Source organism: Lactuca saligna, chromosome 1 (genome assembly GCF_052625555.1).
Source record: "Lactuca saligna cultivar CGN05327 chromosome 1, ASM5262555v1, whole genome shotgun sequence".
In the NCBI taxonomy this organism is placed as follows: Eukaryota; Viridiplantae; Streptophyta; class Magnoliopsida; order Asterales; family Asteraceae; genus Lactuca; species Lactuca saligna.
This window is the reverse complement of record NC_136417.1, coordinates 4,094,752-4,166,840: the sequence shown is the minus strand read 5'-3', so window position 1 is coordinate 4,166,840 and position 72,089 is coordinate 4,094,752. Positions and strand designations below refer to the sequence as shown.

The 72,089-nt window shown below is 34.8% G+C and overlaps 5 protein-coding genes and 1 long non-coding RNA gene across 15 annotated transcripts; 3 read left to right on the top strand and 3 right to left on the bottom strand.

Moving 5' to 3' along the window:
- Positions 1-14,721: 14,721 nt before the first annotated feature.
- LOC145032280 (uncharacterized) lies at positions 14,722-17,425 on the bottom strand. Of its 5 annotated transcripts, none has more exons than XR_013677095.1 (6): positions 17,043-17,424; positions 16,488-16,827; positions 16,177-16,391; positions 15,988-16,032; positions 14,997-15,105; positions 14,722-14,856 (listed from the first exon to the last, which is right to left on the bottom strand). It is a non-coding gene; the product is annotated as an uncharacterized LOC145032280 (long non-coding RNA). The 5 variants fall into 5 exon arrangements; XR_013677125.1 differs by lacking the exon at positions 14,722-14,856 and having other exon boundaries at positions 14,878-15,105; positions 16,177-16,263; positions 16,331-16,391; positions 17,043-17,425; XR_013677103.1 differs by lacking the exon at positions 14,722-14,856 and having other exon boundaries at positions 14,878-15,105; positions 17,043-17,069; positions 17,149-17,425.
- An 11,025-nt stretch (positions 17,426-28,450) lies between these two features.
- On the top strand, positions 28,451-33,736 carry LOC145032091 (sulfate transporter 1.2-like). 3 transcript variants are annotated; one of them, XM_078980889.1, is made up of 14 exons: positions 28,451-28,889; positions 30,332-30,681; positions 30,766-30,814; positions 30,889-31,096; positions 31,190-31,364; positions 31,443-31,508; positions 31,582-31,695; positions 31,783-31,899; positions 31,978-32,104; positions 32,208-32,494; positions 32,570-32,760; positions 32,829-32,914; positions 33,045-33,121; positions 33,251-33,736. In XM_078980889.1, the coding sequence occupies exons 2-14, from the start codon at positions 30,361-30,363 to the stop codon at positions 33,392-33,394; spliced, it is 1,962 nt and encodes a 653-aa protein (XP_078837015.1). In that variant the 5' UTR covers positions 28,451-28,889; positions 30,332-30,360; the 3' UTR covers positions 33,395-33,736. The 3 variants fall into 3 exon arrangements, with proteins under 3 accessions (XP_078837015.1, XP_078836935.1, XP_078837094.1); XM_078980809.1 differs by lacking the exon at positions 28,451-28,889 and adding an exon at positions 29,163-29,359; XM_078980968.1 differs by lacking the exon at positions 28,451-28,889 and adding an exon at positions 30,115-30,227.
- Positions 33,737-36,398: 2,662 nt separating this feature from the next.
- LOC145031999 (pollen-specific protein C13-like) lies at positions 36,399-38,117 on the top strand. The gene is made up of 2 exons (XM_078980699.1): positions 36,399-36,672; positions 37,636-38,117. Exons 1-2 carry the CDS (start codon positions 36,516-36,518, stop codon positions 37,956-37,958), a joined length of 480 nt encoding a protein of 159 aa, XP_078836825.1. The 5' UTR covers positions 36,399-36,515; the 3' UTR covers positions 37,959-38,117.
- A 2,780-nt stretch (positions 38,118-40,897) lies between these two features.
- LOC145031903 (2,3-bisphosphoglycerate-dependent phosphoglycerate mutase 1-like) lies at positions 40,898-43,814 on the top strand. Its single transcript, XM_078980592.1, has 8 exons — positions 40,898-41,198; positions 41,932-42,200; positions 42,265-42,488; positions 42,619-42,737; positions 42,820-42,976; positions 43,071-43,172; positions 43,257-43,376; positions 43,456-43,814. The coding sequence occupies exons 2-8, from the start codon at positions 41,933-41,935 to the stop codon at positions 43,498-43,500; spliced, it is 1,035 nt and encodes a 344-aa protein (XP_078836718.1). The 5' UTR covers positions 40,898-41,198; position 41,932; the 3' UTR covers positions 43,501-43,814.
- Positions 43,815-44,100: 286 nt separating this feature from the next.
- On the bottom strand, positions 44,101-47,669 carry LOC145031815 (uncharacterized). Its single transcript, XM_078980480.1, has 6 exons — positions 47,323-47,669; positions 46,333-46,418; positions 45,762-45,968; positions 45,170-45,268; positions 44,804-45,046; positions 44,101-44,636 (listed from the first exon to the last, which is right to left on the bottom strand). The coding sequence occupies exons 2-6, from the start codon at positions 46,396-46,398 to the stop codon at positions 44,235-44,237; spliced, it is 1,017 nt and encodes a 338-aa protein (XP_078836606.1). The 5' UTR covers positions 46,399-46,418; positions 47,323-47,669; the 3' UTR covers positions 44,101-44,234.
- Positions 47,670-52,969: 5,300 nt separating this feature from the next.
- Positions 52,970-60,743, bottom strand: LOC145031544 (putative helicase MAGATAMA 3). 4 transcript variants are annotated; one of them, XM_078980232.1, is made up of 9 exons: positions 60,614-60,743; positions 60,370-60,472; positions 58,383-59,690; positions 56,555-56,743; positions 56,370-56,465; positions 56,112-56,268; positions 55,898-56,030; positions 54,048-55,817; positions 52,970-53,963 (listed from the first exon to the last, which is right to left on the bottom strand). In XM_078980232.1, the coding sequence occupies exons 3-9, from the start codon at positions 59,551-59,553 to the stop codon at positions 53,529-53,531; spliced, it is 3,951 nt and encodes a 1,316-aa protein (XP_078836358.1). In that variant the 5' UTR covers positions 59,554-59,690; positions 60,370-60,472; positions 60,614-60,743; the 3' UTR covers positions 52,970-53,528. The 4 variants fall into 4 exon arrangements, with proteins under 4 accessions (XP_078836358.1, XP_078836430.1, XP_078836501.1 ...); XM_078980304.1 differs by having other exon boundaries at positions 60,370-60,462; XM_078980375.1 differs by having other exon boundaries at positions 60,370-60,429.
- Between the last annotated feature and the right edge of the window lie 11,346 nt (positions 60,744-72,089).

The window sequence follows — 72,089 nt, the reverse complement described above, 5'->3', positions numbered from 1 at the left end:
GTCGGATGAAGAATTTATGAATTTTTAATGGATTTTTCTGTTCCGGTCTGTTAAAAATAACAATATTAAAAATAAAGTTATAATTAGCCGACGGATTCTAAACGAAAAGTTGTAAATTATAATCTCACCCACGCGTGGATATAAAGAACGTAAAAAATGAAACTAGTATGCAAAAAATATGAATTTTTGAAGTTTGTGACACACATTTCGAAGCTTAGCCGAAGGGAACGCCATGCGTCCGAGGGAACGCCCCACGTTCGCAGCCACCTGGTCCGGAGTCAGCCACCTAGCACCTCGCATGGATGAAACCTAGGAAGCTTAGAAGAAGGGAACACGCGTCTCGCACCTATGCACTGCGTCCAAAGGAACCCCCTGCGTTCCAGAACACGCTACGTTCCTCGCAGGTATGCCATGCGCTCTTAAGTCAGCAGCCCCCTATAAATAGAAAGCGAAGCCTTCAAATTTTTGGTTACTAAATTCACTCTTTTATACCCACTTTTATCTCTTAATCATGGTATCAGAGTAGTAGTTTAAGTGAACTAAATACTACATATTGGTATTTAGACTTAAACCGTTGGAAGTTCAATATATGAATGGATTCATTATGAGTATATGGATACAAACCATAAGAAAGAATTAAGTGGGGTATTGGGTAATGATAAACCTTAATATTTTAAAGTACTAAGTTACTTCAAAATTTTCAGAGCAGTAGTTTAAGCGAACTAGGAATTGTAAGGATTTCTAGACTTAAACTTGAATCGATAAGTAATGATGGTTCGATGTGTGTCTAGTATACTTTAGGTTGAATACCTAAATAAATATTAAATAAACACAAGCACTAGAATATTTTAGGAGATATGCCTTATATTCTAATATGTGCTAAATGATAAACAATATAGCATGCGTTAGGTAGCTTACCTATATTGTTATTACTTGAGGAAGTTTAAGGTCTGTTGCCAACCTTGGTTTGGAAGAGAAAATTTTATGTGTTTGAAGTGCATTTGGACGAGACGAATGTTTTGGTGCAATTTATGAAGTTGTTCCACCGCTGACCAGATTGAAGCACTGGTTGCTTACGGAGTTAGAAGAACTGAAGATGGTGATAAATACTTCGACGATATCGAAATTGGTGTTATGCATGATTAAGAAGAATTCAATGGAGATTAAAGGAAAGGATAAAAAAGTTTTTAGAATCAATAGGCCAAGACTTTGTCTAACATTATGATGTAGTATGCAGTTTAAGTAGTATGATAAGAGCTGATATGTAACCCTATACAAGATGCTCAGACTTAGTATTTAATAATATTGAGTGACAATTTACTTCTATCACATCCTTATAAAAGTTTGGTAGTATGTTAAGTTGACTTTAACATACATGATTAGGATGGTGAAATGAGTCATTTACTTGTGAAAGGCTGAATGACTTACTAGTCAGAGTACATAGTTGAAGAAGATATACACTCATAGTATTGTATGAGAGGAAATGTTGTTGTTAGGAATGACAGAGAACCAAGTCGAAGCTAGTAGAACATGATGAGATGCAGATAAAATGCATACTTCTTAGGATAGATTTCTATGATGTAGATTTAAATGATACACCCATGAGAAAAAAACTTTCTCATATAAAGGAATGACGATGTCATGAACGGATAATGAAATGAATAAATGTACATGGTGACTTGCATGAGTTAGAAGACGATGCAGATAATTGGAGACCATTTGTCTCCACACTGCTAGAGTAAAGTCTAGTATACTGTGTCTTGCATAGTAGACACTACCCGAGAAAGAATTTATATGAAGAATTTGGAAGTGAAATTCCTATCGACCTAAGAAAAGTATTAGGATATGCTAGATCGAGCATATATGTGAAAAGGATTCTAGTAGGCGAGTATAAGAAATCCAAGATATGTTTGATAGAAATGCGAAATCCCTAGTTGAGTCTAGGAGAAATTGTTGTATGTGCTTGCTTGAACACATTCATGTGTGATAAGTCGCTTTGTGAAAACTTTTGAATAGTGACTTGGAAAAAAAGTGCGAGATAATACTTGGGACGAGTATAAGTAGGCGTGAATAGTAATAGATGCCTATAATAATGGAAGCACATGACTCACACTTGGATCAGGGAAAGTCACAAAGTTACCAAGAAGCTAGTAATTGATTCCATTTTTGTTCAAGTGTATCATTACCTTCATTTTAGTGATGAATAAGAAGATGATTTTCGTTCGAACCTTAGTGGTCATAAAGAATCAATTCCGGTTAATATGAATCTGTGAAGTGAGTTGTTTGGTTCAGAGAACCATGTATTGTGTAGTGACGAAACTTCAGTCAGAAGATTCAAGAAGGAGATGGTAGAGGTAGTCGATAGAAGTATAACAATCTTCATTAAAGGATTAGGCAACCATTAGCTCGAAATGCTACTTGTTATGAAAAGGTTATATTACATTAGAACATGAAGGAATGTTTCTTCTATGATAGTGTTTGACTAAAAGAGACAAGAGTATGGTTCGTTGTGTGTCTTTTGCGTTATGAAATCAAAGGTCATTTGAATATGACCATTCGAGTTGTTGTTGTAGCAAAAGTGAAGACCTTATCTTGGGATTGACTCTATAAACCAAATTTAAAAAGGATCAAGAGTCTACAATGAGAATTGAGTTTTTAACTCGGGGATTAGGACCAAAAGCTCAATAGAGAATGAAGAGCGAGTGTAGGTTTGAACACCGTCATCAATTAAGAAGTTTGAAGAGTTTGAGAATCGTTTAGCAAACAAAAAAGTTAAAGGTCCTACAAATCAGATTACCATAGAGGAGGCACGCGAGGACCCGAATGTTGTGATTGGTTCATTTCTCGTCAACTCTAGACCTGCTCACATCTTATTTGATTCTGATGCCTCAGATTCTTTTATGTCTCATGAATTTGAGCATTCTTTTCAAATTGCTTGTTATACATTCGCCCGATCATTTCATGTAGATATCGCGGGAAATGTATCATTACTTGTTGATCAAGTCTATAGAGGTTGTGTCATAGAAAATGAAGGTTATAGTTTTCTTGATATCCTGATTTATATCTCCTTGCCCAAATTTGATATTATTCTCGGCATGGATTGATTATTAAAGAACTACGTAGAAATCTTGTGTTACGAAAAGATGGTACACATCCCTATCGAAATGAAGGATCGTATTTATGTCTACAGTAAACAAAGACTTAAAATCTGAAAAATAATATCTTTCCTAAAAACTTGTAAACTTACATCGAATGAGTATTCTACTTATCTAGCCTATACAGTTGATATCTCAAAAGAAAGGAAGAAAATTGTAAATGATGTTCATGTTGTTAATGAATATTCTGTTGTTTTCCTCGATGATTTGCCTAGACTACCCCGGATAGGCAAGTAGAATTCAGAACTGACTTTATGTCTAGTGCTGCTCCAATTTTCAAAGACTGATATACAGAATAATAGCATTTGAATAATTTTCGACCGACTGACTAAGAGTGCACATTTTCTTGCCATACGTGAAACAGATCCAATAGATAAATACGCATAAGTATACTTGGATGAAACTGTTGCGAGACATGGTGTTCCACTAAAGATTATTTCCGATTGTGATAGTAGCTTCACTTCTCATTTTTTTTGTACAAGTATGCAATATGAATTGGGAGCTCGTGTTGCTCTCAACACAACTTATCATCCCCAGACAGATGGTCAGAAGAACAGAACAATCCAAACAGTCGAAAATATACTTAAGGTATATGAAGCACTATATGGGCGTAAATGTCGTACTCCATTATGTTGGCATGATGTAGGACAAAAATTCCTTAGTGGCCCTGAAATGATTCAAGACACCACTGATAAGATTCAAATTGTCCGAGAAAGAATGAAAACGACTCAAGATCGACAAAAGTCCTATGCACTATGCAGAAAAGAGAAGACGACCCATAGAACTCCAGGTGGATGATTTTGTCATATTGAAGGTATCCTCATGGAAAGGCAGTATGCAATTTAGGGGAAAAACTGAGTCCTAGAATTGATAGACCTTTCAATATCATCTAGAGAATTGATAAGCAAGCATACCGCTTGCAATTGCCTAAAGATTTGGCAGGTATTCAAAATGGGTTTCATGTAAGTTATTTGTGTAAATGTTTGAGCATAAATGATGAAACGGTTTCGTTATCCGATGTGAAACTAGATAATAAGTTAAGATATGTAGAAGATCCAGAAGATATCATAAATTAAAGAGTGAAAAATCTACGTAATAAAGAAGTAGAGTTGGTGTTTGTCAAAGTGGAAACACCATCGATGCCTAAATTATACTTGGGAAAATAAGAATGAGATAAGAGCGAAATATCCCTATTTGTTTTAATCACTGTGATTTCGGGGACGAAATCCTCAAAAGGAGGATATATTTCGGTATTTGTAACATACACGTTATTAACCTAGTTTAATTATCGTGTTTTGTAAGCTTGTTAGCTTAAAAATGAATAATATTATTAAAAATTATATGATATTCGGTGTTGCGTTCTAACAAGATAGTTTTATGTGATTGAAGTAAAACTATGTTTAGAATCATTTGGAAAAATATTGGAATTCTTATGAAATTCCGATCAAAAGTCAACTATTGAAATTAACGAAAATATAAAGTTGAAAATAATTAAAAATGATTTTAAAGAAAGTTTTAGATTATCTCATTAGAAAAATTTAGGTGAAAGCCTCATCGAAATCCGAGTTATAACGAAGAAGTTATGACCCGTTAAAGTTTCGCGATAGAACCGGCACGACATCGTCGCCATATGACGTAAAAAGTGAGTTATCAACAAACTACTTTTTATCTTTGGTGATCAATGTGAAATTCGTAGTATTCGTTAAACCGAGAATTTTCATAAAAAGAACGTCCAAATATGACTTCGTATGAGGAAGTGATGATTTTTCTAAGATTCAGCATAGCAGTATACAACCTGAAACTCGAAATAAAGATCTAGTGATTTTTAGTCGGTACAACCTAAACGAAAATCGAAGGTCTCTTCAATAATAGTACAATGGTAAAAAGACAGACGAAAACGGACGTCGGATGAAGAAGTTATGAATTTTTAACGGATTTTCCTATCCCGGTCTGTTAAAAATAATAATATTAAAAATAACGTCAAAATTAATCGACGGAGTCTAAATGAAAGTTGTAGATTATAATCTCACCTATGCGTGTATATAAAGAATGTCAAAAATGGAACTTGTATGCAAAAGATATGATTTTTTGAATATTATGGCACACATTTTGAAGCTTATCCGAAGGGAACGCCATGCGTCCGAGGGAACGCCCCGCGTTCGCAGCCACCTATTCCGGAGTCAACCGCATAGCACCTCGAAATGATGACACGTAGGAAGCTCGGAAGAAGTGAACACGCGTCTCGCACCTGCGCGATGCGTCCAAAGGAACGCCCTGCGCTCCGAAGTCAGCAGCCCCTTATAAATACAAAGCGAAGCCTTCTAATTTTTGGTTACTAAATTCACTCTTTTACACCCACTTTCATCTCTCACATGAACTAACCTAAAAAAAGGGGAAAAAAAGGATGAACATCTTAGGCAGAAATCCACGAAAACGCCCTTTAAATAAAAACATATAATCCATTTTTAGAGATAAGAAGCGCTTTAAGGGACAAGCATTTGTTACACTTCTAGCAAGGGATACATGTTGAACGAGATACAAAACGAGCATGCATACTTCACTAATATGGGTCATGTGAGTGGAGAATCGAACAGGTGATGAGTAATGGGCGTCATTATAGTTGCCAACAAAAGATGAAATCTAAACCAGGAATACATCAAAATAGAAACGAGCTACAAAAAAAAGAATCCAAAATAATCTAAACATCTAACAAATGTAAAACAATGGATGCAACTCCTTGGTCCTGCCAGCTTTTTTTGAAACCCCATGATACAATTACAATTACACAAACAAAAACATAAACTACTGTCATAAAAACCTATAAACATAAAATAATAAAAATACTAAAGACTTCTAACTACATTCGCATTTTATGATTGCGATAATATCTGACTTTTCTAAGGAATTTTAGAGACTTTTAAAAACCAAAATCAAAAAAAATGAAACTTCAACTTTTCCACTGATAAAAAATTTGACTCTTCTAACATAAAAGTGATGGGTTTTACATGTATTAACGAGGATAAATCCTTAACACTTAAGGGTACATGCAACCTAAAGATCTATGTCATAACACTATTAAAATAATATTCGATTGAACAAAAAAACCTATAAACCCTAGATTTTTTTAATATAGCAAAACAAAAGTAGGGTTTAGTTACCTTATAGTTATTATAGTAAAATACTAATCCAACCCTTTTTGAAGAACTCTTAGAAGCAAGCACCACAAGTGTCGTGCCTCTAATGGTTCACACCCAAACCCTAGCAATCAAGGAGCTTTAAGAGAGAGAGAGAGAGAGAGAGAGAGAGAGAGGAGAGGAGAGGTGGAAATTTCGGACTAACTATCCCTTAGAAGTCATGAGGTGTTATAAACCTATTTAGTATAGAATAAGTTTTCAAGATACGATTTGTAATAACTAGAGGACGACTCTAAACTTGATTGGAAACAAAGTATGACTCTACTCTCAATTGAACTGTAACACCCAAGTTTTCAAGTAATTTCAAATCCATCCCTTGAGTTTTAATTATGTCACTTTTGGTCCTTGGATTGGAATGAAGTGGCCATGGGAAGCCCTAGTGGAAAATTGGTAATTTATGGAGCAGGAGTTATACGTTGGGCGTACATGTGAGTACGTTAAGCGTACTAAGGTGCGCCTAATACGCTGGGCATACGCATATGTACGCAGGGTGTATGTGTGTCTGAGTGAAAACCCTAATTCATAGGGTTTGTGGAGTATTTAAGCATCTTATGGACCATTTATCCTAATTTTTTCCAGCCTCCAAGTCCTAGGGTCATTTTGGCAAAACCCTAACCTACATAAGTGTGTGTTGTGAGCTAAGAGGTGATCCTTATGTGTTTAAAGAGGAAGAAATTGAATCAAGAAGCTTGGGAACGTGAATCAAGGCTTGGATCTGGAGTTTAGGCTTCCTTTTCTATCATCCAAAGGTATAAAGTCCATACCTTTATGATTGTTTTTCTAGATCTCTTATTCGGTTCTTTTATGCTTCCTTTTTAGTCCCAAATGCTCCATTTTTAACATGGCATGTTCTGGATGATTTGAGTTGTCCTTTCAGACCCTTGGAGGGGTCCTTAATCATAAAAATGAGGTTCTAATGGCTAGAAGTGTCCCATGCATTTGGTAGAAAGCTCTTAATGGATTAAGACTTTGTATTAAGACCTTTTGGACGTCTAAAGTCATAAATTTGGAGACTTTATGACTCTATTGTGCATTTGGACCATGGATCTGTAAATTGGGCTTAAGTGCTTAAGCTATTAAGCGCATATTAGACTTTTGGATCTGCGAGGATACACCCCGCGTACTTGGTCAACTTCCCCGTAACTTGGTCAATGCGAGGTCTCATGTATGCTGAGCGTACCTCTGGCGTACGCCCTGCGTACGCGACTGTTTTGCGCTCCTTTTCTTTGGGCTTCGAGTATTGGACCATCTGTTGGGCTTTGATACTTGGACCCTAATGGACTATCTGTACAAGTGTGTTTTGGGCTAATTATATGATTGGACCTTGGATAAGGCCTATAAGGAGTTGGTCCCAATTTGGAAAATTGGGCCAAGTGTGGGTCTTTAAGAAATTTGAGCCTTTTTAGATCAAGATTCAGGTTTGGTTGCATGGGTTTGTGTTGGGCCTTGGCTTTGGGTCATGCTTGAGGAAGGATAAAATGGTATTTTACCCTGAATTGACTCATAGTATGAGTCAGTGGCTATATATTGATGGGTTGGCATTTTGATACCTATTAGCACGTGTGTGTGATAGTGAATCTGCAGTCGACGGTTCGGGGATTTGGAAATCAACAGTCAGGGATCGTCTGTGTATTCGACAATGCAAGGTGAGTCTTCCTTACTGTTCTTATGGGTCGAAGGCACCAATGTCTGCCCTTTTGGATTGTTATCCTGGTTTATCGAATTCTTGTATGTTGTAGTTATGATGTCGTGATCTGTTAGATCGGTATCTTGGTAGATAGGATGTTGCTATGCTGTTATGATCTGTTAGATCGATATCATGGTCGATAGGATGAAGTTATGCTTAGTGATCTATAAGATCTGCCTGTTTGCCTGTTGATTAGTTATATGTTTAATTGTTATGTATAAGTTGACATGTATGTGTGTATGGTTAGGTTGAGGCGGTCATGCTTTGTGCTGAAGGCCAAGAGACCCAGGGAGGTCTAGATAGACTGAAGGCCTGCGAGGCGGTCCAGTCAGGCCGAAGGCCCGACGAGCGGTCCGGATAGACTGTAGGCCTTGCGAGGTGGTACAGTTATGTTGAAGGCTCGGGAGCGGTTCAGATAAGTTGTAGGCCCTGAGAGGTGGTCCAATCATTCCGAAGGCTTGGGAGCGGTCCAAGCTGTAGGCTCGATGAGGCGGTCCAGACATGCTGAAGGCTCTGTATACATGATGTATTTGTATATATTATCTGTTGGGTGTTGGTAATTTAGGGGAACTCACTAAGCTTCGTGCTTACATTTTGTGGTTTATAGTTTCAAGTACTTCAATGGATCGTGGCAAGGTGAAGGCATGACCGTACACATCCTTGCGTTATTTATGATTTCTACGAAACTCTGATAATGTGAACGTTTTAAAAACTATGTTGAGAATGGTTCTGATTTTAAAATAATGTTTTGGAATTAATCGGTTTTGTAAACACTTCTACAGAAAAGGGTTGTTTTGAAAAGTTTAAATTTTATGGATGTTACATGAACAATTTCAACAATATTCGATTCCTTTTCTTAGTCATACATAAGATGTGGGCAAGAAAGGTAAGCCAAACTTATGTTGTGGACCAGAAAGGCAAGCCAGACTTATGTTGTGGGCTCAGGAGCAATCCGTATGTGAGTTATGGGGCCAGAAAGGCAAGCCAGACTCATGTTGTTGGCTTAGGGGTAATCCAGCCCGATGGATGTGGACCCAACATGCATGTTGTTATATGTTGTGTGGTGGTATTTTGGAGGAACTCACTAAACTTTTGGCTTATAGTTTAAGTGTTATGTTTCAGGTACTTCTGATGATTTGGGAAAAACAAATGTGTGATCGTACACATCCTTCGGTGACATGTTTGGGAGATGTTATGATACACTGATTTTGGAATATTTGTACTTGATATGGTGTAGCGACCCAAAATTTAAGACCAAAAATTTCTTTTAATAAATCATTACTTAAAGTAAATCATCATTCCAAATCATAATATGAGTATAAGTTTTCAAAACACATGTTTATTATCAGAGTAAACATTCCCAGGCTGTCTAATCTATGGTGTGTGCCATGCGATCACCCCGAGCTCTTCCCTCTGCTACCGGAAGTACCTGAAACCAAAACTAAAAATCATAAGCATGAAGCTTAGTGAGTTCCCCACCCTACCACATACCATGCATAACCACATACTGCACATACTAGGCCATGCCCGCTACCTTGGGCCTCGCCCACTACAACGGCCTCGCCGCTCCAGGCCCCGCCTGGCTTCGAGCCCTACTCGGATACAAATCTGTTTTACTTAAGCCCCGCCTGTTACAGGGCATCTCCCGCCAACAATTAATATCACATAAACATATCACAACACATAACTAAACACATACAACTGGTTCTGTCCTAAGGCCTTGCCTATCGTGGGCCTCGCCCGTGTACTGCTACTGATGAGTCATGGAACCCCATCCACGACCCTAGTGGTAGTGAGATACGGGCCCAACCCACCCTTACCCCTTCCCTAACTTGGGCCTCGCCCCTGTTATGCGACTATTGAGATGTGGAACCCAATCCACACTCTGCTATTGGTGAGATACGGGACCTCGCCCACACTCACCTCCCTACCAGGCACATACATGTATCACACAGACAATAAGTATAAACTATCATATAAACAATCCTTGGGCACCCGCCCACCATTACTGGACCTCGTCCTGAAAATCATACTAGCATAATGTGCCTAGGGCTAACCCCCGGGTCTTCTACTTGTAACTACATGGGCCGACATTGTGGCCTTAGACCCATTCACAAAAAGGGAAACTCACCTGCACTGGCTGAGCTTGCTGATGATCTCACTAGTTGTTGCCCGATAACTCACTGAACTCCTGCTCCCCTTGCTCCCCGAACTACCAATATCAATGCAACACTGAGTTTAACTGACCCCCGAAAGACAACCAAGTCAACTCTGGTCAAAGTCAACCTTCCAGGTCACCCTACTCGCCGAGTCACCCTACTAACTCGCCGAGTTCAAAATGATCAGATTCCTTCCATTCGCGACTCGACTCGTTGAGTCAGTCCATGACTCGCCGAGTCTGCCGATTTCTGAGTCCTGACCTGTCCAACTCACCGAGTCTCCACCCGACTCACTGATTCGAGTCTCAACTCGAAGGGTTTGGGGTTTCGCGACCTGACTTGCCGAGTCCAAGAACAGACTCGCCGAGTACAAGGCAATCTTCATATGACCCGACGAGTTGTTCATCCCACTCGTCGAGTTTCTCCACAACTTCATGCTACTCGCCAAGTCCCTTCAGTTCTCCTTACATGCAGAGGACTTTTGAGTCATGCATGGACTCCAAACTGTAGATCTACCCTTCCCAAGTCTATTCCTCACGTAAAGTTGCAAACTTTACGTGTAGAGAAGGAGATCTAGGCAAAATATGCCAAAAACTAGGGCTTAAGGCCAAGGGGCTTCAAAATCGACTCAAGGGCTGATACTTTTTGTTTCTCCAGGCCATAACACACTTGGATTTGCAGTAGCAACTCCAGATCCGGCTTCTAACCCATAAGGGTGGCTAATCATGGCTTAAAAAGCCCAAAACTCACAACCAAAAATATATCTAAGGGAAGGAAATGACTTAATACCTTCAATACCTCAGAAAGACTCCACAAACACCAAATCTGAAGCCAATCCTTGAAGCTTCATTGATTCCCCTCCCTCTTCTTCCTTCAAAACACCCAAAAATGGCTTGGAAGCTTGGATGCACAACAATGGAGGCTTAGGCTTCGTTTTCTGAATGAGGGATGCTATAAGGAACCCTAATGGAGAGAATAAGAAGCTTAAACAGCGCCCAAAGTCCCGGATTTAGGGTTTTCCTCACACAGACCGGACTCGCCGAGTCCACTTGGCCGACTCGCCGAGTTGGCCACTTACACCTTGACCCGGATCCCGCTCGGACTCGTCGAGTCCCTCCTTGGACTCGTCGAGTCTACCCTTAAAATTAGGGATTTTCTTTCCTTTCTTGGCCTTTGGGTGTTACATATGGTTTCTTATGATTTGGGTTTGATTGAAAACAATGATTTTTCCTTAATTAAAAATGAAATATTTTATCGTGATTTTGAGATGTTACACTTAGGCACTACGATTCATATGCTAAGCGACATCGTTCTTTATTATCGTAATAGTGAATGGATGCCATATCATGGCTGATGTGGAAAATGTTGTGTATATGGCAATAAAAGTGGCTAAAAAAAGTCTCGGTGACTAAAAATACAGGTTGCAAACAACTTTATGCCCTCTTAAAGCAACAAAAAAGCTTTAGATACAGGTTGCAAACAACTTTATGCCCTCTTAAAGCAACAAAAAAGCTTTAGGGACTAAATAGACCAACCATTGAAAGTTTGTAGGGCATTTGTGTATGGATAATGGATAAAAGTTTATTATTCTTCATTCATAAATATCAAAAATTTGATGTCTAATACCCTATAAGTTATTCTAACTGTGTATTAACAATAACTAATTTGATTGGTTTGTAGTGGAAATATGTATACAAGGAAAAAATATCACCAAACAGGCGTGGAAAATATATAAAAATGAAAAAATAAAATTGTTGACTGGATTATTTTTATATAAAAGGAAATAAAATGAAAGTTAACGTCAAGATGGAAGAAATTCATTGATTGATAGATTGATCAATTATTCCTACACTTGGTTTGTTGAGCGGAATAGACACTTTTGTATTAGCTGAGGTTCGTCGTTGTTAAATCCAATTTTATCTGTTCCTATGTAATTATTTGTTAGCTATTTGTTAACTTTTTCTAATAAAATAATCCAGTTGTTGAAAAATAGGAAGAAGAAGATAGAAGGACCAAAAGTGAATATTTGCTTAAAGTTAAAGGAAATAAGTGATATTTTTTTGAAAAGGAAGTCTACAATGTAGAAAAGTTAGTAGATCATGGGCTCAAGATGACAGTCTAATAAAATAGGAGATTGTGAGTAATTAAGTTGAAAAGAGAGGACTAGAGTGAAACTTCTAGGTACAATATAAACAAAATCATTACATTTTTTCTATAAAAAGGAAAAGGCAACTAGGGTTTGTTCGGCGAGTAGGTGCTAACTATGCAAAGCATCCCGAACTCCACTATCATCTTTTTCCTCCATCTTCAACATTCCATTGTCAAAGAGAGAGAAATAGTGTGATCAGTTGTCCCAACTCCATCCAACTTAGCCTCTTCCTTGCCACGACACTCTTGTCGAGGCCTATTTGTAGTCCACTCCTCAAGCCTCGTGGCGTATGGCATACAACTGTTTTGGTCGATGTTCAAAATTTTGTACTTTTTGATATTCTCTTGCTAATGCTAGTCACATTTGTCGATTATCCGTGTCAATTGATTTCATAGATTATGTAAAAATGGTATACAATTATATTTGATGAGCAGATTTTTTTTTAACCTATATGTTGTGCGAGTATGTTAGACGTGCTCAAAACTAAATTACATTGAAATATAAAACTTTCATAAAAGTGTAAACAAAAATTCAACACAAGGAATTTGTTGGGGCTTGCATCACAGGAATTGGAAGAGAAACAATTGGTAGAAGTGGAAGTCCACCTAACAAATCTTTGGACTAAGGGTATGATGAGATGTTTCTCTTCCAAGAGATCGAGATTCAAGTCACTATTCAGACATAGATGTAACTAAGCGATACGTATGAATACATTAGAGTATCTCTTGTCGTTCTATATATAATTTAAAATATTCAAATAATCAAATATAATCTTGAACCGCCGGCTAGATTAGTTGTACCCAAGTAAATTAAATGTTTCTTTCTTTTTATCACGAGTTAGTAGTAGATGTGCACATATATGGATTAAACCCGCTTTCAGTATTTTAAAATGGTTTTATCTAAGCCGGTTTCGGTTATACTCTCTCCGGTTTTGTCTTTTTGAAATGAAATTATGTTAAAAGTCCGTTTTTTTTTTGTTAAAAAACGGTTTGGTTCGGGTTTTATAAGAAAATGGTAAAAAAAACCGGTTTCATCTATAATCAATTCGGTATTTTTGCAAATGACATTTTGTTAAAAAATAATAATTTCGATTTACAAATCGGTTCGGATCAATGTTTAAACCGAGAAAAAACCAATTTCACTTAAAAAAAACAGTATCAAACCGAACCAGTTTGATTTTATTGGGCTGATAAAACTGAATAGGATTTTGGCTCGGGTAGTGCCGTAGTGGTAGGGATTAGGGATGACCGCAGGTGCCAAAATCCAAGGTGCAAGCCCATATGGCCACAAAACTTCATAAAGCCCATATTACATGATACTTCGGCTTTTTCTTTACTGGTGCTGCTTTCTTTTTTCTTTTCATTCACATTATGAATTCCCAATTTAGATTTTAGATTGTATCCTTATTCAATTGCAAATCACAGTCATATCACATTCATATATGTATTTGTTTTTAAAAGTAATTGTTTATTGTTTAGCCCGCTAGCATTAGCAAATCTAGAATAAAAAACCACATGGTTCCTAATAAGATGTTTTTTAAATTACCAAAAATTGCTTACCAACTAAGATGTCCTTTAAATTACCGAAAAATTATATTTAAATTGTCAAATCTACTCTAATAAATGAATGTTTTTTTTATCATATATCACACTTTCATTCAATTTGCCAAATGATATTTTATGGTTATTTTGATTTAATTTCTTTTTCACATATCAATTTATAGTTTTTTCTATTTTAATGAATCCACATAATACTTTAATATAATAATTACAATAAACATAGTAATAAATGAATGTCAATTTCATTAGTGAACTTACCTTCTTATTTTAAAATTTCAAAATTAAAGCTCATTAGTTTATTTTGTTTATTTATTTAAATTTAAAAGATAAAAAAAATCAATTTTAATAATTCATTATTTTTCTTACTTTCTTATAAATATAAAGTTCTTAAATATTTACAAGTTTATATTTCATTTTAATTAACTCATTTAATATATAAGTCTTACACCTAGTTTTAAATACAAATAACAACTTATTGTAGGATGATATGATCTAAGTATCGTTCTTCATGTAGGAGCCAATTTAAATACTTTCAATATCCTCAAAAAAAAATATATGTTGCATTATCCCGTTCAATTCATTTCTCAAAAGCTAACAAGAATATAAATAAATAATTTTCTATTGATTTTTATGGAAAGTTATCAACAGGTGGTTCGATTACAAGTTTACAAATGAAAATTAAGGTTTTTGTTAGACAAAATGAGGATAAAATTGAAACAATAAACCACTTATCACATTTTAAATATTTTTTTTTAAAAATCAACACTTTTTTGAAGTTATCAAACAGACCATCCGAATGCTTTCTATCAACAATGATATGTGAAAAACCAATTCTGAATCATCTTTGTTACATTCCAGGAGGGTCTAAGAAGAACATAGTTTGATATTTAATAAAAAATACAATGACTCATCAATTTGTCAATTTCTATCCATGTCCCCAACATAAATTTGCTCTGTGTGTCATGTTGTAATAGTTAAAGTAATTATGAGTTTGTTGTCATATTTAACAAAATGAATATGAAGCAATTATTTTTCCGAAAAAAGAAATTTGTTTTGATTTTATATAATTTAAAGTTAACAACAAATTAGTTACCATATTAAGGGTTTTGATATTGCTTCATACTTTTCCTTCTCCACTGTAAAACACGAACGTGCAACATCTCATCCACCATATCATTATCCCTCAATCATATTTGTCGGTCCTGCAAAAAAAATATCATCATTTTCAAGAATGAACTGATTTTTCATATGAATTTTGTGTATTATATGTTAACAGCAAAAAACACAGTGCACAGGTCAACGCTACTAAAAAAAAAGATTATTAATTCTTTATTTACAAAAAATATATATATATATATATTAACAAAAAATGGCTACATTAAGCCATGGAGGGCAATGTGAGTGGACTTGGAGGAAAAAAATGAAGGGCAAATAGGTAAAAGATTACACGCTGAATACATTAATGTTTATAGCCTTCTACAGGGAAAGGAATTGAAGCCCATAAAATGAGTCAAGTCTATGATAGGTACCAATAGTCTTTATGGCGCTCTTACCCCTTATGCAAAGCACCAATGACTTCGGTCTTCTGAAAGGGGCTTAGGGCATATCATCAAAGAAAGAATCCCGAGGAAGGGGGTGAAGCTGAGGTTAGAAACGGTTTCTCCCGTTGTTGGTAGTTCCTCAGGTCGGGTTGTTTATTTTTCAGAGCTTTTTCATAGGCAGACTACATATACGTTTATGATAGGTTCATATTTAATTACATTTATGGTCCAACTTTAAGAAATGCTTAATTACATAAACAGACAATTGAAGGGAAAGATAAATATGGGAATGATACCAAAAAAAAAAGGACCACAATTACTCCTACATGTTTATGAAGAACATCGATCTGCACCTTTTTTATAACCAAAACAGTCACATAAAGCAACCCATATCTCCACTTGAAATATTAACATAATTTTTTTAAATGAGTGTGAACTAAATGTCTAAATGTATATGTATTACACCAAAAACACACATAAAAATTTAGTTTAGAAGAACTTAAATATTTGCTAAAACAAACAATAAGAGGAAATAATTTTTACCCCATGTGGCTACAAACATAACCGTTTTGCCTGTCTTGGATGCATCTGTAAATTGACCAAGAAAAAAAGCAATTTATTATAGAACAGAGAAAGATTCAAAAGATGTACCCCTTTTTAGAAAACTGTTTTACTACTTATGAAGCACAAAACTACATAATCTTTATGACCCAAGAAGCCTAAATAGATTACCTCTCTTAATAAACCTAAATCCCTTCATCCTCTATTTATGAATCTTCAATAATCAATTTCACAAGGTAATGACCTGGTTGAATAGATCTGCCACAGAAATCAAACAAAAAAAATTATACAGTCATAAAAAATAGACAAACATTTCATCCAACACCTTATCTGCGTACAATATACATTTCTTCAAAAGTACAAACAGAAGAAGATCCAACAATTAACTGCACCATTTTAGGATTAATTAGAGTCTCGAAATGTTAAATATCAAGAAAAACAATAATTTATATTAAATGTAAAATGCGTAAATATAACCATACATGCTTCCGTTTATGACGGTAGATAAGGGTTGAGTAAGCCCCGATTTCCTATTGACCGACAGAGCGGTGACGAACAGAAAGACGAAGACGTTCAATCAATTTGGGTAATGCTTACCAGCATGGAAATCCGTGTGCGGCTAACCATTGCTAACATATTGTCCGACCACCTAACTCATCGTCGTCCGGTTGAACCGCCACGCCATCATCGCCCAACCGGCGTGTATGACTGTATTAGCGGAAGTAGCGATGGTGGAGATGGGACAAAATCGCAATAACTGAAAAAAGTGGGACAAATAAAGCTGTTCTATATCATGTATCCCTATTCTGTTCCATCTATTTCCTAGCAAAAACAAAGATATCAAAGAAGTGAAACAGTTATGCCTCTGGTAGAAACCACTTCACAAATCAAAAGCACTTAAATTAGTATAAACATGTTCGTGTATTCCTTTGGACATTGAACACAGAATACAGAAAGATGGTTGATTGGAAGAGGGATGCGGTGACCTACAAAAACCGGTATAAGCAGGGGAATATACAAATGAAAGATGTTTTTACCTGAATACTGAAAATCGGAAATTGAGCCTTGAAAAAAAAACGACGCTTGATTAAAAACTTTCATCCAAAATTGAGGCGATGAATTAAAAAGAAAAAAAAATCACACAATTGGAAGATGCATATTGGAGATGCGTTGGGTTTGTGAGAACTGATGGCTGATGTCTGGATTTAGGGGTACATAGGGAGCGACAGTATGTTCCAGGTCCGAATACAAGCAATTGGAAAGCTCTCGCAAGAAGGCTTAGGGAGGAGGAACGCAGAAGCGGGTTCCCATTCTTCCCTTCCCGCTGACCATCAGCAGCTGTGTCGGATCGACGTCGGATGCAAGGTCGGCGGCGGTGTGTTGACGGAGGTGAGAATGAAAATTATGAGGGTGTTTGGTTAATCTTTTTAAAGGGAAAAGGACTTTTAGGAAAAATAAAAAAGGTTAGAAATTTTTTGCCCTTTTAGGAAAAATAAAAAAGGTTAGAAATTCTGACTTTTCCAAAAAGTCAGTTTTTCTTATATCAAATTCCCAAAAGTTACTTTTCAAATATTTTTACCAAACATCTTTTCCTCTTATCTTTTTCTAAAAGTTCTTTTTATCCCTCAAAAAGATAGGCCAAACACCCCCTAAGAGGGAAAACGGAGTTGAGGGCAAAAATATTGGAGTCGGTGGAGCACCAACCGGCTTTGAGGAAGAGAAGATAACGATGGGAAAACGTAAGGCGGTGTGTGCGAACAACGACAAATAGAACTTTCAGTGACAAAATAACGAAAAAGAAATCTTTCGTGTCGTTCACAAGGCTTTTAAGCTATGTATTAAAAAATTGTTGTGGCAAATGTATAAAACGGAGAGAAATATGTGGCAGAAATCTAAATTCCAAAACTTTCCTGTTCATCACCCTTTTAAGGATTAATAGTATATATAATATAGTAGTATATCACCAATTTGATACGATTTAGTTGGATATGTATTTTTTTTTGTTTAGTTCTTCAAGTTTGCAACAATTATTGAACTTAACTTGTGTGCGTGCCAACTGTTTGATGAAATGGTCCATAAAGTGATGCCAATATATTCTTATATGTTACTTACATGTGAATAATACATAACATATCATACTTATTTTCTCCTCTTAATAAGCATATAATGATTTACATGTGAAATTATATTTTCTTTATATGGTATGATCGCATATGAATAATACATGACATTTTTTTTTGTCAATATGGTATAATTTCATGTGAATATTTCATGATATATTCTTTTTATATGGTATATTAATGTGTAAAGTTGTATTCACATATGAATATTACATTGTACATTCAGTTTGTTTTGTATATTCACATGTGAATCTTACATTACATGTTTTGCTTATATGGTATATTCATATATGGAGTTGTATTCATATGTGAATACTATATAAACTTTATATTCACATGTAAATATACCATGTAATAACATATTACTCAAATAATACGTCTTTATTACTTCAAAACAAGTTACAAAGGTTGACCTAGACTATCACATAATCATTAATGCCTAGCCTAGAAACACGGGCATTATAGAGAAGAATACGATATGTACCCGTAGTGTCTCAGGGTCCTGCTCCCCCTTCCTGCAGAAGCACTTGCAATGGAACCTGAGCCGCCCTAACCACTAAACGTGGGCAATTTTCCCTGATATGACCAGGCTGATGACAACGATGACACAATTCTACTTCCAGGGTGCATTCTTGGCGAAGGTCACCCTTCCATCCGCACCTGCAACATTTGACTTGCCACACACACGCTCATGTGTTCCTTCACCCTTCATATATATTTTGTAGCCCCTCGGGCTCTAGCACTAGTCATGGAAACATCAAACCGCTTAGATTTTCCTAGCAGAGTCGGATCATGAGTCAGCTTCCTCTTCCCTAGTTGCCTCTCCAAACTAAGCTCCTACTCCCAAATCACCTTGACCATCCCATCTACTTCTTGAACGGCCGAGATCAGATCCTCGAACCTAGCGACTAGTCTGTTAGTGACATGACCAATAATGACAGGTAACTCCTCATGTAAAGCTCAAAAAACCTCAGTTGCAATCCAATCATGGAATCGATCCCCTAGAAGGCATTATGCATAATCCACTTTTGATCCCTCATGACCAGAGCTAGCAATAAGATCCTCCTCCCGGAAGGATTCTAAGGCTCCACAAGACTTGAGCTCTTGATGGGCCCCAAACTGTCCTGCTACAATCTCGGCCCTAAAATCCCTGAGATGATCATCTAAGAGTTCCATGATCCCTTCCTTGGTGGTTAAAAACATCACAGGAGTCTGCTCCAAAATTCCATGGGTGATCCCCGATGAGATGAACTCCCGCATCCACTCATCTATTGGCTCATTACCAAAACCTGAGACCGAACCAGAACATGAACCTCCTCCACGTGTGCTTATAACCATTATGAAAAGAACCCGCACAAATGACTAGAACATACCCAAAAAATCCTCATCCTTTAGGGTTCTTAGATTCTCCATGACTCTCCTCGAGTCGAGTATGAATCCTGTGCTTTCAGTAGTATGAGCCCAATACTAACTTCCACACCTATCCATACTTTTCTCAAGAATTATCCTGAATCTTCTAAGTCACCTTCTCAAACAAATTCTCAAAATATCTACTAAACAGCGCAACCAACTAACTATAACACTTCCTAGGCTCTCCTAGGTTCCCGACCTCACCCTGCCATCAGTTGCTGAAGAACCCCCAATAATGTCATTTCACTACTTCATGAATACAATCATATGCAACAAAGCTTAGATAATGCTTTGATTAAAAGACTCATCCCTACAATGGTTAGACTCAAAGAAGAGCTGCGCAGTGGGGTCAAAATCCGTCACTCTGATATTATTTAACCTATACAACATGTTAGTTAACATATTCACTTATTAGTTAACCCACATCGTCAAGAGTCCCACAAAGCATAAAGCAAGCAATATCCATACAGTTACACTCCAAGCCATAACCAAACAGAGGACATATCAAGCTCACTTCCTACCAAGAAAGATTCCAAATCTAGTGTAACATCCAATTCCTCTTAGGCTACAAGGGATCACATATCAGGCCAATCTATTCAGTCGTCTAAAATCCTTACTAGCATGAAATTCTAAAAGCTCAAACAATCAGGCATATAAAAGCATCTCTCCTAGTCATGAAATCTTGAGTAGATCCTTAGCCCTAATCTAGAATGCAATTCTCATAACATATAACATAACAAACATGTATGGTATTATGGGAATCTCGTACTTGAGCTAGGATGATTGCACGCACCACACCCCTTTCTTTTATTAGAAAGTCCTTTAATAAAAATTTTATTTTACAAAAATCTACCAAACCCCCAGTTTGAGTTCAGACACACCCAAGAGTATGTCTGAATACTTCAAACCAAGACCCTGATACCAACTTGTAATGTACCAAAATGTAAGACAAAAATTTTCATTTTTCATAATAATAAAACCATCAATCAAACATGTTCATAAAACCACAAAGGAAAGATAAGAGTAAATTAGTCAATCATCTCGGTACATCAAAGTCATATAACGCGAAAATCATGGTATGTGTGCGATGCGATCACCCTGAGTTATTCCCTTTCGATCCGGAAGTACCTAAAACACAAACTGAAAATCGTAAGCACGAAGCTTAGTGAGTTACCCAAAATACCTCATACCATACATACCAAAACATACAATGGGCAGTGCCCCACAACCATCGGGCCCCATCCGGAAAAGATCTGTCAATAACATGCGATGGGCCCCACCCAACACACTCATCAGTCCCTCGTCTGGCATCGGGCCCCACTCAGTATACATACAAACACACACAAGACAGGCAAAAGTCATAAAGACAACTAGCATACCACAACATAATCCACTGGGCCAACATTGGTGCCTTCGACCCACAAGTACAGTGACAACTATCATACTATAACACACTCATTAGGCCTCGCCCGGTACACATATAACACATGCAAGGCCGCACAAATAGCTAACAAACCAATAACAACAAATCATGGGCGAGCATTAGTGCCTTCGACCCGCTAAGCACTCGGAGGAGAGTTACCTCAAACTAATGAAACAACCAGATAAATGCTCGGATTGTTGATCCGATAAACCTCTGTACTAAATATCATCAAATAATACCCTAATTAATAGTTACTTCGTAAACCATAGCTAGGGCCTCATCCAATGACACCCAAAGTCCCAATATGGCCTAAAAACCTAGTAGTCCAAGTATGGCTCGAATCTCAAAAGTCAACAAAAGTCAATGGCTATTGAGTACGCCCGACATACTCAGACTTACACCCTGCATACACCCTCTTTGGATAGTATGAGCTCGGTACATCGTACGTCTATTGTACTCCACAACCAACCCAACTCACCCTTAAGTGCTTAATCGGTTAAGCCACTAAGTCTAATTCTCAAATTTGATCCTAAACAATGTCTTAACACGTAAAGTTGGCAACTTACTCCTTTGCATATCTTAATAGGACCCACTACTCAATAAAACCCATAATAAGAACCCTAACTCATGCTCAGTAAAACCCTTAATAAGAACCCTAACTCATGCATGGTCCAATACAACACATCAAGATTGCATTTTTATGAACAAAGGACCTAAAAATTGCTAAGATCTACCATCCATAGCTTCTGGAATAGCTCATATTCTCATGCATGACTTAAAGGACTATAAAAAGCACAAAACAAGCCCTAACTAAATCTATCAAAATGAACCATCGAGTTAAGAGCTTTATACATCCAAAAGCTTCTCAAGTTGGAGATGATTATGGATCCATAAGCTCTAGCCACCCCAATGCAACTTCCAAGAGGTCTTCTTCCTTCAAGGTCACCAAAAACACCTTCAAAGTTCACTTCCAAACTCAAAACACTAAAAAGAAATTAGGGTTTCGTTCTTAGGCTTTGGAGATTCTGAGGCTGAAGATAAGAAGGGTTCCTAAGAAGTTAGGGTGTTTAAAAAGGTTCCAAGACCCAAAAATAGGGGTTTGGTTTGTTTAGCGTACGCCCAACGTATAGATTGTACGCCCAACATACAGATTATACGCCCAACGTATGTGGGTGGTCCATAACGATCATCTGAGCCTCGTACACTCAACATACTTGGCTTAACCCAAAAGCCTTGTAACTTCAAATGACCATAACTTCTTCATTCCAACTCTGATTTCGACGTTCTTTATATCCACGAAAAATTAATGAGAAGATCTACAATCTTATAAACTCTATTTTGCCCTTAAAATTTCCGAACATAAATTCAAAATTCATAAAAGGTCCGAACTATCACTTTATGGTTGTACCCTTGGGCTCTAAAACACAAATCAAACTCTTGGATAATCTTCATTGACCATACTTTTCCTTCCCCAAGGCCCGAAGCCAGGGTCGGTCCAATACAATTTGAGGCCCGAGGCAAAATATAAAATGGGGCCCTTCAAAATTTGTATGTATACGTATATTACATTGTTTTACATATAATAACATTACATTTAAATTTGTACAACCACAGAATGGGGAAAACTAAAAGTACAATGCTATTATGAGGTAGGTTTGTGATAGTTTGATGCCTTAATACGGAAATTCTGAAACTAAGTACAAAGTTACTAAAGTCCCATCCCTTTTGTTTCTTCATTAACTTTCAGAGTCCAATTTTGTTTATGTACACAAGTTATTGCCCTCTAACTGAAGTAGATTTATCATCGACAAAAAGTTGTTAGGTGAATTGCTTAAATCGAGAGTACCCACTATTGGTTGTTAATAACCTCTAAGTAGTTGAAAACTCAATACAACAGTAGAAAATTCTATGCATATCAAAGACAAAGAAATAGAAATAAAAAAGAGTAACATTCATAAATCAAAATTAAGAATTAAACATTACAAATAGAAATTAAGCAATAAAGTTCAAGAACTGTCTCTAACTTAAAAAAATTAAAATTCGATTTTGTCTCTAACTTGAACAACTTCATAAAAATCAAATTTCAAAAAAGAATAAGAAATTTCAAGAACGATAGAATATACAGAGATTCACAACCCGATTATCAAAAGTTAATTTCATCTCTAACAGGCGATTGTGAAAGACTAAAACTTCAAATTTCTCATGATTGAGAAAGAAATCCAAATGAGGTAGTGATTGTAACCATGGTTCTAAAAAGCGCACCATGGCGCGCCTCAAGGCGTGCCATGGCACGAAACGTGGTGTAGCCATTACGAAAACGTCCAAGGCGGGTTTGTAAAGCGTGACGCCCAAATAACGTGTCAAGGCGCGCCTTATCGCGTTATGGCGAGAGTTTTTTTTCAAGGCGTGGGTTTTTTTGTTTTTTTTATAGGGCCTAAAATAAATAAGTTTTTGTTAATTTTTTTTATTAGATATTAATATAACATTTCTAAAACCTTCGTATATTTGATAAAATTCAATAATTATATGATTTATATCTTTTAATGTATATAATATAGTCACGCTTTGAAAAACGTCATGGCTCGCCAAGGCTTGTCATGACTTAACTTTTACCTTGCCGCCAAGTCACGCCTTACGTTATTTAGAACCTTGATTGTAACCCTCGATTCAAGTCTCTAGGTCATATTAAAAAATTAAATCAAATAATCTGATTAACTTCACATTGGTGCTATATCAGAAAAATGAAATCGAAAACAATAAGGGAAATTATAAAGTTTCGCATTTTCTGAAATTTTGAAAAGAACGAGACACAATCAGTCTCTCAATTCTAAAATAACATTTGATTCACTAATGGTTGTTGTTGACGAATTCAGAAAATCAGAAAAAGAATGAGAAGTAATCGATTAACTTGAAATCTTGAATAAGAAATATAGGAATGATATTTAACTCTTGCTTTTGGAGAAGTCATTGTTTGGATTTTCCATATAAATCTGTCAGTTGAAGAGTTATGACGCCTTAGAAGTTGAACGCACGCCAGGTAAGTCTCGTTCCCTCCTATGCTCCATCTTTTGGATTAGTGGCTAATTAGAGTATTTGGCTTTGAACGACTAGTCCAACAGGCTATAAAGTAATAGGTTAATATATAACCAATATAAAAAGTTGAAAAAAATGGGGCCCTTTGGCATTTTGGGGCCTAAGGCGGTCACCCAGCTTGTCCAGGCCCATGGGTCGGCTCTACCCAAAGCCTTATGAGAATTGATCTTCGGGTCACAGTCCCGAACTAAGGAACAACTCGAAACAGGGTGTTACAATCAACATATAATTCCATGAAAAACATATCAATATATTTTTTATATATAATTCATGTGTAAATTTGATATAACTTTTCATGACTTTTAATAAACATATACTAAGTCTGGTGTAGATACATATTCATATGTGAATATTATATGGTACATTTGGTTTATGCATTTTATCAAACAATTGGTATGCATACACGTTACTTTCTAAAAAAAAGTTCTGAATTGAATATGTATTTCACCACGCTGAAGAAAAGAAGAAAGATTGAACAACTTATTGAACATATTTCATGAAAATCATAGTTAAGTATTGTATTTGCTTCATTTTTTTTAAGAATTGATTCACTACAATCTTCAAAAATAACTCACATTTAACAATCGGTTCAATATTTGCTTCATTTTATACGAATTGATGAAGAATATCTTAAGCAAGTTTAGATTTTAGGCATGAATCAGTAGAAATCAGAAGAGAGTAGTTGATATCTTGCAGATTCGATTATAAGGGAGAAGATACGATCGATGCTAACCTAGATTCAGATATAAAATTACAAGTTACAAAAATAACCCTCACTACTAAAAATAAAAGCCACATCTTCTTCTTCTTCTTCTTCTTCTTTTATAGAATTAGTACCTGAGATTTGTTCTCGCATTCTCAAACCTAGTAATTGTTCTCATTTCAACCTAAATCGTATATGAAATTCCACAATTTTATATGATACCTATTATTTGAAATAACAAGTAACACACGTTTTAGCAAAAAGTTAAAGAAAAAAGTGGTTACATCTTCGACAATTTGCGTTAAATAAAAGGAAACTTGATGTGTTAATACCAATTTTGGTGGTTCAAATATTAATAGTATTTCATTAGAAGATGTCGAATTTAAACATTTAACAAATTTGTGTAAATGCTATTTTTGATTTTGTACTATACTTGGCTTTGTTACTAATCACACGACATACTTCCCAAGCTAATTCAACATTATATACGACTCACATAACTCAACTTGCGTACGAATCACCTGATATGATTTCAAAACATTGACGATATATTACCTGATAAAACTCGGATCTCTTGGAATAAGTACATCATGAACATCTAAAGTATATTAATATTAAAATTAAACACCGGTGAAATATATAATTAATTGAAACGATATAACCCATTATGGTTTTCAAGATGTTGATCTATCGATCATATATTTCTTAAATATTTGGATTTAAAGTTCTTCAATGCCAAAGTTTGTGGCCTTCTGGTATGTATATCACAACAATGGTTGTGGTTTCCTACCACCTTAAGCCCCATCTCCTTCCACCTCACCACAATCTTCTTCTATACCAACAATAGTATTCATATCACGGCGCCACAAAAAGTTTTGCAGGAAAATAATAAAGTATAAAAGAAATATCATTGGACATGTTGTTTTGTGTTCTTGATGACATTCGTTACACCACTTAGCCACAAAACCTCATCGGGATGGCGTGCATATAGTGGTGCACCTTCCATCCGACCACGAAACCTCATCATTGTATGCATACCAAAACAACCTAACCGTCCAACGAAGTGGCGATGACGACATATCTTCCGATGTGATATATGATTTAATATTTTCAACATAATTGGAATTTTAATAAAATGTTTTTTTTTTCACAATATATAAAATAGTTAGTAAAATATATAAGACATAATTTCATGAATGGCACTTATGTTTTCACACACACACATACACACATACACACCGGTGGAAGATGGTGGCTATATCCACAATAAGTTGGTAATATTACTATTGATAACAATGTTCTTTTGGGTTACAAGAAATAACAAAAATAAATGAGATTAAAATATATGGTTTAATTTGTTAATTAATTGATTTTTTTAATTAATTAAATGAAACATGGAAAATTGGAATGTTCTAGATACATGATTTGAATATTAGATAATTACCAAAGTTACATATAATTATATTAAGACCAAGTAATTATCTGTTAGGGTTTGAATCTTCCCCTGTAAATAGAGAGACATAAACCCATATTTGAGTACTAGAGAAATTAGTTTAAACCCTCATAAATTCAGTGGTGCTCTTCACATCTCGAAATAACCTAAAACCTACTTTCCAGTTTGAGTGATTTCCAGCTTGTTGTTTGCTTTTTGGGTGTGATCACGAAATAAAGATTATTCTTTGGATCCTCCAAAGTCCAATCAACTGACAAAGTCTCATAAATCGTAGATATCAAAAGTATAATTTCTTTCCTTCTTGTTTTTCTTAATTAGGTTGGTTAGATATGTCTTAATTAGGTTGGTTAGATATGGTTGAATATGGTTCCCCTCTTGGGTTCATGAGTTATGTTTTTGATTATTTGTATGCTTCATATACCATCCCAAAGCATATACAATGGGAAGAAAATATAACATGTCTTAGAAAATATAATACTTAAAAAAATGATGCTAACATCTAACATGTCCAAGAACAAAAGAAAATACAATGTGAAATCAAATTCAAGAGTAAATTACACGAATGGTCCATATGGTTTGGGGTAATTTGCTTGTTTAGTCCCTAACTTATTTTTTTTAACTCGGAAGGTTCCTATTATTTTCTTTAGTTACGCGTTTGGTCCCTACTGTTTATTTTTATTACGTGCTTGGTACATGTCTTACCTAAAAAAACTATTATTTAAATAGAGAAAATCGGTAGGGTAGGTAAGGTAAGGTGAGAGGAGTGGGGTTGGGGGTGTGTTTATTTAAATAAATTAAAAAATCAAAGGCAAAATAGTCTTTTTAGGTAAAACAAGGACCAAACGCGTAAGAAAAACAAACAGTAGGGACCTTCCATGTTAAAAAAAATAAGTTAGAGATCAAACACATAAATTACATTAAACCATAGGGACCATTCGTGTAATTTACTCCAAATTCAAATTAAAACATAATACTTCCAAAAAAAATCAAACTAACAGGTCTAAGAACACAAACTACCCTATTTTTTTGCACATACCAAAACATCATCAATCGATTCTTGATGAACTCTTATGAGAACATAATCTCTTTCGTTTGGATTATAAAATTACATCAAATAGTTTGACCTTTTTTTCTTGATAATATTTCTCTCACCACTCATCTATGTGGTAGGCATCAACGACTTTGGATTTTAAAAATTAATAAAATACTTATCAAAATCTGAAGAGGAACCGTCCAAATTTACTCGACGAAGACAACTTCTCTTAGGTGCGCAAAGCCATGACAAGGGTACAATATTGGATAATGAACCTTTATTAAATATAAACATGATGGTGTTTTATGTGTAGTAAGATTCTTCGAAACCCGTTTTTTTGCTTGAAATCTTTGACCCTATTGACTTTCTAAAACTTCATTATTGTTCTTGAAGGATTTGTGATAGGGGCAAGGGTTTCCATAGGCGGAGGAGGTGGGTATCTCTTTACAATTTATATGGGGGAGTTTTTTTTTTTAAAATTTTATTTTAAATTAATAAAAACAAGGATGAGGATAGGAAAGATGAAGGGGAAGAAAGAGTGAGACAAAGAGAAAGATATAGTGCATATTAGTCATTTAGAGCACATGTATGGTTTATATGAAGTTTTTAATTGTATTCAATTGACTAAAATATATTTTTTTTTAGTTTTGTTATACCATTATATCGTCACATTGAGTATGGTTGTCCTAATAAAAAACATAATCAATAGTATAATAAAATCATAAAAATATTGTTGGTTAATGACATACTAATGATGAGCAGAGACAAAACTAATACCAAACTAAGATACCAAGTATTGAATTGGATGGAAAGTTGATACTAAGCACCAAACTGAACTAACATACTGGTACCGGTACCGGAAATGATACTGATCGATACTGACGGTGCCGGATCTTAAATTTTATGATTTTAAAATAACAAATACCGTTTTATATTAACATAAAATAAGGTTTATTATCAATTCACATCGGAAATTTGAATACTTTTACTCACCCCTAAACATACATTTGGAAGAAATCAAAATTTACCGAGTTAAAAGGTACATAAAATGCTTTTGTTTGTGTTGGTCGTTCTATGCCAATATTACGACAGTATGAATATTCATTTGTAATTTTATAATTAAATTGATTAAACATTTTTAATTTTTAATGTGAAAATCCCAATTGTCACCCACAAAATTCAATGCGTCTTGAGTTCTAAGAGCTTTTCCAGATTGAATCTGGTTTCTTTCACGTCCGAATTCATCCTCATCTTCCATGTTTCTCTCGGATGTCATGGGCGTTGACTATTTACGGTTGGACCTTCATAAAGCAAAGGCCTCCATGGCTCCAACTCTCCCACCTCCACCACCTTTCTCCTTTTTTGACTCCAATGCATACGCCCAAATCTGCACGAAACTTCGCATGCATATCACATACTCATTACTTTATCAATTGAAACACCCATCTGTCTGATTCGAGAATCTAATTTGAACTTTTGGTTGGGAAGTCATAGCAGCCGGTGGGTGAAAATAGCGAGAGACATAGAACCATATTTGAAGCGTTGCTTAGGGTTCATTGCCAACCCACTTGGGAAAAAGTGTTTTCTGTTTCTGATAGATACATTGAACCTGGATGGGATTTGAGGCTTGAAGGTGTTCTGCGTAATTGGTTAAGTATTTCTTTTCAATTGTTTATGTTGTTGCGGTTTCTGGATAATTATTCTATTATTCTTGAACCATCAAGTGTGCTGTGAGAAAAATATGATTGTTTATTATTATTATTATTATTATTATTATTATAGGATTTCTAACTTTCTAGGCTTATAATCATGTGAACGCCACTGATTTTGGACTTCTTTTTGCTTAATTTGGTACTATTGTCAACTTCAGACTTTTAAAATTGATACAGTTAGGCTCTCACTTCGAAATTTGATATAAGATCATGCTGTTAAGCAACAGTTCTTGATAACTATGATGAGCTATGAAAAAAGGTTTCTAGAATTGATATACATAGTGTAAATTTTGAATCAGCAATGGGTTACAGGTTAGTGGGGGACTCCTTTAGATACTATAGATGTATTGGTGAATCCACTATCAGTGGTGTTCATGGAAGGCATATGTATGATTGGATGAAAGTAGGTATGAAATCAAGTTTGCTTCCTCTTCACTCATGTCAATTTGTGCACCCATGCATTATATGCATGTACATTATGCATGAACATGTTGCATGTATATAAACAAGTATTATTAATTTGTGCACAATGTTGCTGTAATTTGAACAAGTTAAAACGGGTTTATTTGATTTCATTAAGTTTTCTTTTATAGTTTGAGTCAGTTATTGGTCACTATTATTTTCGACATGCATCACTTATTAAAGATGAAGTAAATAAAAGAAAAAATACCCTGAGCTCTTATGCCAAATTGCCAATGAGGCAATATCTACCTGATTTACATCTTAGTGGTTGCTGGAAAAATAACCCTTTTGCAGAACAATGAAAGAATATATTCTGCAAAATTGTCTCTTTCCATTGCAGAAACAGAGTTGCCTTTATTTATGACACTGAATTTATCTTGTAACTTTTAACGGTTGTTATGAGAGGGAATAAACAAGGAGACCAAAAGAGAAGAAAAAAAGCCGATTTTGGATGTGGAGATTAGTTCTTTGAACTTGTTCCACTAATACACTATTCATATAAAATGGCATCAATTTACATCGTATTCTTTGAGTTCATTCATAACTAAAGAAGACATTGACACTTGTCGATTTGTCACAATTAAAAATGTTCCTTAATGGTCACTTTCAAGAGCATTATTTGACCAAAAAGGTCCAACTGTGACTCCTAAAGGCTAATTATGTCTTTTTTCTTTTTATGTGGTAAGTTGCTGAGAAACAATGTGTGGACTATTACAATTTGTGTTCCACAAACTCCATTGCATGACCTATTTAAGCTCAACGTTCCCCATATTCTTCAATAACTTTCTTTAGTCTGCTATTCTTCAGTAATCAGTATGCATGCATATCCCCTTAATTCTAAGTACAGATTATCTCTTGTATATCTGATAAAGTTCCAATTTTGAGTTTTGACACTCTTCTTGTGTGGTGAAATACAGGTGAGTTTGTTAAGTTAAGTATAACTACAATGGCTCATCAAGATAAGGATCATGAAACAAAGGACATGGAGACAAGAACTTTTATCCCCTCACAAAATGTACCTTACATTCACAAAGTTGGAATACCCCCAAAACAAGGTCTCTTGAAGGAATTCAAAACCACAGTGAAAGAAACGTTTTTTTCAGATGATCCTCTACGCCCTTTTAAAGATCAACCTAAATCTAGACAATTTATGCTTGGCCTTCAAGCAGTGTTCCCAATTCTTGAATGGGGTAGAAATTATAATCTCAAAAAGTTTAGAGGAGACCTTATTGCAGGACTCACCATTGCAAGTCTTTGTATTCCTCAGGTACTAATACTATATGTTTTTCTCATACATATATTTTTAAACATGAACAACATTTTAACATTCATATTTGATATTATATTCCAGGACATTGGGTACTCAAGACTTGCAAATTTACCTCCTCAGTTTGGACTATGTAAGTTTTTTTTTTTCTTTGTGTAATTTGATTTCTTGATAATGAGTCTGATTTTTTGTTTTGACTTTTTGTAGACTCGAGCTTTGTACCTCCTTTGATTTATGCATTTATGGGTAGTTCAAGAGATATAGCCATTGGACCAGTTGCAGTGGTGTCTCTATTATTAGGGACACTTCTTCAAAATGAATTTGATCCAGTGAATGATGCTGTTGAGTATCGTAGGCTTGCGTTTACAGCTACATTTTTTGCAGGAATTACCCAAGCTACCCTTGGAGTTCTCAGGTAAACCAATGATCAAAAACATGAGTTTGTTTGATTATGTTTGATAATCGATAGTATAAGTCATCTAAAAATGGACTTGTTTTTGGGGATCAGATTAGGGTTCCTAATCGACTTCCTATCACATGCTGCTGTTGTTGGATTTATGGGTGGAGCTGCCATCACTATCGCCCTTCAACAACTCAAGGGCTTTCTTGGAATAAAACATTTCACAAAGAAAACCGATATTATTTCTGTAATGAAATCAGTTTTCGGGTCCATTGATCATGGGGTCAGCTCTTTTATATCTTCACTATCATACAACATTTCATAAAGCCCATATGAACAATTTTTCTTGTAAATATTTCAGTGGAATTGGCAGACAATAGTGATTGGAGCAAGTTTTCTAGCTTTCCTACTCTCTGCTAAGTACCTTGTAAGCATTCATGAGTCCTAAAACCGTAAATAATTTGAAAATTATTGTAACTCTAATGTAATTTTACTCACAGAGTAAAAAGAATAAGAAGCTCTTTTGGGTGTCTGCAATTGCACCATTAATCTCAGTTATCTTGTCTACTTTATTCGTGTATATCACACATGCGGATAAACAAGGTGTTGCAATTGTAAGTACTTTAACTTTTATTTCCTTATTTTACAAATGTTTTTATTTTAATAAAGTTTAATTCTTTTAGTTTCTTTAATTCTCACAGGTGAAACATATAGAGAAAGGAATCAACCCTCCATCTGTAAATGAGATTTATTTCACGGGTGACAATCTTCTAAAAGGGTTTCGGATTGGTATAGTAGCTGGAATGATAGCATTAACAGTATGTGTTCTTTTCATTGATTAGAGGGGCATTCATGTCTTTTCCCACTCACTAATTTTTCTTTTGTTGATGCATCAGGAAGCTGTTGCTATTGGAAGAACATTTGCTTCAATGAAAGACTACCAAGTAGATGGGAACAAAGAAATGATAGCATTAGGAACAATGAATGTTGTAGGCTCAATGACATCATGCTATGTTGCAACAGGTATAAATATTATACCAAAAAAACAATCTTTATTAGTTTCTAATGATTTAAATTTGGTATATATATATATTTTTCATTCTGTTATGTTTTTGACTTTTTTCAGGTTCTTTTTCACGATCAGCTGTAAATTACATGGCAGGATGCCAAACAGCAGTTTCCAACATAGTGATGTCATTAGTTGTGTTTTTAACCTTAAAATTCTTGACACCACTTTTCGAGTACACCCCAAATGCAATCCTATCTTCCATCATCATATCTGCTGTAATTGGTTTAATCGATTATGAAGCTGCAATTTTAATCTGGAAAATTGACAAATTCGATTTTGTTGCTTGTTTGGGAGCTTTTCTTGGTGTGGTTTTCGCATCAGTGGAGATTGGTCTTTTGATTGCTGTAAGAAGAATTAGATCATCAAATGTTCATTTTATATTAGTGGTTGATTTTGATTTTTTGATTTTGTTGATTTAGGTTTCGATATCTTTTGCTAAGATTCTTCTTCAAGTTACAAGGCCAAGAACTGCTATTTTGGGAAGGATTCCAATGACAACTGTTTACAGAAACATTCAACAGTATCCTGAAGCAACTAAAGTCCCTGGTGTTTTGATTGTCAGGGTTGATTCTGCTATTTATTTCTCTAATTCCAACTACACTAAAGAAAGGTAACAATATTTTTGTATCATGTAAAAAGAAACATTTAAGATGTGGGCTAAAATGAGTTTTTTTGCAGAATATTGAGATGGTTAACCGAGGAAGAAGATCATTTGAGAGCAACATATCAACCAAAAGTTCAATCCTTGATCATTGAGATGTCACGTAAGCTTTTTTATTTATTTATTTATTAATTTGCAACATTTGGGTTTTTGTAGCTTTATATTATATATATATATATATATATATATATATATATATATATATATATATATATATATATTTGTGTTTACAGCTGTTACAGATATTGACACTAGTGGAATACATGCATTTGAAGAGTTGTACAGGAGTCTGGTTAAGAGAGATGTTCAGGTGAGCAAACCTTGTGTTTTTTTTCTCATTAATTAACCCCTCTCTGGATTAATTCAGTTGAGTAAAAAGAAAAGAGTAATCTTACAAAAAGCTTGTTGTCTGATGATATGATATGATATGACATGACAGCTTGTTCTTGCAAACCCTGGTAGACTGGTGTTAGACAAGTTATATGCATCGGGTTTCCCTGATCTGATAGGTGAAAACAAGATCTTTCTCACAGTTGCAGATGCTGTTCTCACTTGTGCACCCAAGATACTTCAACAAGTATGATCACCCAACTTCACTACATGAAATGAGCATAGAGTTTTTGTAGATTTGAGCTCTAGAAATCCATATATATATATATATATATATATATATATATATATATATATATATATATATATATATATATATATATATATTATATAACTTAAAACTACAATAACAAGAAGAAAGCATGAATTTTGGAGGGGAAAACGTAAAAGCATACAAGGGATATGATCTATATTAATGTTAAGCCAACTGTTGGACATACAAACTTCTTGTGGGTCTGTAAGCTTGCAAGTTTTAAATGTAAAATCTGAATGAATATTTTCATGCTTCCTTTGAATGGGTATTATTGTACTTCAATGATTGTTTTTTATTTTTATGTTTTAACTTTTTAATGCGGGTGGGATTTCTCCAAAGCTCAAAAATTTCAAAGCTATTGCGTAGAAGCAAGTTGTCACATCATCATTGTGTCGGATTTGGTAAACTTTACTCAAAAAAAAAAGTTAATGGTTCGTATTATTGATATTGTTGTAATTTAGATGATTCCAACAAGTCATTTTATTCCATTAAATGGTGAATAAATACAACAGAATGGGTCATAGTCCCAACTATACAAAACTTGAGGCCTATATGTGAGACAAAAAATAAAATACATTAATATTCCCCTACAATTTGAATTTTAGAGAGAGACATGAACATTCAAAATAGACCGAAAATAGATGATATAAAAGACTTGAAGATATCAACATATCATAAAAGATAATCTCTTTCGAAAAAGACATATTATAAAAGATAATGGAACATAGAGAACACAAACTTCACCGTTAGCCGTTGTTATGAACAAAATAGATGTCAATCTTGGTGTTTTTTCTGTCATGATATTGAACCAAGTTCAAAGAATAATAAATTGCACCCACATAATCACAAAACACAATATTGGCTTTGGAAAATGTAGAGAGAAGCTCACAAAAAAGATTCCATTATGTGCCATTGACTTCATATACAATGATACTATATTCAACATGGACACCAGATGGGTTATTACATGGATGACCATGAGAGAAGATTATCACACAGATAAACGCAACAACCTAGTGTATTTGAAGGGTATCCCCTAATCAACCTTAAAGTAAATAGTTTGTCATAATCTGATTGTCATTCTGAGAGGAATTTTTTTGAAGACCAAGATCCAAAATACCCACAAAATGTGCTGAAATACCCTAAGGCTCTCAAGCAATATCATACACAAAGAGACAAATTTGTTGCATAACATATCGGAGACCGGTTGGATAAATGTAAAATATGGAAGATACTGTGATCCGTATTATTGGGTCAAAGCTTTACCTAAGTGTCAACATGAGTTAGAGTTGATATGCAATTGGCCAATTAAACATGATCAATAATGTCAATCACATAGGTCAAGTGTTGAATTAACACTAGTTGTACAAAACTTCAAATTTCACAATATGCTTTTGATAATAGAATAACATTCATTCATGTTTAAAGAGAGAAAGCGTTAGTATTCTTCATTGGAAAGTATGGAGGCTACAAAGCAAGAGGAATAGAATAAATAACAAAGCCATAAGGCTAATGAGCTAATGGACTAGAGACAAAGAAGCTCATAAGCATATAGGCTAACAACTTTATTTATTTGCAGTGAGATAGGAAAAAAACACATTGTAGTTTGGAGGGGCAACAACTACACATAACCATAAAGTGTTTGCCCTTAAATTCATAAGTGTATAAATCATGCAAATGAGTTGCTTGGTATCGTTAAAAACAAACCACCATTTCACCCAATAAGATCATATGGTGTACACTATAGCGCACACCGCAATCAGGGGCGGACGCAGGATTTCATAGTAGAGGTTGCACGGGAAGATTAGGGGTTGCACGATAGTAGAAAAAATAAAAATTTTAAAAATTTTCGAAATTTTTTCTACTTGCGGCCGGAAAATTTAGGGGTTGCCGGTGCCACCCCGGAACCCCCCTAAGTCCGCCCCTGACCGCAATATAATGCAGTATGTGGTAAACATTGCACCAAGTCCCTAAAAAAGTATGGTATGATGTAAGTGAGTCATGATTTTGCTGCATTTTTTTTCTTTTTTCTTTTCTTTTTTAATTATTATTAAATCATATCTATATTCAAAAATTATAAAAAAATATATCAAAATTCATAATTTTTAATTCCCTACAAATAATATCGATATATCATTTACATATATTTAAAATTAAATAAAAATATAGTAAAATATGATATGACACTCATCAGTTTTATGGGTGGAGGGAATCCATTCACAATTATGGTTAAAACAAAATATGTTTATATAGTATAATAATGTTCACAATTCCAATTTAGATACTCGATCGGTCACGAGGCTGTGAAATAAGATAAGGTTAACCATCACTAATCCACGAAAATGAAACATACACAAGTGGTATCTGGAATGCATAATAGTAACACAATCGTTATTCCTTAAATCATAATGTCATCCAAAGAATCAAATTGGCCATGTAACATCCATAGGATGTCATAACGAACCGTTTGGACCAACAATCACATAAAAAATTCTTAAACCAAATAAGTATTAAAATTTTATAATGTAATAACAAAGAACACAATTCTCTTAGTTGGATTAAACTTTTTTTTTGGTAACAAATGAGATTTAAATGAAAGCCAAGTATCACGTTTTTACGACTTTTGCAAACTTTCGAACCCTGTCTTCAACGCGGTTACGCAAGTTGCGGAAACTTTTCATTGAGTAGATCGGATGGCACATGATTCTAAATGTGACACCGAGCATTTAGGCGCTTTCTCTTAAATTCGGTGTGATCACTAAACACACTCGCTCTCTCTTACAGTATCTTCCACGCACCAATGAAAACCATACACGTACCCAATCGTGACATACATTCGCTCTTAGAACAGTTGTAACTGTATTAAATCATATTCCACCGCCACAACATTTCACGAGTGCCCCATGTGCTCCCCGGCGCACATTAGCATATGCCATCCCAACCCCAACCCCTACCACCTCTTTTTCTTCTTCATCTAGGGTCTGTCCATAATAACAAACCACTGCTTTTTTACTCTCTTTCTCTCCATCACACACATTTGCGCAAAAGAACACACACGGTAATGGCGAAATCAGTGTTGATGTTAGCGCTATGTGTACTATTGCCGGCGCTCATCAGTGCTTCACGTCCGATGTCGCGTCCGTTTCTCTTGCAAGGCAGAGTTTACTGCGATACTTGCCGTGCCGGTTTTGAAACCTCCGCCACCACTTACATTCCTCGTAAGTTTACCGATCTCTTTCTCGATCTGTTCTTATTAGCTTTGTATAGTTTTCTGTGAATTTTGTTTTAGAAAATCTTTGAAATTTATATAAACGAGACACTTATTGTGAATTGTTTAGTAGATCTGAACTTCGAGAAGCAGTATACCAAAGAAATGGATGGATAAGTTGTTTTGTGTAACACCGAGTCCATATTCTTATCAAGAATTCAGCGGTGAATAGTGAGGGCTAATTCTGTTGAATGTTAAAATAATATAAATTTTCAACTCGGATTGTGTAAATTAATTTTTCTTATTTAATACGTTAATGTCACGTATCATTAAAGCATAATCATGTAGTTATATTGCAGTTATAATCATACAGTTAGAAATTTTCTTATAATAGTCGAGTGATTGGGAAATCCGGGAATCCGTGCTTGGATTGGATTTATACTAGAAGGTTTTCATGATATACATTCTAAGACGATCCGTAAGAATGGTGTATCTGAAGATCTACTAGCAGTATGCAAATGTTAAGTCATTCTTGTTGCTACTTAAGCCTGTTATAGAGTAATGCTCCATGTACAGTAGCCCCTCCAGTTTATTTTTGTTGTTGATAGGGTTGTATGAAATTCTTATACCCCCTAAACAAAAATCAAAATCAAATTATATGTATCCTTAAGGTTCATATATAGATTGTATGGTTCTGCTATATTGGGTGATCGTTATCTATCCCAATTAGGATTTGTGATGTGTAAAATGAATTATGTCATTGATCCATGTTTGATCATTTATGTGGATCCTAAAATGCGCATCTGAATTTCATAAGAAACCATACACGCTGATGTATAGTTTTTAGTTAGATTATGTGGTTTGTATGAACACAACCATGATACTTTTGAATGTGTGCTTCTGATTTACTTTTTTGTGTTCGTCTTTATATCAAGTGTGGCTTTAATAAATTAATATATTGTTGGTGATGTAGGTGCTAAGGTGAGGGTGGAGTGCAAGAACAGGCAACAGAAAGTCCTGTACAGCATGGAGGGAATGACTGATGCAACAGGAACATACCACATCCGTGTGAATGAAGATCATGGTGACGAGACATGTGATGTGGTCCTTGTCAGCAGCCCAGTTGGCAACTGCAATAAGGCTGACCCGGGACGTGACCGTGCGCGTGTGGTTCTCACCAGCTACAATGGGATTGTGTCCGACACACGTTTTGCAAATGCCATGGGGTTTATGAAGGATGAGGTCATGTCTGGTTGCACCACACTCCTTCAGTCTCTCATGGAAGAAGAGGATTAGAAAATTTGTGTTTCCTAAATTCTTGTTTAGTATGGGTTTTATGAGTAATGGTTGCTTAATACACATTCTATTTTTTTGTTTGTAATGTTGTGGTTGATATAAAGGATTAACAACGAAACATCTTGTTTCGGATGGAATGGGATGTTCATGAATCATGCATATGCAGAGTGTCTTGTTTTGATTTCTATATATGATTGGTGTGTTGATGAGTGTTAACTTACTTTTCTCAAGATGGTAGATAAATAACAAAGAAGGTTGATAAAAATTTGCATATAATCCTCATCTTCCATTCCCTGTGCTTGCATTCAATTCCAACATTAGCAGCTACGACACTGCCGGCAGAGTTGGTATTAATTTTGATGGCGAAACAAGTAAAGCAGAACCCAATATTCCACTCTGTCTCAGGGGTGTCGCGTAAACCACAAAATTTAACTAAATACTATAAGACCATGTAGTATACTTATCACGAAATGGTTCGTGGTTTGTGTGGCCACTAACCACAAATGTAAACACCATTCTATGTGTTTGTGGTGGAGCAATTTCGTTGTCAATTGTGGTGGAGAACACGTATCACCACACCCAATCAATTTGTTTCTCTCTCTGTTTCTCTCTATCTCTCTCTACCTTTCTCAATCTCTCTCTACATTTTAATATATATATATATATATATATATATAAAAGAGGGATTAGGTTGTGAGTATCCCAACCTTTTGATGGTTGAATGTGGTGATGAGTTACCATTATAATGGTTAGTGATTGGTATAATGGATGGCTTCACGAGTATGGTGTTGATGTAAACATGGAAGATGTTGACTGGGTTCGGTCCACTAGAGGCCTCAACTTTTTATAATACCATCGACGATGCTCCTCGATTGAATAAATGTTATATCGATGACCGCCTTTAGGAATACAAGGGGGAGGACGTCCAAAAACGGGACATTCTATGAGTGAGTTTTTTTTTTTTTTTAATAAACTGAACATGGTAATCACAAAGAATATTTACCAAAAAGTGGTAAAATAATGGATCCCATACTTATAAATTCCTAACTATCTATCTTATATTCTAACAAACGAAATCTAAAAATATCTGTCTATTTTCTAACATGCCTCCTTGACACTTATATTGTTACTACGATTTCTATAAAAAAATTTTTATAACAAATCAATTTTAATTCAAATTTTAAAAATACAAAATCCCATCAACATTTTCGAAATATATGATAAAATAATATGTTTATTTTACTTAAATTAATTAAGAATTACTTACATTCGACAATACTTTGAATTTTTTTGACATATATTTATATAATATAATAATTTTAAATATATCGATCGTGGTTTCCATGAGTTATACTTAGTAATAAAAATATAAATAAACACAGAACCTACGGTCCTCCATCCAAATCAAAATTTTCATATTTTTCCTTATCACTGGAGCCTTAATTATTTTGCCATTAAATCATGTCTAGGACACAATATCTCCACCTAGCGCCGGAAAGTTCCTATACCCATCGATGATGAACCTCGCATGTAACGTCTCATTTTTCGCAATAATTTTTTTTTAATTTTTAATTAAGATAAAATACCACTTTCATAAACCCAAAGCCAATAAAACCATATGTTCCAAAAGGTAAATCATAAACTTAGCGTCTGATAAATAAATGTGGAATTACAAAACAAGAAAGTTGTTGATAAATGTTTACGGTCACACCTTCACCTTTCCGCGATCCTCAGAAATACCTAAAACATTTAAATCCACAACTTTAAGCCAAATATTTGTGAGTTTTTCCAAAATATTATACACAACAGGTTACATACAATGCATACAAGTGATGACCTTCTACACGAAGTTGGTCCGTCCCTTTGGCCTTCAGCATAAAGCTGGTTCGCTCCTTTGACCTTCATCATAAAGTTGGACAGTCCTAAGTGTCTTAGTTATCAACACAAAGTTGGACCGCCCTCAACTCGGTCATAATATATTGACATAAATAAATACACAAATAGACAAATTAGAGAGGTTAGACGGGTTTTAATATTAGTAATGGTTAAAATGGACGTAAAATAAATATAATGATTTATTTAGGCATTGAGGTAAAATACATATGATTTTAACAATGTTTTAAAAACCGGTTTGAACCTGCCGGTCGAACCAGTTGGACCAGGGGAGGAAACTTCAACTATCACCGGTTTTACATTGATTTCTGAACCGAATTGAACCGGCCGGTTTTTAGGAAAAACCGGTTGAACTGGTCAAAATAAATCGGTTAGACCGAATAAAAACACATGAAAAAAAAATAATTTACATAATAAACTTTGGTGATTATTTTTTCATATCTATTTAGTTTTCTCTAAATAAAAATATATGATAAATGTTATAAAGTTTTTTGATGTGTTTGTATTAATTTAAAACTATATTTTGTTACGGTATTATATTTTATTTTCTTTTTGACGTATATGGATTGATATAAAACACTAAAACTTATGGTTATATGTTATTTTAATGTATCTGGATTCATTTACAACTTATTTTTATGTGTATTTTTAATGTTTGAGTTTGTAAACATCAAATTCATGGTTTATATATATATATATATATATATATATATATATATATATATATATATATATATATATATATGTGTGTGTGTGTGTGTGTGTGTGTAGGAAAATAGGAAAAAAAAATATGAAAACTATAAAAACCGGTTGACCCGGCGGTCCAATCGAAAATCGATCACCATATCATATCAACTAAAAAACAGATTTTTAAAACGTTGGGTTTTAGAATAGTTTTCCCATTTTATTATACTTTAATAAAAAAAAATAAAAATATTTTATAATAAAAGACATCTCATTTTGGTATCTTGGTGAATAAACCCTTTGAAGGTTCTCATTGTATCTAACGCCTACCTCGTGTGATATATAGCACCTGCCTAAACACCTACCTACCAACTTACGTTCTTCACCAATACAAGTTGACATAGAATTATAAAAAGGGGTGCCAGATTTTCCTCTCATTTTCTTCTCCCCCTTTTTCCAGATACGAATTTAGAACCCTTTCTAACGTTTCTCAAAACCAAACGCCATAACAAACTCTTTCTAAAACAACCACAAGTCTCTTGCTTTTGTTTGATCGTCTTCTTCTCCGTCAACTTTTTACTTCTCCCTGCAACCAACGCTGTCTCTGCATCGATTGTATCGCCAAAGCCCAAATCATTCGCTTTCTTTTGCTTTATAAGTAATGTAAGATCTGTTTTTCTAATTTTCTTTGTAATTTGCACGAAATTATTTAATTTCTTTGATCATTTATTAGGTCAAGTTTCAATATATTTCTCAAAGTTGTTTTAATCTTGATACGTTTCTTATAGTTGTGTGCCCTAGAGTCCACCTTTGGTGATACTCATTTGCTAGTATTTACATTTGAAGTTGTGTGTAGCATACATTAATTCGTGTAAAGTACGTGTATCTTAATCTCCGTTGGTTGTTAGTAACTCGTCGATTTATTATTATGGTTTTTGTGTTAACTTAAAACCAGATCTGCTTGTGTTTTCGTTTCAATTCCTCCCTCAAGCTACTTTTGACTTTTGTGTCAAACCTAACAATTTTCCAGATGCGAAATTGGTATGGATTTGTTGCAGATTTAAGGCCATCGTTACTGTATTAGTAGCGGTGGTTATTAGGTTTAATATAATTAGAAAAAGAAAGATCAAACCCCGTTTAAGTTTTGAACTTGAAAACTATATTTTTGACTTCCAAAGTCAAATTGTAGCTCTTCTCTTAGAAGCCAATAGCTAAGATAAACAGTATGAAATATGCGACAAATAACAAAGATTTTGATCTTGTTATAAACCAATCAGTTTACAATGGTGAAAGTCTATTTTCATGATATGAAACCTAAAAGAAATATCTCAAAATCAGGGAGATTTGGTTAATTGTTATGTATAGTAGAGGCTAATACTTTATTGTTGGTTTCTAGAATGGCTGCAACTATGTTCCACCAAGCCATTGGTACTCTCGAGCCTCGGGGGCATATTGGTAATTCTACCCTTCACCAGGAATGTGGAAGTATTCCTATGAGGTTGATGGCAAGAAGTTTAAAATTCGGAACTGGACCATTGAAAAGAGAACATTATTGCTCTAGAAAGAGAAGTTGCGGATCAATTCAATCATCATCATCATCATCATCATCATCTTATCAAACTTCAGAGTGCAATCCATTAAATGGCAACTCTTCCAAGAAACCAAGTATGAAATCTTGCTTCAATTCACATTTGATAAGTCCAAATTGAAATAAAGTTTGATGTTTCAGGTGAAGCAGCTTTGATATTGATTAGGCATGGTGAGTCTCTTTGGAATGAGAAGAACCTGTTCACAGGTTGTGTTGATGTGCCATTGACAAAGAAAGGTGTAGAGGAAGCCATTGAAGCTGGAAAAAGAATAAGCAATATACCAATTGACATGATTTATACATCTTCCTTGATTCGTGCACAAATGACTGCTATGCTTGCCATGACTCAACATCGTCGCAAAAAGGTACTAAAATCTAAAAAAAATGAAAGTCAGATGCTTTGATAAACAAATAGATTAAAAGTATGTTGCTATTTGTCCCTGAATTTATAAACTGGTAATTATGAATGTATGTATGTATGTATGTATAATGTAGGTGCCTATTGTGATGCATGATGAAAATGAACAAGCCAATGCTTGGAGTCAAATTTTCAGTGAAGAAACAAAGAAGCAGTGTATACCGGTTGTGACAGCTTGGCAACTAAATGAAAGAATGTAGGTGTTAATATCTTTATAATGGATATTCGGTTGGGTTGACTTTTTGTTGACTTGATTTTTGTTGACTTGATTTGTGGAGGTATGGGGAACTACAGGGTTTAAATAAGCAGGAAACAGCAGATAAATATGGAAAAGAACAAGTGCATGAATGGAGGCGTAGTTATGATATTCCTCCACCAAATGGGGAGAGTTTGGAAATGTGTGCTGAAAGAGCTGTTGCTTACTTTACACAACAAGTCTGAATGCCTTGCAATTATAGTATTTCATTTTTTTTTTTTGTTGAATGATTAATATTCCGTTAAATTTTTTGAGATTTGAAATGTGTTTCAGATTGAACCTCAACTGCGAGCAGGAAAGAATGTAATGATTGCTGCACATGGGAATTCCTTGAGATCCATCATAATGTATCTTGACAAACTCACTTCTCAAGAGGTGTGTGCGTGTGTAAAAGATGTGAATGCCCTCCTGTGTGAAGCTTAGTTTGGAATTATTCTGAAAAATATTATTTTTTGTTAGGTGATAAGTTTGGAATTATCAACGGGGATACCGATGCTTTACATTGCCAAAGAGGAAAAATACATCAGAAGAGGAAGTCCAGCAGCTCCTACTGAGGCTGGTGTCTATGCGTATACTAAGGTCACACCATATTTTCTAATATTAAGTTATTTGAAAATATATAAATTAGGATTTAATGATTTATGTTTGGTTGTTGCAGAATTTGGCTAAATACAGGCAGAAGTTAGATGAGATGCTGCATTAATTAATGTTGGAAGAATCTCACCTGCTTAATTATAAACAATGAAATTTAGCTTAGACCGACCCATATATGAATGAACATTGGTGAAGCAGTGGAAAAGCAAATTCTCTCCTGCTTTATTAATTGAAAATAAAATATTTTTCTGTTAGTTATTTAAATACTGGATGATGGCTTTTTATTTATAGAAAGGAGTTCATGGTGTGGTTATTAACCAACTTTTGATCCCTAAGAAGTTGTTTACAGTTAGACATCTGTGAGATTTGAACTCGAAATCTTTCAACATATATATTACAACCTGAAAACAATTGATGTTTTCCTTTTCAGTTATAGTTACGATTGGTAAAATAAAGTACATTGTAATTTTGGTCATTTAAAAAGTTAAAATCATTTGCTATATATAAACTCTTCCAATTCATAAACAAAAGTGTCTGCACAATTTAAGAACAACCATGCGTTGACTGAAAAGTCGACATCTTTTTCATCAAACCATGGATGCCAAGTCCATGCCACACAAGTAAGAAAATCCATAAATTTTGACTACTGACACGAATGAAACAAAAATAGAAGGCTTACTAACATCAAAAACTCTGATTCAAGAACACATGATGAAACTGAATTAGATTACCAAAACATTAATTTATGAAATAAACAGCCTTCAATGATGTCAAGTTAGCCAAAAAAAAAAAAAAAAACCATAAGTTTCAAATTAAAAAACGAGCTGAAAAATGGGCAAATCACTAAGCTTCAATCCGGGCACCTCTTCCACCACCATCAGCCGCCTCGATCTTTTGAGCTTCTGCCAATATGGCCTCCTCATTAATCTCCGGCGACTTTGGTTTCCCGCCATCGGAATCAGAATCGGAATTTGTGGCGGTGAATTCGGAGAAAGTGGAGCCCCGACCCCTTGGTGTGCTTGAGCTGCATTCTCCATTATAAAGAGCAACTCTCTTTGCATCATCTTCTTTCATTCTTGCTGCATATATTTTAAGGTCAAATTTTGCTTCGTTTTTCCCACCAAATGCAGACTCAAGTCTGTCTATGTAAAACATGCTTTCCATGATGTTCTTTGTGTTTGGATCATCCGAATATAAAAACTTCACTTTGTTTGCAGTTTTCGGCTCCAGAAACGGTTTCACAACCTGCAATAACACAATTCTCAAGTCAAACTATAAAGTGCTGTCTGGATAAATATAAATGATGTTTAAAATATATATGAGAAATAAGTTTCAACATTTTCCTATATAAACCAGAAGTCTAAAACTACATGTTTGACCTTAGGTCAAACCGTTTGTTTGTATGTACATACCCTCCAAAATGGTTCAAAGAATCTGGGTGGATTGTAAAGAATTGCTAGGCCGAGCCTTTCGGGATAATGATCTTGCAAAATATGAGCAGTTTCTTTTGTGGTCTTGATGGATACATTCGACATACTAAACCCATGAAAATCAATCAACCAAACCATTTGTTCTTGTTCTGGTGGCAAATTAAGTATCGCGTTTTCCATGCAATATACCAAATATTTTATTTGTGCTCGCGTTGACTTTGAGTTCTGTAGTCAAAGATGAAAAAAAAAAAAAAAAAAAAGAGTGTGTATTGAAACAAACACAAGTCAAACCAAAAAAAGAAAATTTCATTCATTCATGATGTCGAAATGGAAAATGTGAGATGAAACCTGGCATTTCGGTCTCATAACAAGTATGGTCCTCCCTAGCTTGTCCATAAAACTTGATCGATAGATTTTTCCCGTTTCTGCCTCGGGCGCAACATGATCCTACATCAAATAAACAACATAAAACAAAATAAAAGAGTAAGGAGCAACATCTAGGTTGCATCTATTAACAGATTACACATTACGTGTTTGGTAAGACCAGGATATGACAAGACAAGACATTACATTACTGGTTGTACGTGTTTGGTAAGACTAGGATATGATATGACATAATTGGATGTCTATATAGTGTTTGTTAAGACTAGGATATGATATGACATGACTGAATGTCTGTATAGTTGATAGTGATTGGTAAGACTATAACATGTCATGACAGACTATTTATGTGTATGGTATAACATGATATGATTTTTCTTGATTTGACTGTTGTTTGTATAGTATTTGGTAAGACCAGGACATGACAACACAAGCTATCTATAAGCATTTGGTAAGGCCAGGACATGACACAACAAGCTAGTTGTATGAAAAGAGACGATGATATAAGAAACTAAATGAAAGTGAAGTAATGGTAAAAATTTGGTTAAGAAGAGTTTACCCATCGAATATCTTCGGGCCTGTAATTCATTCTCCATATTAGGGATGTTTCAAGCATTTTTTCTGCTTTTTTAACGTTCCAATTTCGTGCCCTTAGATATCTTGAAATAGATTCATCAGATAAATAACGAGTATACTCATCCTTAAGCCGCTGTTTGATCTTGTCAATGGACTTATGCTTCTCAATTCCCTTCCGCACCTCATTAATCTAATTTAAAACGTAGTCATGGTACCCTCACTTAACTATTTAAAAAAGTAAAATATAGAAAAACACTTGTGTTTTTATGTTTAATCAATTTTAACTACACTAATTGTTATAGTAATTAAACCGTTATACTTTTTCTGACCATTTATGAAATATTTTGATATCCTCTCAAAAAAAAAGTACTTTCACCATTATATCGAGCTTAAACCTAAATTCTTATTTATCTCTTGTTACCCGGTTTCGATAATGGTTTAGACACTACATAGAATATTTAAGTGGCTAAATTGATAAAAGTGTGAGTATACAAGTGTATTTCTCTGTATTTTACCAATATGAAATGACACATTTGAAGTATTTCAAAACATACCAACTTTGGTTGATCTTGTGCGGATACGGAAACACTCGAGCTTGATTTCCTCAACTGTGGATTCATAGTATAAAAAAATCCTGTATCTGAAGGATAAATAATTAAAATAATCAAAGTTATTACCATTAAAGCTAAATTCAATCAAATAAACTTCATAAAAAGATAATTACAACAATTTTTTTTGTCAAATTTGTGACAAAATCCATAACAAGTTTGATTTGAAAACAATAGGTTTGAACATATAAAGTCAAACTGATTTTTTTTCTTTTTTTATTTTATATCAAGTTATCAACGATATATTTATTATCTCTTCAAAGAACCATATAATTAAGAGCAAGCATGCATCGACTACAACATAAACATTCATGCACTGTCACCCAAAAAGCAACCTATTTTTCATCAAATTCTCATGAAAACAATCAATCGAAGAACTCTTCAATATCATAAACGGAAGAGTCTGAACAATTCAAGAACAATTCGTGTATTGATTGAAAAGTGAACATCTTTTTCATCAAACCCCATAACCACAAAAGTATAAGCAACTAAACACACAAATGACACAATCAGGCGAAGAACACTTCAAATTCATAGAGGGGAAAGTGGTACAATTCAAGAATAATCATGCATTCACTATTTTTTTTTTTTATCTATTCCAATTACCCACAAAAGTATAAGCAACTAATCACCAGTATAAGATAGTTGGATCAAGAACAATTCAGATTCCAGATGGATACATAAAAAGAAATTAGTAATATTTATGAAATCAAATCCAGTCCAACTCACAGCCTAATTCTACAAATTCTACGCAATTACAGATTATCATATATATACACATCGCGATCACTAAAATGCGCAATTTCAATAAGAAAACAGGGGGTGGAAATATTGTTTTACCGAAACGAAATCAGCAAACTAACAAGAGTTGTTCATGGATGAGAATGAAATTTTTTTTAGAAAAATATATATATAAAAAAAAAAGATGGAGATTACCTCTTTCTTCTGGGGTTGTGACGAGAGATTGAAGAACAGAGTATACGGAGATCTCAAAGAAGATGAAGATGTAACCATCAAGATGAGAAGAAATAAGAAGGGTGATTAAATTATAAGTAAAGTGTATTAATTAGGGATTTGAGAAAAATCAAAAGACGGGTTCTTGTTTTTATTGATGAGGATCGATAGAAGGAGCCATGTGGCGATGGGGGAGAAGAAAAACAGGCTGATTGTGATGTGAATGAGATGATAGCGAAGCTCAAGTTCGGATGGTTTCTTGGACATGGTCAAATTCGATTTTCCACAAGCAGGGTATCTAATATTACTTTGTTAGTCGGCAAAAAATTCCTCATGCAACTCCTACTAATATATTTTGAACTACCTTTTTATTTTATTTTATTTTACAACAAGCTTTTAGAAAACATAAGAAGATTCCAAAACAACTGTCCTCTACCCTATATACATATAATCTTCTATAAACTTTGTATTTTTGTATCATTATTATATTATATATTATCAAATTTAATATATTTAACTAATGTCAAAACTAATTATAACACTAAAAAATTAAAATCTAGATTTTATTATTATTATTATTATTATTATTATTATTATTTGTGACACCCCAAAATTTCGACCCACAAGATACCTAGATTTACATCTTTGTATCTTGGGACGACTCAGGTTTTAGACGTTAATGTAACATCTCAAAAATTAAATATATTTTTCTTCAAAAACAAAGCATGATAATACTAAAAGGGGTTTCATCCATAAGATAACAACATAGTCTCATAATTAAATTTCATCAAAATGCGGAAGCTAGTCTTGTTTTGCAAACGAAAACACAAAAGATAATATAAATACATGGCTTGCCCCTAACATGTCTAGAAATTCCAATCATGCAAACTCCTTATCCTTCGAACCTGAAGGAACTGCAGTTAAAATGTAAAATACCAACTGTAAACTCAAAACTTAGTAAGTAATCATAACACTCACGCATTATGCAGATCATATGCATTTCTCATCACACATATAAATATCAAATAGTAATCACATATAACATATGTTAGCATAATCTTCTACCCCAGATGGTACAACTAGAACTTCCCTCACTTAAGGGGTTATTCCCTAGTAATCCACCATGCAACCATCCGTACATGGTTATCCAGACCAAACAACTGGATTCCCTCCGTGAAGCTTTTCTCCGGTTGTCTAGTCTATGACCACTTCCCTCCGAGAGGCTTTTCGTGTCTTACATCCTTTTAATTCAACTAGATAGTTGGCATACGTATAACACATAGTCCATATAATAAATAAGTTCATAAGAGCTCACCTGATTAGAATACAAGATGAAAATCCAACTCAAACTAGTAAAGTCTTCCCCAAAACGACACAATAAATAACCCTAATTTAACAATTAAGGTAAAAATACTCAACTACACTTCATTATCGAGTCTAGGTCTAATAAAGAGTATTCTATGGAAAAAGACCATTTTGCCCTCCAATCGTAATCTGAGACTCAATTAAACAAGGTTGGCAAAAAGTCAAACTTGTCAAAAAGTCAATGGCCAACAACCAAAGGTCAACGGCAACTACGCCGTGACAAATCCTTGGTTGTGTTGTGGTTGAGTCATGACAAAACAATTGTGGGGATCCCTTATCTACCGCGTCGTTGTCAGTCCTTGATTGCGACACAATTCCTCTGGCAGAACATTTCATTCATTAAGCACTTAATCCTTACTGATGAAGGCTTAGGTTCTCAAGTATGAATCTTTCCATGGACATAATAGATAAAGTTTCCAAATTTTATCCATTCTAATGTCCAAATCCTTCAAGATCTATAACCATGATGTGATGTTGTCCACTTAAGCTCTACATCCATTGCATGGTTGGTTGAAAACACAACCACGAACATTTTTCTACATCTTGAAAGTCATAGACTTGCTTATAAACAAGCTGGAGTTCTGGAGATTGCACATTTTCAAGAACATGGGGTCAAAATGGGTCAAAACCCGTTAAACCTTAGATTTAAACTCACAAATGAACCAAAACTAAGTTATGAACACTTATAATGGTCCAGAGAATGCTCAAAATATAGAATTCAACAAGTTTCTTGTTTCCTTGCTTCTAAAAGTGCACTTTCCCTTAATGTGCATACAACTAACTACAATGAGCTCAAAAGGCCAAGAGGGAGGCTAGGGTTTGGTGCATGAGCTCTGAGGATGATGGAGGCTAGGGGTGCATGAGCTCTGAGAATGATGGAGGCTAGGGGTGCATGAGTTATGAGGATGATGAATTATGCGACATGTGGTTGGATGCACCTAAATCCAAGATCGATAAGGAAGATTATATACCCAGAAGTCTTGTCTAAAACACATTTTTAGAAGAGGCCAAAAAAATCATTGTTTTGAAAACCAGACCAAACCAGCCGGTTCAACCGGGAACCGGTGTAGACACCGGTTTTTGAAAACACAAAAACCTACCTTAAACCAAACTGGAAAAAACCAACAGTTCAAACAAAAACCGGAATTAACCAGTTTGGTCTAACCGGAAAAAAACCAGACTGCTAAAAAAAAAAGACATAAATTTTAAACTAAAGTAAAGCAATGGGGACCACGCTTTCATAAGCAAGATGCAGACTTTGCTTTACTAGCTCGTTGGATTCTTGTTCTTTTATACAGCTCTCAAAGGCCAAACACTTTATTTTTGTGGCGATGTGGGATGAGGCTGATAGCCTAAACAATCTCTAAACTAATTCATCGTGCATACTTATTTTCTTCCATATTCAATCATACCTTTTATTTTTTTAATTTCTTATGGACTAATTTATTTAACCTACTAGGCATTTTACTGTGATGATTTTGAAAATACTCAAATAACCAATCTCTCCTAAAAGTGAAATATGCTAGAAAAATAAGCGTACTTAAGTTAGAAATGAAACCAAATCCATATTAAACTCATATGATAGCATTGTCGGTATATACACACAAATACATATAACTCTTTGAATCTTACATGTTATAACAAACTTTGTAACATATAAAAATAAGATATTGTTGACTAATTTTAAAATTTCATAATCTTTATATATATATATATATATATATATATATATATATATATATATATATATATATATATATCCGGTTTATCCGGTTTTTGGGACCGGTTGAAGTGTTGAACCGGTCGAACCAGTTGAACCATCGAACCGGTAACACGGCCGGTTCGATATCCGGTACGATTTTCAAAACATTGGAAAAAATGCGAGGATTGGAGGCAAGAAACTCTTGGAACAATACTTCATAACATAACTTCATTAAACACAATTTTACCATCTAAATAAATTCTAATTGATAGAAGGTAATCAACTTTTTTACAACCATAAGAAAAGGACACCCACAAAATCAATCACATTCGACAATAAACAAAATTAATAGGTAGTAGCCATATATAATATATCAATCAACCTAAAAAAATCAATCAATAGTAGCAATGCCCAAAAATGCGTGAAAGCATTGAATGAGATGAAAACTTCTTCAATCAATGCCCATGAAAGTGATTCTAATACCATAAATATTTACATCCAAGTACGGCTACGGTTTTATTAAGAGTCATACTTTGCACACACCAATCTACACAATCATCCTATATTTTTAGGTTTATCTTTTAGGTTATTATTACCGTATCATTAGCATATAATTATTATTTTGACTAATCTTTTTTTATCATCACTTTCTTTTATCATAATCAATAAAACTTTTATTATGTAATAATTACATCTTAATTAGTAACCTTTTAGTATTAATAACTTTAAATTTGTTTTTTTATTAAAATAAAAAACAATAATATTGTTTTTATAATATAATAAATAATATTATAAAATTTTAAAATTTCAAATAAACCCATTAAAAAATAATTGTGATTTTTTAAAAGAAAAAAAACAAACCTTACGAAAAAGTGGCATATTTTTTTAAAAAACCATTCATAATCCATACTTTTTCGGATAACATTTTGCTTGGTAAAATTTATATTTTTCATTTGTGTTTTTAATTTTGATAGACACAAATCGTTATTTGCATACCAACGTTTTATACATTTTTAGTAAACATAAATAGTTCTATTGAGTTAATATAAAAAATAATATAATTTTTAATAGTTAGAAAATGCTAAAAATAAAAAACAATAAATAAATTGGTTATCTGGAAAATTTTGGAGGAGAGTCACCAATTTTTATTAACATAAAAAATGTTATTTTTATAATATAATAATTTAAAAAATATTTAAAAAAAAATAAAATTCCAAATAAATCTCCATCAAATTTTTTTATCCTTGCCAAACTTAATACATTTTGTTTTTTTTTTTATTTCCGCAAACCATCTTTTTTGTAGCATAAATTTTTTCGACTAATTTTAATTTTTGTTAGACGTAAGCCGCACTCGTTTTTTTTAGACTTTTTATTTCATTTCCGTAAACCTATTATCATTAATTATATAAAAAAATATGTTACTATCTATAAAAGAAGTATAAATCCACAATTTTTTTTTCTATGCCGGTTGATAAAAAAATATTACGTCAAAAGAGTATGTATATGTATTCATTCAAATATATATATATATATATATATATATATATATATATATATATATATATATATATATATATATATATATATATATATATATATATGTATGTATAATTACAATATATTATAATATATTAAATTGTAATATTTTTAAAAGATAACATAAATATCTAATTTATCTTTTATAATATATTATATTTTAAAAGATAACATAAATATCTAATTTATCTTTTATCTAATAAATTTACAATAAAACCACAAAAATCAAATCTTAAAAAAAGTTGAACTGATGAGAATGAGTGGTAGGTAACTCCTTATCTTGAAATATTAAAAGGTAGTTTATGCATCAAATCGTCGGTCAAGGACTTATTATATCTGTTTAATTAAACATTTTGCATCTCTCAAAGAAACAAATAGTTATGATTGAATAATGAATTTTAAAAATATGTTTGTTGCATTTATAATTATATATTGTCGGAAACAAGCGAAGCTTTTGATTCTTGAAGGTTAAATATAAACCATTTTCCTTAGATCGGAGATGAACACAGGAAAACCCATAATAAGGTAAACTCAAAACAATAAATTTATTAATCACATACTTTCCACCTAAATTTTGTTATTCCTTTCATGATTTTCTACTCTAACTTGGCTTTGATTTTTTATGGTGTTAATAAACCCTCTAAACATAGTTCATAATTCAGAATAAAATCAAGTTCTCTTCTTATGTAAATTTTCAGTTTTAATAAAAGGCAACCAATTCATACTTTTATGCAATGCTCTCTTCAAGTTCTTTGAATTCAAGGTTGAATAATCTCTAATATTCGACAAATTTAGGCTTAACAGTACCATCGACTTGACTTTTTATATAATTTACCATTAGAGGAATACTCCAGGAGTTTCATGATCATTTAAATATTGTCTATTATATTTTACAAACACCGAAATCCTGCCCCACTGTTAAGTTTGAGTTTTGAATCAATATTAAAAAAAATAATAATAAACTTGTGTGTAAAGATGATTTAAATATTGCTATTATTTTTTATAAAGTGAAAACACCAACACCTCTAAAAGTAAAGTTTACTTGTTTCTTTCCTTTAAATTTTTATCATCATCAACACCACCCCCTCATTTCCTTTCTATACAAAATCTTGACATTGTTCTTCAAGATACTATCTATCTATTATATGAATCAATAACAAACCCTAAATCTTTCTCTATTCATTTTCTATCAACTCATTTTCATCCCCATTTCAACCATCATAACTTACTTGTCATCAACCCAACTCAACCCAATCCAATCCGAGTGCACCGACAACAAAAGCATGGATGCAAGCCCTCAACTCAAGCATTCATCAATCCATGGTGTAGTCACACTTATCATCATCATCATCATCATCATCATCATGGACTACATGTCAAAATTGGAATGAAGAGAGATTTTGCTCACCTCGCAAATTAATGATTGATTTTTGCATATAGCCCATATGCACCTTTTTCATTCATATTTCAAACCACTTTCTTTCACATTTCTGTTCTGAAGTTATTTAGCAACTCCATCAATCTAAATATGGCCCAAACAAAGCTTTTCTTCAAAATCCGTGAATCTCCATATAAAAAACTCGGATCATGGGTCCCGTTTTCCTGGAACTGTGGTTGAATTTGGTCTCTTTTGAATACCCTGTTGCCAGGCATCCCGCGATCGATCACCCGACTGATCAAAATCATCAAGAGAATTAGAATTCTCAAATGGTGGCTTGAAAGACCGGTAATTCCCGTTTCTTGAAGGAAACGATAAATTTGATTTCTCATCATCTTCTGAAGGTGTCCCTGACCTTGAAGACTCCATGTGATCGTTATATGATCGGTGTCTTAACCCGGGTCTCTTCAAACCCCTCATGTTAGAAAACCGTGCCTGTGGTGGAGGTGGATGTGGGCCCTTCGATACCAAGAAATCTTTAGGAAGTGACTCCATGTCCATGTAACATTCCCGTGATTTTGCATCTGCTATAAGTGCACTCCAATCATCTGATTGAACCAATGTACTCGCATTCCCCATCACCTATAATATAAAACACATAAAAAGTTATAATATATGAAAAAAAGAAGGTAAAAAAGAGAATAAAACACGGGAAATAAATAATACCCAAAGTGCCCTTTTAGCACGTGTAAGAGCAACATTCATCCGACGAATATCAGCAACGAACCCCACACCGTGATTGGAAGCACGAACACACGACATAATGATGACATCACGTTCTTGCCCTTGAAAAGCATCGACTGTATTGATATAAAGATCCTTCTCTTCTTCCGATTTCAAAACCTCCTCAAACTCACGTTGAATACATTTCAATTGGAGCTTATACGGTGTGATTATACCCACCGAAACTTTCGGTATACCCAACGACTTCACACTTTTCTGAAGATGCTGATACAACCGTAAACAAAACTGCGCTTCATGTATATTCTGATACGATACCGACCCGCCCCGATGCGATTCCCGCCCATGGGTAATATCGTAAAAAACATACGGCCTTAAAATCGGGTCTTTATAGTAGGGTTCATCGGGCGAATTTGTAACACTTTCACTATCAGTAAGACGTCCTTGATAGAAGTATCTAGAAGGAAATTCCCGTATCTGAGGGTGCATTCGGTATTGAACCGAAAGCAACATAGTCGGGCAGCCCGCCTGTTGAAATCTTTCAAAAAGACTCCTACTGTATAACAATGTACCAGCGGCTTTGCTGATTACAGTCGCCGGAAGTTGCTGTGGGTCCCCGACTAACACGCACCGGGCTGCACCAAGAGCGAGAGGCGGAAGCACACCAACTTCACTAGCCTGAGCCGCTTCATCGATCACCACCATATCGAACCCGTGGGTCAACCGTGAGAACAATTTCCGTCCGCTACTTGAGACCGTGGTAAAAACAACCTCTGCCTCGTTGGCGAAACTGGCTTCGAGGCTAGCCCGGGCTTCTTCTAAATTAAAGTTGGCGCCATTGCGAAACCGGCCTTCTAGAATGAAAAGACGGGACATTTCCACTAAAACTTTGTCCCGGTTTTCAACAACCGCAGCCAGGTTCTGTAACAATGAGTCCCGGCTCTGGTCACGGGCCATGAGAACATCCGGGTCGACACCCACGGATCCTTGGGACCGACCAGTGACAGCTGCGACATTTAAATCTCTTTGAAGGGCTGCTATTTGTGTAGACAATTGGGCTTCACGGGCCCGTAACTGGTGCATCCACCCGTACACCTCGTCTCGGCTCTTTACTAAAAGTTGCTCGGTTCTACGTTCGACCGATACCGCCTGGGCTGCCCGGGTTTGGGAATCAACCCCGACCCGGGCAACATCCGGGCGGTATACTTTCATCTCACCATCTATAAACCCACGGTCAAGGACACGTGTCAGAAGCTCATCGGTTGCAGCGTTTGAAGGGGCACAAACAAGCATTCTGGGTTTGGGGCAGAGCTTGTGAAGTGTCCGAAAGAGGTTCTGGTCCATGCTTTGGAGGACTTCATCGATTGAGCCGGCAGGGGCGTTTTCGGAAACAAGGTTTTCGGTTGTTTGTTTGTAGCTTTCGGGAGCTAGTTTTTTTAACAATGCGGTGTAGTAATGTTGGTATTGGACTAGATGGATGACATTGAGCATACCCCAGACTGTATGAGTCTTTCCGGTTCCGGGTGGGCCCTGAACGAGTGTAAAAGGCCATGGTTCTTGTCTTTTTGTGGACCCGGTAGTTGTACCTGCTGCAGTATGTGTTGCTGCCCAATGAATTGCTGACAGCTGTGGGGCATTGAAGGTGCGATGGAGATAATCGAAGAAGCTTGGTGTAAAGCAATCGGGCATTGCGGGTGCCTGTTCTTCGTATTTCGGGAACATCTCTGGGCTTGGTTGAAGAATCGCAGTTTGCATCTATACAAAAACATTTAAAAAAAATTAAAAATGAAATACTATTTTTGCATTGAATTTGATGCCATAGTTGTAAAACTCACCTGTGAATTGAGTCTACGAAATGCATGCAAAGCGATATATTCTCTTTGAGTTGTAGCAAGTGAGCCAAGAATGGTAAGATACCAGATTCCTTTAGGATGTAGCTTTTTTAAAATATGATCATCATCACTCTTGCTGTAATTAGAAGCAAGACCATAATTCTTGATTAGCATACATTAAAAAAAGTAGAAAAATAAACAAAAATTATCTTGATACCTGTTAGAATCGTATGAATCCCCAACATAAAAGTGAAGGATTGCCCCTGTAGGATCACGGGTATCAATTGGTATGTGGCGCCTTACAGTGCCTGCCACACGTCCACTCACCTCTGACTCTTCCCCCATATTTGAATTGTTGCTTCTCTTGGGTATCACTGCTTAATGGAAATAATGTTTCAATATTTTTTGTCAATTTATGCAAACAATGATTCACTTTTTTAATTGATTGATTAAGAGTTGAGATAAGTAAAGAAACCTGTTCCTGGTCTGGGGGTGGAAAGAACTGCCACGTCACCCTCTTTGAAGTTCCATCTGCATTCATTTGCAGGCACAAGTATCACATCATACCACCCTGTTAACAAGCAAAATGATTACAATAAAATAATATTTAAAGAAAAGAAAAAATAGATTAAGAAGATGAGATGTAAGAAATAATAATACCTCTTTCTCGTCTCTCAACAGTTTTTATGCGGACCATTGCATGCAAATCTCTGGAAGACATTTCTGTTGATTCCTCCCAGGTACTGTAGAGTTGTGCCCGACATTCTTCAAAAAGCAATGGCTCAAATACTTTAACATATTCTTCTACTGATTCAAAGGTTCCAGGAACACACTGAAGTTCTGCCTCCTCTGAATGTCCAAAATTTGTGGTCGTTTTATTACACAATAAATATAAATCCATACATTAAACAAGAGATTGTAAAGAAAAAGAAGATTAAGAATGCTACAAACAGTATAGTAATTTAGCCTACAAAACTTCCATCACGAAGATGAAGTTACACCCTAAAATACGAATCTACTTGTGACAGTTCACATCATAATATTCTCCCCTGCAAGGCAAAAGAATCCATTACCACATTTACAAAGAGGATGGAAATATCAATCATCCAAAAACCATGTACTGTGAAACAACAGGGAAAAATGTAAGGTGTTGTTTCTTTTTTTGACTTGGTGGACTTAATGGGGACAGTTAGTCCAGTAAGCTATTATATATGGGGTGTTTCTTTTTGACTTTATGCAAAAAGAATGGCTTTATATGAAAGTCAGGGAAATGGGGCTGTACCCATTAAGTCCATAACTTTTTTACAAAGTTCCCCTCATCTATTTTTTCTTTCCATACTCCTAATGCTTATTATCCTTTCTTCAAACATTATTTGTCCATACAGCACTTAACGGGGGAAAAAGAAACATTGCCTTAGTACTAGAAAGCATTGGATCAAGATTTGACAGTGGGCACTTGTGTTCCTTTCTTTTTATTTATCAAATCAAATTCTAATATCAACATCACATCATCTTCTTCCTAAGGGTTTTACAGATTGACCGCTTTGTGTGGTTGCTAATCAAGATGCTGACTCATCTTTTCCTAACATGTGGCTTTTAAAGGAACAGATAAAACACAAACTTTCTACACTCTTTGTATATAAGTATACCTACATAACAGTAGCACAGTCCCAGATACGACTTCTTTCTCCATTATATATAGAATGCACGACTCAAAACCATGAACTCAGTAGAAGATAGTTTGTGCTCATGATACTTTTTTCATTATTACATAGGATCCACCACTGAATCTCTTTAACTTTTTTCTTTCAACGAAGAACGAAACAGGAATCCGGAATGGGAAAAAGAAAAAGGTGTGATTGTAAGGCCTAAAGCTCCCTAAATAACTTATTTGTTTTCGATCTTCTTTTACTTTTCACAGAATAAAGTCTTCCTCTTTGTCATTCCATTACTTGCGTTGTTATGCTACTACAAAATCTTCAGAGTGGTTAAATGTAAAAAACAAGGACTACAGAAAAAAGCTCCTTTAAAAAGCAGCAACTTTGACATTAAGGTCTTCACCATGAAAAAAGAGATTCCACCGCTCTCCTCAGCCAGCTCATGTCCTTTCAGGAGTGGAAGAAGGTATCAAAAGTATAATATTTTAATTCTTAGAACATTTTTTGGATAATTATTTCTATCCTTAAGAAGGAAGAAAATTTATGCATATTTTTCAACAAGTCCTATCCAGTCCTATAGAACACAGAGTGAGATTTCTATTCTATTAAATTTAAGTTATATATATATATATAATCTTTTAGAGGTGATTTAGTTTACTACTAGCCTCACTCTAAATGTAATGTTCAGAGTTCAATGCACACTGTGCTCCCTTAGGATAAAGTAATCAATGACACCAGCATGAAACGAAAGGCAATAATAGTATTTATTATTAAAATTAAAAGAATAAAAGAATATGGTATGAAGAGTAAACTTGTGGAGCATTTCAGACCTGGATGCTGCCAGAACTTGTCATTAGTCACCTCACGAAGAAGACGTTCCACTGATGTATCTTGATATTGGGTAGTAGTCATAGTCAATGGCTTCTTGGAAGGAAGCTTTTTACTTCCTGTTTTTAGATCAATAGAACTCTGACTAAGTAAACCACTCTTTCTACCAGTGACCTGTGCATTCTTTGTCTGCTTCAATGCAAGATCCGTACTACTAACTGACCTTTTTGGGCGACCTAGAATTCCTGAACTCATGTCACCATTATTAGATTCAGATTTGGTATCAGTAGACTCCATGAAACCACTGCTTTCAGCCACTGGTGGCTGAATCTGTTTATCTCCATTTGTAGATGGTTGAAGACGCGATTCTTTCACAATACGAGTCGTGACAGGTGGCGGAAAGTTCTGCCTTCTGGGAGTTGTGGTTTTAATGGTTCCTACTTGCTTAACATCTTCTAAATTAAGAAACATTGTCTGTCTACTACGTTTTTTCCCCAACATTGCTTCCTTTTGATGATCAATTTTAGGACGTTTTCCAGGATTATTCGCAATTTTTAAAGCATGAATTGCTTCAACCCCTTTAATGTCTTTTTGTTTTGGAGCCACTGTAGAATCTTCTTGACTATCCATAGCTATATCACCCTCTGAATTTCTACTACCACTACTTTTCCTATCGATAGAATCACCATCAACTCCAAAAGAAGCATTGTTGTTGTTTTGAATATTTTCATCCTTCACAGAAGCCACATCAGAATCCCTTTGATCCATTAGAACAGCTTCTTGTTTCACTTGTGACTTATCATCAATTTCATGGGCAGAAGTCGGTTTTTCAGGGACCTCATCAGCAGAGCCCTCAGCATCAGACCATTCACCTTCTTCTTTTTCAACAACAGGTCTAATATCAATTGCCCTTTTCTTGTCTTCATCAACTTCAGATGTTTGTTCAACTTTTGACCGAATAAAAGGCTGAAAGCCTGAAACAGAGGATGCATGAGAAAAGGCATTGTTGTTTATTAATCTGCGAGGACTATTGGATTTTGTAAATAAGTCTGAAGTATGTGTAGTTGATGGAACTGCCCTTTGGGGCTGGAAGATGAAGACACCATCACTCTCCTCATCCTCCTCTGCAGCAGGTTCATTGAGATCAAATAATGGCTTTCCTTTAGAACTCATTACTCGTATACATAAATATAGTTTTCCCTATCGTGTGAAAGATCCACCTTTATTTGCAGTTCTTTTAGAGCAAAATGATGCACATCACATGCCCGATACCACTGCAAAATGACAGAATCACCTCAAACCTGTAGGCCCTGAAAATAAGTTCAGGAAATAACTATCCATTAGATACAATGTAATCAATACACAAGATTCACACTATATAAAAAGGTGAAATTAAATGGCAAGAATGAACATCTTCAATCCTTTCTTAGGCATAAAGGCCCCTTATAGAGACCAAAATTCATATAGAATGTGAATACTATAAACGGCTATATATGAAAAGTACATTCGCAAAGATGCAGACCCTCATAAATGAATGGCTATACATGTACCAACCCTATTACATCGAGAAACAATGCATTAAAAAAAGAGTCACAATCTGAAAGTAATTACATAAGAATACAAACCACAACACATTTACTCGGTGAAAGCAATAAAGAGAGCAACTAGAATACAAACACCACCACATTCAGTCACATTAAGTCATGACAAAAAATCTAAGTTTAATCTGTCCAAAATAACTGATCAGAGCAATGAAAATATGATAACGTAAATATTATATAAGCTACATGTGCCCTAAACAGATTCGATAAGTCAAACCCGTACCCAGCCTAACTCATATAACCCGTATTCCTAAAGAGATCCGATTCTCAAGATCCAACTGTCACATTCATATCAGTCATACATCGTACCATGTACGTATATCAAAAACCATATGATCCTACCACACTCAATTACAAAATTAATGAACAATGTGAATTGGATTCTTACGATTAAAAATGCAGAGACGAAAAGGTTTGATTAATTCAACTGAATCCTCGACCTCAAAACCTATATGCGCACATGTATTGATACAACCTAAAACTTTAGATCCCTAAATGGAAATCAAATTAGCCAAAAGGGGGAAGAATCGATGTACGATTAAGCATATACTTGTTGTGATTTATGAATGGCCGGTTAGTGAATTAATTTATTTATATATATTGAAATATGTGATGAATAGGGATTAACGCACCTGTGATTGATTGTTTGTGTGCTTATTTGCTGATTCAAATCCAGTAGAGGAAAAGTAGGAGTGATGGAAGGGGAGAGAGAAGAATTCACAAGGAAAACTTGTCCGTGAATTTGATGTGTATTTGAGGAGAGACCTGAGTGAGGGTTTTATAGGGCAATGGTGGGGGTGGGGGTCGGGCGTCATGGAGAGGGTGGGTGGGTGGCCAGGCAGATCATACACGGGTCACTTGATGATCCGATTCCTGACCCGATCCGTATATGTTGAATCTTTCTTTTCTTTATGAGCACATGTTAAAGATAATAATAATAATCTTGTTTGTTTTCGTAATTAATATTATTATATTTTGTAATTCCTTATTAAAAACTATATACAAATAAAATATTTAGTTAGAATTAATTAAAAATGCAGCATTTATTTCAAGTTTTATTTGATTTAATTTATCTAACCGTCGATATTCACTATCGAACTTTTCTACTTACTTGCCGGTTGTTTGGATATTTTCTTGAAACAAATTATTAAATTTTGGAATACAAACTAATCTATAAAATACTCAAGTGGATAGAGACAATAAAATGACGAATTCGGTTAGTTAACGATATATATATATATATATATATATATATATATATATATATATATATATATATATATTTCTTTTTTGTAGAATGGGCCAAATCGATATGTAATTATCATTTTTATTTTCAAAATTTTATAAATAATTAATACATAAATATGATTATAAAAAATATCAATACAGTATTATTATTATTAATCTTCTAATATTTAAGTATATTTTAGTACTTTTTTTATTTTACATGTCCTAAATGTAAATCAAAGTAACCTAGCTTATTTTAGTCTTAAGATTGTTTGATAGTTATTGGCTGAGTTAAATTCAGTTCAGTATTAGATCCGATAAGAAACATATTAAAGATTATAAAACTAGACAAATTGTTCTAATTATGATATCAAATAATTTCAACATGACCAAATAAACTTATTCTTTTACCAAACATAGTTAAAAAATAATATCAAAAAAGTCATTTACACTATTCACTATTATGTTAGTTACACACTAAACCATAAAAAAGTACATATCCTTGTAAGAAATCTTGTCAGCAAGAGTACATATATAGTACCAGTACCAACTAACTACCAACCACTTTTTTTTTTTTTTTTTTTTTTTGGGGGGGGGGGGGGGGGGGTTAATTGCACAAAACGTGGAGACCGTTCATACACAAAAAGTTGTAAATGTCAAAAATTTCATAGCTTCTAGATATATAGTATTATATATCATATATTAATATTAATTATTCCATTTGTTTCTCTCCTTTCAAATTCATTTGTGACAATTTTCTTGTTCGCTAAGTAAGCAACAGCTTCATTTATACAAAATAACGCCTACCAAGTTATCAAGCCGTGTATACTTATTTTGATGTCACTTTAGAGATAAATAATAATAAATCAAATTGTAATAGTGTTTGTTCCCCCATGTTATGACGGGTGTTTTGGACTATCTTACTAAGTATAATATAATATCGCGACTATCAGTTTTTAATGATTCAGTAAACATATTTTGCTTACGATTGTTCAGTTATTCAAGGGTTTTATACTCACTGCTATAAACTTGATTATCAAAGGTAAATTATTTAGATATTTATGTTTTGCTATTAATCTAAGAGAGCTTTGTTTTAATCTTACGATACCACTATTATTTTTATTCTACAAATAATGTCTTTTTATCATTTTATGTGTTACTTTTTATACTAATTAGAATTTTAGTTGAGTAAAACCTATTCAAATTATCTCACATAATCTAGTTTATTAGATGTAATTATATTGATTATTCAATATCAACTCTAATAAACAAAAATCTTTTTATCACATATCACATTCTCATTCATTTTGTCATATATCATTTTGTGGTAATTTTTACTAAGTTTTTTTCACATGTTATTTTATAGTTCTTTCTATTTTATTAAATTCTATATAACATTTAAATATAATAGTTGCAATAAATATAAATATAAATGGATATCAATTTTGTTAATACAATTTCCTTCTAATTTCAAAATTACTAAATTAAAGCCCTCATTAGTTTCTTTTGTTTATTTATCTAAATTATTTGTTTATATTTAAAAGAAAAAAAAAACACTTTAATTTTAATAAATCAATATTTTTCTTACTTTTCTTATAAATTCAAATTTTCAAATATTTAAAAATTTATATTTAATTTTTCATTTTAAATAAACGTTTACACCTAATTATATAATTTATAAAAGATACCCAAATGATCTGGGTCAGGTCCAAAAAATCTAATCTAGTCATTGTAGGCTTAGTTTAGTCCTAGCGTCCTAGGCCCGGTTAAGCCGAAAGGTTGATATTAGTATTAACTGGACTACTGAACACTAGTTTGACATTTTTTTTCCCTTGTATTTTATTGCATCTTTTAAACATGGGAAATGACTATTTTCGTAAGATCCCTTTTCCTAGATGAAAAAGGAGCCCACGTCAGAGACAAAAAAAAAAAAAAAAAAAAAAAAAAAAAAAAAAAAAAAAAAAATCACAAGTCCTAATTATGGGTGGCAATAGGAGGTATGTTTTAATGCTAGTGTCATATTTCATTATAAAGTTATATCTAATGATCTAGATGATGTGTATATCTATACTTATTTATTTTAATAAATAAATATTTTTTTATAACATATCACACTCTTGTATAATTAATAAATATCATTTTGTGGTTATTTTGAATTTTTTTTCAAATGTTATTTTATGAGTTTTTTTATTTTATTAAATTTCATATAATATTGTAATGTAATGATTACAATAAATATAGTAATAAATAGATATCAATTCCATTAATAAAGATACATTTTAATTTCAAAATTCTCAAATTAAAGCTCATTAATTTATTTTGTTTAATTATTTAAATTATTTGTTTAAATTTAAAAGATAAAAAAATTTCATTAATAATTTATTATTTTTCTTATTATTATTGAAATTTTTATAAGAAAAGAAAATAATTAATTATTATTATTGTAATTTTTTCGTGTCGGGAGTCTAAAGCGGATAATATTGTGATACATGCTAAAGGTAGATGTTACAATGTGTACGGTCATGCATTCGCTTTGTCACGGTCCTCTGAAGTACCTGAAACCATAAACAAAAACGATAAGCACGAAGTTTAGTGAATTCCCCCAAAGTATCAGCACGTGAACAAATAACATATACAAATAACAGCATGTATTGGATCCATAGCTAAAAGACTAGATTACCCTTGAGCCCACAGTATGAGTATGGCTTACCTATCAGGCCCACAACTCATATATGGCTTGCTCTTGAGCCCACAACATAAGTTTGGCTTTCCTTCGGGGCCCACAACTTATGTTTGGCTTGCTCCCTAGTCTAATCAGTCATCGGACTGGAACACAAATGTTCAATCCTCAGTATGAGTCTAACATACCAATCGGTCCTCAGATTGTATCTGGAATGCTACTAAGCCCTCAGTATGAGCCTGGCATGCCCAACTCGGCCCTCAACTCATATCTGAAATGCTCCAATACCATCAAGCCCTCAGTTGAAGTCCGACATACAACTGGATCCTTAGCTCGTATCTGGAATGCAACTGAGCCCTCAGTATGAGTCTGGCATACCACCCGGTCCTCAGCTTATATCTAGAATGCTCTAGGGTTTGTTGGCTACAGCACGAAGCAGTACAACCTCAACTCAACACAATATATCGACATATAACTACCATATACATATAATCATACATACATAATCATAGGTAGTCCTGCAGATCTACCATACTAGCATATCGGCAACTATGTAGATCTATTCCATACTCAGCATATTAGTGTATAGAAGGATATCAATCCAATGGGTCGGCATTGGTGCCTTCAGCCTGTAAGTACAGTGAGGAAAAGTCACATCTTGATTTGATCAATAGTTGATGAGGCCCCAACTCCGAATCTCAGCTTTAACCGCCACATATCCAACCAAAATACCAATTCTAAATCACCATCCAAAAGACCTGTTCTCAACACCACCCAAAATACCTAAAACACCCTTGGGTCAAAATTGGTCAAAGTCAAAGTTAAACTGATAAAAATCTATAAGTCAAGTGAGCCAACCCAACCGAGTTGACTCAGCCAAGTCGAATCAGAAGACATACGTTGGGCGTAATTCAAGGGTATGTGCGGCGTACTCCCACTTTGACCGGCATCACGAGGGTTGACCGAGTACGCGCTGCATACACAAATTACGCAGGGCATACGCCCAGACTTCCCAAACCTCATCAAGTGTTTAATGCCTTAATCCATTACGTCCATATTTCAGATCCATGGCTAAAATACCCTCAAGAGTCGTAGATTTTCCAACTTTATGACGTTGCATGTTCATTACGTGCTTAACTCAACTTCTTGACCCATTAAGACCTTTTAGAGAATGCATGAAACAAAACCAACCACTTAGAAAGCATTTTTATGACATGAGACCCTTCCAAAGGTCTGAAAGGACAACTTATTGGGTTAAGAACATGTTATGTTTATAAATCTCCATATTTGGGACAAAAAGGACCAAAAACCATTTCAACCCAAGATCTAAATAAAACTTCACCAAGTTCAGAACTTGATACCTCAAAATGGTGCCAAAAGGTGGTGTGATCCTGGATCCAAAGAGCTCTACTCCTCCAAGGTGTTCTCTCCTTCTTTCCTTCTTCTTTCAAGGGCACAAAACACACACATTCAAGCTTATAAATGCTTCACAAGATGGATTAGGGTTGCAGAAATGTTTCAAGAGGATGGAAGCGAACGAAATGAGGGGAAATGAGGTTATAAGCGGGTTTAAATATGAGCCAAACCCTAAAAATTTAGGCTTTGCATGTCTGGTACGTATGCCCTGTGTACTAGGGTGCGCCCTAGTACACTCAGCGTATACACGTATGCATGGCATACTCCTCAATCTCCAAAATTACGAAAATGCCACTATGGCCTTCTTTGCAATCTTTCTTATACTTAGGGTCCAAATAGCAATAAATCTCAATAGAAGGGTCAACAGTGGAATGCCTCATAACCAGGTATTACAATGTGACATCCCCAAAATCACGGCCAGAAAAGACCGGTTTTGTTTATACTTTATTTCAAAATCAGAGTTATCTTTTAATAAATGGTTTGCGGAATTTGTCCCAAAACAATAATATGATAAAGATTTATCAAAAGCATTTCCATAGAAATGTATTCATTAAAAGACTCGGGATGTCATGTTCGTACAGATCAAAAGTATAAACAGTACAATATAAGCCTTACTACATTATTTCATATCTACAGGCCTATATCCGTAATCCCTCGTCCAAAACATCACACCTATGCTCATGCGCCACTACCTGTAATACATAAAACTGAGTGGGTCAGGCTTGGGAGCCTGGTGAGCACATAGGGTTTTCAACCCACAATAAATAAGTTTATTAATTTCATCAATCAACAATAACCCGATTACCCGTTCCCGTTATCCTCACTTTACGTCCCTAAACACCTATCATAAGGGACCTAGCCTAAGGATTATCATCGGGACGGACACTACTGCTAAGGGGATTCCTCAGCAATAAATGTCCTAATAGGCAACCATGTGGGGGATGGAGTACACCGGTGAACACATCGTTCACAACACCTACAGGTTGCGAACCTGCTAGTGTTCCACTGGACTGTCTAGAAGAGTCCGTGGTCGTCATCTATACTCCGCTAGATGACTGGATCAACAACAACAACATCGAGGCCTCTCATCATTTTATCACACATCACCTATTACATCTACCCATGTTTTACCCCAACATTTTCGTAGATATAAAATACATATACAGTTTAAATCATTGAAAACATGTATAACAACGTTCATCTAGCATAGATAGCAAGTATTCAGATAATATGCACACATAGCACGTAATTTATATAAAATACTTCATATCTATGTGTAAGTTGAAGGTAACTATGCACTCACCGGAAAAGGTGGTGATTCCGAACTCAGACAGCGCTTCGCTTCTTAAAAAGAATTTTTCTTCGACGAAACCTAGTATTATTACCACTAGAGTTTAGTTTATTATTCGTCGAGACTAATTAATAGTCTAGCTATTATTATTATTATTATATAAGCGTCCAAAAAATACTTATATAACCCATAATAATAGCCCAAGTATTTATTATAAGTTCCTAATAACGTTACTATAATTAAATAAAAGTTATATTAAAAATAGCGTAGGCGTAGCTCACTTACAGCGGGTTTTATAGAAAACCGGGCTTTGCTTGGAGCAGCGTTCCCGAGCCGAAAAGCTCTTCTTCTCGGAGCCTTCGAGCACTCCGGGGCTTCCGCCTCGTGCTAGGGAGGTTCCCTAGGCTTTTCGGGGGATTTCGGGGCTAGAGAGAGGTTCTAGAGAGAGAGAGAGAGAGTAAAGAGAAGAAAGAATGGGAAAGGTGTGAAGAAAATGAGGGTGGGAGAGGTGGTATTTATAGGGTGAAATGTGGCTGAACTTGGTGCCACATGTCACCATCTGGTGGCAAGCCTTGGGGAGAAAGCAATGGCCAAGATTGTGCCACATCACCCATTTTCGCACAGCACACTTCCGACTTCTAAAATCCGTAACTTTCACATACGACCTCCGTTTTTGACGTTCTTTATATCCACGCGTAGGTAATAATAAGATCTACAACTTTCATTTTGACACCGTCAGCTAATTCTCGACCGATCTTAAATTTAACAGTACAAGGAGATTATACTGTTAAACGTCTGCGTAAAATTAATAACTTCTACATACGGACTCTGTTTTTGTCTGTCTTTTTACCGTTGATTTCCTATTAATGAGATCTTCAACTCTCATTTATGTTGCGTAAGCCAAAAACCGCTCGAACTAAAATTCGAGTTTCAGGCCGTGCACTGCTAAGCCGAATCTTAGAAAAATCATAACTTCTTCATACGAAGTCAGATTTGGGCGTTCTTTTTATCGATGTTCTTAGTTTAACATATTCTACGACTTTTGTTTAGATTGCTAAGGCTAAAAAGTCTTCTATCGTAAATTCACTATTTACGTTTCCCGGTGTCGTGCCGGTTTTGTCGTAAAACTTCGGCGGGCCATAACTTCTTCTTTATAGCTCGGATTTCGGCATTCTTTATATGCACGGAAACCTTGAGACATATTCTACAACTTTATGTAGAGATATCGGGATTATCTCACACTTTAATTTTGACGCTCATTTTTATTCTTTATTAATTATACATTTATAATTAAATAATAAACACATAAACACACATAATTCACATAATACTCAAATATTTCATATTTATTACTTCAAAAAGAGTTACAATAGTTGACCTAGACTATTACATTGACAAAAATGCTTAGCCCTGAAAACCCGGGCGTTACATACAATCCTCCCCCACTTGACTTAGACTTTTCCCTTAAAGTTTGTTGTAGCAACTAACCCAGGGTGGTGTTCCATACCTCCACCTCAGATCACTCAGACGGTCCTCCCTAGAACGCGATCCGAACTAAAAGTCAGCTAATTCAGGCGGATGCCTTCCCATACTCTCCTTGAACCACTATTAGCAAAAATTTCACACCTCTACCAATAACGAAACCTTGTCTCGTTAATTATCACTAAAGCAAGCCATCACAGTTTTCCTGACCCTAGAAATCCAATATTTCAACTGACTATAAAACAAGCAAAACTATCTAGGAACGCAGCTATTACGACATCTATTTCCAATCCAAACTGTATGGAACCCCTTTCGACTCTGACTTATCTTGTTGATTCCACTAGGGAATCAGGACTCCTAACCATTCTCTATTGATGAACCCTTCATTCGAAAACAAGGCAACTCCAAACACGAGCCTCAGTTAGATCACCATTGCAAAGAAGCGTAAACAACGCCAACATATTCCACAACTTCCTTGATAAGACTGAATGTCTAAAGAGATCCACAAAGTCAAGGACTTTCAAGGCTACAAACACCAAATCAACTCCATCAATATGCTTCCTAAGACCAGAAACCCATCAGATCTATATTTCATAACCCATAATCCAGAGCTGACATTCATCCATTCATTGAATACACCCCTTGCCTTTGAGTATGATTATTACCAACACACGGATAAGGGCTCAAACACATCAATCACGAATTTCCACCAATTACAATTCCATAAGATGTACCAAAATCCTTTAATGAACCCTTGATTCCTTGACATGCCATTTCTAACCACTGATCTTACGAGCAAAATGAGAATTCCAAGAATTTTCACATTTACCTCTAATCCTTATCAACTCAGGTGCACCCCTACATGGCAATTCATTTGATACATTCACGGAGAACTTTATGATTTGAGACTTTATAACCGATTCCCAACCTTGATAATCAAACCCCTAAAAGCATCTTGCGAACAAAAGGGATTTATAATGCACACCTTCTGCAGAGACTTTTTGTGTAACACCCATAAAAATCATGACAATTTTAAACTTTTAAAAACATTTCAAATACTAAAAGTTATTACAAAAAGGTTTCCAACATAGTTTCATATCATAGTATCCCAGAAATCCAAATTAAAATATGAGGGAGTGTACGGTCACGTATTCGCCTTCCCACGGTCATCTGTTGTACCTGAAACAATAATCGATAAATGTAAGCTTGAAGTCTTAGTGAGTTACCGCTAAAATACCAACCTCATACGACCATAAACATATCATATAACAAACACAGAACAACCATGCATCTCGAGTCTACAGTGTGACTGGTCCGCCCACACCGGGCCTTCAGTCCACCTGGTCCACTCTTTGAGTCTACAATATGATTGGACCGTCCGCATAGGGCCTTCAGTCTATATGGCCCACTCTCTGAGCCTCGACACGTCTGGACCGCCCTCTCGGGGCCTTCAGCCTATCCGGACCGCTCGTTGGGCCTTCAGCCTGACTATGTGCCCTCCTAGGCCTGCAGTCTATCCGGTCCACCCTAGGTATGTTGGCCTACAGCACGAAGCAGGACCCGTATCAACCAAATCCCCATACCAATCAAACAATCATGTGCACATAAGTATCATATGCTAGCATGTATATAACAGATAATCATACCGATCTAACAGATCACTAACACAACAACCATCCTATAACCAAGATATCAACCTAACCGATCACTAACATAACATCATCCTATATACCAGGATAACGACCTAAACCAGGTCACTAACATAATACCATCCTAACTACTAGGATGCAGATCTAGCAAATCAATAAACATATCAAGTAAATACCCGGATACAAATCCGATAAAGGGCCGACCTTGGTGCCTTAGACCCTATTGATATAGTGAGGATAACTCACCTCGTAATGCCGGTCGGAACTGAAGTATCAACTCCTGAAGTGTTGTCTCACCGAAAATCCCGAACTATCCAAAAAAATGAATGCTGAGTCAACATATGGGCTATCAATCCTGACTAAAGGGGGTCCATATTTAGCCTTTTCTCTAATTTGGGCCAAGGCCCAATACCAAAACAAAACCCAACACTAGGTAGGCTTTCCAATCCCACTAATGGCCCAATTTGATAAATTGGGCCCAATCCCCCTAATGGGCCTTACCCTAAGCCCGAACATCTTCTTGGCCCACATTATCTGACTTTTGATGGCCTACTAAGGTCCAAAGAACCAAAATCCCCTGCATGGCCCAAACCGAGGCCCAAAACTCGTAAGGCCCATATCTGATGAGTACGTTGGGCGTACTCCTATGTACAATGGGCGTACCTGAATGTACGTTCATCGTACTCCCCTGTTAAGTCACTTTCCCATTAAGTGATTAATACTCCAATCTAGAAGCTACAATCACAGATCCAAGTCCTTTTCAACGTCTTAATCCACAAAGTCACTGACTTGGTGACTTTGCATGACCCTAATAAGCCCAAACTCCAAAACAGCATTCCATTCTCATAGAAATGATATTAACTCATACATGAATCGAATAATACATTCAAGATGGCAACTTTCTGCTGTAGGGACTCATTTTGAACTAAGAGTGGCAACTCTAAGTCCAGAAATCGGATTTGAACCATAAAGTTCTATACTTGGGACCAAAATGACTTCAAAATCAAATTACACTAGATCTAAGCATTCTTGAGGATAGTTATGAACTCTATACCTCCAAAGAGTCTCAAATGATGATGTTATTCCAGATATATGAGATCAAACTTCCAAAGTCCTTCCTCGCCAACTTCTTATTTCCTCTTCCAAGCTTAAAAACACCAAGATGGCCTCTCAAGATCAAGATCACACAAGAATGAATGGATGAGACGTTCTAGGGTTTTTTCTGAGGTTGGGGAGGCTAATAAGGAGGCTAGGGTTTGAACCCTATTGTTCCTTATATAGTGGTTATCCCCCCTAAATTAGGGTTTAAGATCCTTGAGAGTATAATGGGCGTACTTCTCGTACGTTGGGCGTACTCCTCCCACACCCACGATCATTTAACCTTCAACGTTGGGCGTACCCCAACTTATGTTGGGTGATGTGCACAAAAGTACCTACTAGTTTTAAATTTATAACCTAACAAATTTAACTAGCTAAAATGCACCTAGGCAATGTACCTAGTCAAATTATAGAATGGTTTAGGTAAGTCGGATATCGATCTCAGGGAACAGATTTAATTTACTAATTTAATTACTGCTAAATTAACCTAAAAATCTAAGCAAATGTTTAAATGGTTTTTTATCTAATTTTGCAAGTTTAGACAAACTTTAACAATTAACTAAGAGTTTTAATCAATATTCTAAAAACACTTCCGTTTAGTTCAAATCCACTTCTCCTCTATGGTTAGCTAGTAATTATGGATTATTAAAGTTGGTCGCTAATTATTATTCAATTAGTAATTCAAGTCCAAATTTACTAATCTTTTTACCAATTCATGAACCACCTTGTATTGTCATACAGAAGCAAAACACAAAATTAGTTATTAATTATAGATGAGCTATGTAAGATTTATCTAAGAAAACACAATTATGGTCATAAATTATTTTCTCTAGCACAACTAACTTAGTTACTTTTATCACTTATCTAAGATTTGGTCGATCATAGCTCTAGCAATTTAATAGTCACTAAACTACTAGGTAACAAGTTCATGTAATTTAATGGTCACTAAGCTACACAAAACTTTAATTAAAGCAACAAAGTCACAAACTTTAACATGCTAGGTAATGATAATCAAACACATGCCCAAAATCAACTTATAAAATCCATAAATTAATAAACTAAGCCATAGATTCAAGGTTTCATCTAGCTAAACGAAAGTCTACTGATTTAACTACTCATATCTAAAAGTAAACACACTGTAACGACCCAATTTTTACGCCCAAAAATTTCATTTAAAATAAGTGGTTTGTAAAACATTTGTAGTAAAACATCATCCGACCATATCATTTCATAAAACATATCTCGTGTCTGAAAACTCAAAACAT

Bases quoted from the DNA above. Each gene is read 5' to 3' on its own strand.
- LOC145031903 (XM_078980592.1), top strand. From the start codon at position 41,933: ATGGCTGCAACTATGTTCCACCAAGCCATTGGTACTCTCGAGCCTCGG. The intron at 42,201-42,264 runs GTATGAAATCTT...TTGATGTTTCAG, and splicing joins CAACTCTTCCAAGAAACCAA to GTGAAGCAGCTTTGATATTG. The intron at 42,977-43,070 runs GTCTGAATGCCT...AATGTGTTTCAG, and splicing joins TTGCTTACTTTACACAACAA to ATTGAACCTCAACTGCGAGC.
- LOC145031999 (XM_078980699.1), top strand. From the start codon at position 36,516: ATGGCGAAATCAGTGTTGATGTTAGCGCTATGTGTACTATTGCCGGCG. The intron at 36,673-37,635 runs GTAAGTTTACCG...TTGGTGATGTAG, and splicing joins CGCCACCACTTACATTCCTC to GTGCTAAGGTGAGGGTGGAG.
- LOC145031544 (XM_078980232.1), bottom strand. From the start codon at position 59,553: ATGAGTTCTAAAGGAAAGCCATTATTTGATCTCAATGAACCTGCTGCA. The intron at 56,269-56,369 runs GTTTCTTTACTT...TCCATTAAGCAG, and splicing joins CACCCCCAGACCAGGAACAG to TGATACCCAAGAGAAGCAAC. The intron at 53,964-54,047 runs GTATTATTTATT...TTTATATTATAG, and splicing joins GTGCTAAAAGGGCACTTTGG to GTGATGGGGAATGCGAGTAC.
- LOC145032091 (XM_078980809.1), top strand. From the start codon at position 29,254: ATGGGTTACAGGTTAGTGGGGGACTCCTTTAGATACTATAGATGTATT. The intron at 29,360-30,331 runs GTATGAAATCAA...GGTGAAATACAG, and splicing joins GTATGATTGGATGAAAGTAG to GTGAGTTTGTTAAGTTAAGT. The intron at 32,761-32,828 runs GTAACAATATTT...GTTTTTTTGCAG, and splicing joins TCCAACTACACTAAAGAAAG to AATATTGAGATGGTTAACCG.
- LOC145031815 (XM_078980480.1), bottom strand. From the start codon at position 46,398: ATGAATCCACAGTTGAGGAAATCAAGCTCGAGTGTTTCCGTATCCGCA. The intron at 45,969-46,332 runs GTATGTTTTGAA...GTTTTAAATTAG, and splicing joins CACAAGATCAACCAAAGTTG to ATTAATGAGGTGCGGAAGGG. The intron at 44,637-44,803 runs GTATGTACATAC...GTGTTATTGCAG, and splicing joins TCTTTGAACCATTTTGGAGG to GTTGTGAAACCGTTTCTGGA.